General features: G+C 37.7%; 1 protein-coding gene across 5 annotated transcripts; it reads left to right on the top strand.

Annotated features, from left to right (window-relative positions):
- The first annotated feature begins 16330 nt into the window (after positions 1-16330).
- On the top strand, positions 16331-52735 carry VRK1 (VRK serine/threonine kinase 1). 5 transcript variants are annotated; one of them, XR_005701538.2, is made up of 14 exons: positions 16451-16633; positions 23637-23795; positions 25846-25901; positions 30076-30145; positions 30554-30641; positions 32047-32155; positions 32297-32389; positions 33397-33529; positions 34709-34829; positions 35705-35763; positions 36611-36789; positions 40868-40961; positions 43075-43135; positions 52479-52735. XR_005701538.2 is itself a non-coding variant. In XM_040068662.2 (14 exons), the coding sequence occupies exons 3-14, from the start codon at positions 23642-23644 to the stop codon at positions 52559-52561; spliced, it is 1239 nt and encodes a 412-aa protein (XP_039924596.1). In that variant the 5' UTR covers positions 16619-16633; positions 22960-23064; positions 23637-23641; the 3' UTR covers positions 52562-52735. The 5 variants fall into 5 exon arrangements, 4 of the variants coding, with proteins under 4 accessions (XP_039924594.1, XP_039924593.1, XP_039924596.1 ...); XM_040068662.2 differs by lacking the exon at positions 43075-43135 and adding an exon at positions 22960-23064 and having other exon boundaries at positions 16619-16633; XM_040068660.1 differs by lacking the exons at positions 16451-16633; positions 43075-43135 and adding an exon at positions 16331-16426.
- The last annotated feature ends 19354 nt before the right edge of the window (positions 52736-72089 follow it).

Raw genomic sequence — 72089 nt, 5'->3', positions numbered from 1 at the left:
TCTATTGTCTTCTGAAACGTTTATATTTATATGCTAGAAAAATATGAACAGAATGGCATACGGTACTATTAAAAATATATATTTAAATATGCCAATGAACATCTCCTGGGTCTTTACTTTGCAGCTTCTCTAACTGGTAAATTATCGGGGATTTTTTTCAGGATGCACTTGTAGGATTTAAACATATTTCTCTACTGGAAAAGTTATTTCATGGAAATAAAAATCTGAAGATAGCTGCACCTTTTTATCCAGCGCTGGGTTTTAAAGAACTTAATAGCCTCTCAGTATTTTTAATGCCTGTGATATTACACAGCTAACAAATACTTTCAGAATTCAGTTACCACAATTAGGAATTTGAAGCAGGTGGCTCAATAATGGGGCTTTTTCATTTCATTTATTAGAAGGGGGAGGAAAAAGCCCAGCAACGCAGAGCTTCATTTATTTTCATCAGCTCCACAGTAAGAGCGCGGCAATTTGCAACACCAGAATCATTTCAAGCACAGCTTTGCATACATCATTCATTTCTTTAGTTTTAAAAGCTTCTTATCGTTCAACCAAAATTTGAAAAGATAATTTCCTGTCTAAAGTCCAATCTGGTCTGAGCATCCCGGCTGCTTTTTAACACTATGTTGGCTTTCTTGGTAAGCAGATGGAGTGTCGCTGTTACTGCTGCGTGACCCCCAGGTGAGTGTGACTTTGCCCGCGCGTGCCTGCGCGTAACACATCCGCAAGCGAGAGCTGCGCAACACATCCAATTTCCAGCTCCAAGTTCGCCTCGCCTCCCCGTTCGCTAGGAAGGGAGCTTAATTCAATTTCGCTGCAGTCCCCAGCCCGGCGGCAGGAGCAGCACGCTCCCAGCAGGAGGATGCGGTGTTTGCAGCCCGGCACGGCTCCGGCAGGGTCCGGGCGGGCTCCGTCCTCTTCCTCGCGCTGCTTCCGCCCTGTGCCTGGGGACTGGGGGGTGCGCACCTCGCCGGAGCCCCGCTGCCTTCCAGGGAACGCCCGACGCACCGTCGGCCCGGGAGCCACTTCGTGGGCTTCTCCGCTACCGTGGCGTGCTTATGCCGCTTTTAGGACAACAGAACTCTGTTGTTCCTGTGCCAGAATAAAGGAGTTTCACGCTGCGTGAAGGTGCCTCGATTTCTGCGTGTGTCGTGAGGAGTCTGGGCACTAAAGAAATGTGGTAATAGTCTAAGACCGGGTTGCTCAGGTTTAAGTAGAACAGGCCTTAAAGTGGCCCCAGGTGCTGCCAGTGGTAGGATTTGCACCCTCAGCGTGTCTCACAATTTAGAGATCAATTCAATGCTTCAATTCACCCACAGCTGCTGTTGCAGAGCACGAGTGGGCTACTGCTGTCCACCGTCTCTTTGAGAACATAGAGCCCCTTCCATCCACAGGAATTCCCATTAGAAACCTCCCTCTGGTTCAGAATACAGGCAGCAACCTTGTTTGGAAGCAATCTCTCTGAAGACTTTGAAGCCCCCCTGCACTGCACCATGGGCCTTGGAAAGCTGAACCAGCTTGTGTTTGCTACTGGGCTTAGTGCCCAACAAAGAGCCCCTTCCCATGGCAGAGAGAATCTGTTACACACGATACCATATTAAGCAATTAACAGGGTTGTGGGGCTGAGCCTAGTGCCTATCCTCCGCAGTTTAATCATTTCTCTGTTTGCAAGGTTTCTCGCAAATAAGACATACGTGTTCCTCGCATTAGCACATCAACAGTGTCTATGGGAAAGGCAGAGACACAACGTGCACTGCTGATCTGCTCAGGAACAGGGTCATATTGGGCAATACTAATCAGAGGAGGTGCAGCTTCTCAGCTGACTGCTCCTGTTCCGATTGCACAGTCAGCTGCCTGCACACAGGATGCCTTCCTGGTAAGACCTTGTCCAAACATGTTCAGCTCCTTGTGGAAATTTTGCAATTCTTTGTATGAATATGTACTTGACAGTAAGCATTACTGAAAAGATTCTCCTTTTGCCCAGGTGTTACTGCTTTCAAACCAGGAAAGGAATATTGGTGATAATTGAAGGGAGAAAATAAAGAAAAAAGAAGACATGATTCTTAGCCCTTAGGAGCTCTCTTCTGCAGAGGCAATGGAGGGCTACTTGGCTGCACAGGCACAGCCTTCAGGGCTGTTTGAACCAGCAGCCTCAACACAGCTCCACCTGCCCTTGCAGTAGGAGTGTGCCTCAGCCCCAGTGTCAGATCCTGCAGCCCCAGGGAGCAGTTGCCCACCCTTGGATCTCCTCCATGCAGCCACTCCTCCCACTGCTGGCACAGCTATCTCCTCTTTGACGGAAGCTCAACAACCCTGTGTAAAATTGTCCTTTCCCATGCTGGAGGGAACACAAACCCCCTGATGTTTCACTTTAGATTGACGCAGTCCACAGTTAACATCACCCCAGGATACTGTGTGCTACTTCAGTGTAGTTCACTGCAATACTCGGGGTAATGGTAGGATTACACTGAAATGGGAATCGTGCAGCTATGAAACTTGGAGACTGGATCAGTCCATTTACATTAAGGTATCTATGAATACCTTATATGCTGAATATCCAGAATAAGATGAATTAACATGAAGAGGCAAACTCTGTAAACTGACTCACTCTGTGTGCAGCCCACACAAAGAGGTAAATAGGGAGCCTCAGATAGGGAAAGATGCTGTAGAGGGTGAAGGAAGACTGTGCAGTGAGTGGAGAACTATTGCAGAGGAATGGACACTACAGACTTGAGCCCCAGTCTGAAGGAAACTTTGAAGCACCCCAGGCCTTTCATTCCCCGTATATAAATGGAGATGATTTTATCAGTCATCTAATTAAATGATTTCTGAGTATAACTGAAATAGGGAGATATGTGTCTAAGATAGATGAATGGACAGATGGTTTACAGTCTCATCCTGCCCACCTGCTGCAGAACACAGCTAAGCCTACTACAACTGTGTTATTTGTGAAGCATAGGAACTGCTGGTCCAAAAACCCCCAGTGAAAAATGCAATGACAGCACTAATGAAGGCAGCTCTCATATTTGCACAACAGTTCATATTTCCAACTAGCTAACAATTACTTATAAAAGATGTAGCTATGTTATTTTTTGGCAGACAAAAACTTGAAATCCTGATGTGATCTATGCTACTGGTCTCTTCCAGACACTGGTTGCCTCAGTAAAACAGAGATCAATACTCTACATTGTGACATGGAGTAAACCTGCTCCATCATCTGGACATTAAACAAACTTTCTTACTCTAGAAGGGGAAACATTGACTAGTGCTTAGTTTGTTTCCAGAATAGAACACTTTTCATTCTTTATGACATCCTGAAGTAGCTATAACCAGATTCTGCCATGATCTATTTGACAGCAGGGAGTCCCATGAAGTCTACAATAGTTCTTACTGACTTGCTACAACAGTTCTTACTGTCACATCATAATTTTTACTAGAATGATAGAAGACTCACATAGCTTTTGTGATCAGTGAAGCATTTCCTTATTAACCATGGACATCAGTCCTGTCCTTTCTTAAGTTAGTGAGAAATAATATTACTTCTTTTATATATATATAAAGCCTTACTACTGCTTCCAGTGCATCAGTAATGAGTTAAATATTGGCAATAAAATTGTTTACTTTTGTTGGATGGTTTGTTGGTTGCTAGAACCCAGAATGTAATTTCTGGCTATTCTTCTGCTGTTATTCTTTCCCCTCAAAATTTAGGAAGAGGAATGTTGTTACAGCCTTAAATTTATCACTAAAAGCTGATGCATGTTGGTGCAATGGAAAGAGGCTGGTTTTATTTAGGCACTCAGAAATTGATATCTAATTAAATTTTGAAATGAAATGTTAAAACCAGTGGGTGACAGACTGTCTGTAGGCGTGTCCCCTGAGGTGCTCCCTATTTTATTTGTTAATGATCTTTCTTCATTGCCCACACTAAGCCAAACTCTACCAACTACTGCTATAGCACCATTATTCAGCATTTAATTTCTTACAATCTTAAAAAAGTTAAAAATAATAAAAAAATTCACACTGTATTTAATTAGTTGCTCATTTAAGCCCTCAATGGTTGGTTTTCTCCTGTGTACAGACATTTATCTCTACCTATTTCGAATACGAAAGTATTGTTTCAGAATCACAAGATTCTGGCACAGATAAAAGTGAGGTGATATGGGGTAAATTAATGAACTCAAACTTGTATGACAAGAATATGAAGGTGACCAAAGACTGAGATCTGATTTTAACTATTCTACTTGGAAAAACATAGATGTGTAAAGAAATGACTTGAGGGCAGATATGCAGCCTCAACCCAGAATTTTAAACTTCTACTTTTTAGAATTTTTAATTTTTTCTTTCTTTTTTCCCTATCTCCCTTCTCTAGTAAATCAGTGTCAAGAGACTACTTCTGTCTTACTTTAAACGAATAGAAATGTTCATTACCTTTAAGTCTTTGCAGTTATCACTAAACAGATATCTGACATTTTCTTGTTTCATTTTTTTGGGTTTTGTTTGCTTGGGTTTTTTTGAGGGGAGGAGAGTGTTGCTTTTTTTTTTTTTTTTTTTTTTTTTTTGTCATCTGTGATACATCTCTGATATCAAGAAAGGCACTGGAGAAATGCATTAACAAGTACATGCAGTAGTCTTTTCAGCCTGTGCCACTGGATGGCTCAATGTGTCACAAAAGAAATCTCTGTTAGCAGTATAAGTTAAATTCAGTTATTCAGTTTGTGAAGAAGCTACTTCTCAAGGAGGATCTGAATATATTTTGCTAAAGGTACGAAGATCAGAGCAGCCATGGTGGTCATGTTATTGCAAACTGTGAAGTTTCCTTTATCTACAATTCTGTAATACCATTTTCGAAACCTCCCGAAAAAGACGGGTATAAATTTTTCTCCATGGAGAGCAAAAATGGCTTTGGGCAGCTGAGTTTGCTTTTTGATACTAAAGAATCAAGAACAGTAGGTAAACACTAACTTGGTGGCTCAAAATTTGCCTATTCATGGACTTGGTAAGAAATGTTACGGCTGTTCCTTACCACTGGCTTAAACGGGCCAAATTAGGTATATGTTGGAACATGTGTCTGTGTGTGAAATTAAACCATGAAGTAGTGACACACTTCAGAATAGTTCCCTGCTTCGACAAACTCTAACAGTTTGCTGCTCTTCAGTCTGCAATACTGACTTCAAAACAGATAGATAGGGATATTTTTGTTATTTGTACCCTGTTTTTCACTAGGAAATGCACTGAAACAACCAAACTCTTTGCAGTTGCTTACATAAGATGGCAATCATTGTTTTTTTACCAGTCTTGATACAGGTCAATAGCTCAAATCCAGCCAAAGATTAGAAAGTAAAACTACTCATGTTTCAGGTCCCTGAGCTGTCCGGTCCTATGTGTTTTGGTTAGTAATGATGGCAGGAAAAAGAAACCAAACTCACCCTTTCGTGTCCTCTGCTATGGATCTTGAAAAACAAGATGCAGCTTGTTAGTAATGCAAATCTTTATTTAAGATATAGTTTGCTGTACCAGCCTGAAATTTCAACTGCTCTTTGAATGATGATGTATTAAATTGTCTGCGTTATAAATACACTTTTGGAGCTGCTCTGTTTTTTGTGATAACTGTGTTGGATTCTGAGTCATAGAGGTTATAAAACAGATACAATAGACTATATTCTGCCACAGAGGTGGCATAGTTCAGCATGACTGAGTCACTGCTTTGAAGAGAAACAGCACTGATTTTTATGCAGGGTATTGCAAGTCAAGCCTGAAGTACATTGGCAGAGCTGCATTGTAGTAGGCAAAAAAGCTGCTCCTTAATACATACCTAATTTTACTTGTACAATTCACATTTTTCCAGATACTCATCATATAACATTCTAAACTACATTTTGATGCAGGTGACTCAGGATCATTTCAAGCACTGAGAAAGGAAAAAGTAAAATTCTGAACCTCTGAATAAATGGTCAACTTGACAGGTGCCAAGTGTGGCATGTGTGACCATACTAAACAAACTTGGCTGGGGAACTGGAAGTTGGCAAGTATCTTCTACCTGCTGCCTTGTCTGCTTCAGTTTCCCTCTTTCCTCAGCTGGAAAAATCTTACTTAGTAGAGTAGTAGAGATCTTTGCAAGAGTCATGTTTTCTTTTTCCTCCTCCTGCCTCTGCTTGTCCTTTGCTTTACAATCTGTGCTGAACTGAAAAGGTTTTCCAGTTGGCCATGTCTTCTCTCCAGTAACTCCAGTTTTGTTCTCCTTGCCCTCTTCTGTCTGGACTCTCTGCCCTCTTTGTGCTTTATCTATTTCTCAGCAACTTTTGTGCCCAGAATACCAGGTGCAATTCTTTTCTCCTTGCCACCAGACCAAACCCCTCAGCTGCCCACTCCTACCTGCTGTCATCTCTGTCACTCATCTGTTAAATCCCCAGGCTTCTTTTATTCCTAGGCAAATGTCCCTTCTGGTTCTTTCTTGGAACATCTCCTATGGGTTTTCTGAATATTTCTGTGTGTATATTTCTCACTATAGATTTGTGTTTTTTGGTGTTATTCCCTCTGTTAATATACAGTGGGGAACAAGACTATTTTAATGTTCTATTTTGTTTATTTGTACCCTGAAATGTTTTGCAGCTCATTATTGATGTGAAATATAAATTCAGAATGCATCAAAGGTGAATAAAACACAATTAGACCACACCTTTAATGATTCATATTTAACCCAGGATCCTGGTACAAATGACCACATAAAGGCAGATACCTTGATTTGCATTATGTTGTATTGTTAATTTGAAAAAGCCCCTTCATTTAAAAATGGGGTTTCACAAGGAACTTTTCAGATGCTTTATAATAATCTGCATTATATTATATTATATTATATAATAATAATAATAATCTGCATTCCTTACCTTAGCTTTCCATTGGGGGAAAAATAAATCAATAACCTTGAGGCTGTGAGTTAAATATGTAATTCTATGAAGAAAATTATCCACATGTCCTTTTAGTCTTTTATGCTTTCCATCTTTTGAGTGTTTAGTAACTAAAGATTATTATTCATAATAAATTAGAATCTTAATCAGTCATAAAACTTCAAATACTTCTACCCAGTATATTATACCTGTAATGTGAATGAATTGTTCACAACTGGCTTGTTTTAAAGACCAGGTACAAATGTTTTTCAGGATATCTCTAGGAAGGTACACATGCATACCTCTTCCTTCCATTCACCTCTGTGATTCTAGGATGATGTAATAGTTTTATTATTTCCAGCAGATGCTCTGGCAATTCAGAGATGTGACAAACAACATTTGCAGGAAAAGGTTATGTATCCTATCTGACCAATTGCATATAGAAATGGCAAACTTCCATGCACATGATTTCCCCTTTCAGTTTTTTTATATGAGAAAATTTTCGTGCACCTCATTCTGAACATTCTCAAACATAGCCTTTCATAGCCTTTCTCTCTTTCACATGACACATAAATTGGTCACAGAAAAAAAAAAATACATTTTGAGCTTAATCTAAACAACAGAACAAAGATATCAGTGCTGAAGTGGCAGCAAGTGTGTACCTTCAGCTGGTTATATAGGACTATATTGTTTCTGATTATATAGGTTATACTGTTTAGGGTTTTTTTAATTTCTGGAACAGTTGTGTTTGTTTTTTGATGCCTGGGGTGTGAGTGCTGAGTGCCATACCATGGGGTCTTGATTAAGAGTGAGAAGCAATGCAGCATCTATGTTGAATAGGTACTCCATGATAGCTGACTACAGGAAGGGAGCTATTCATCCCCAAACAAGTGCTTGAATAACATTCTACACGAGCAGGAGCGAGAGACAGCATGTGCACTTTGGGATAATTCAGCTCTGTCTGCACGCAGGGTCGAGCAAACAGCACCAATGATTTCAAGCCTGAGCCAGGCAGAACTGTCCCCCTTTCTCATGCAAAAAAATTAAAAAGCCAAGTAAACAGAAAGCACTCAGGAAACATTTTCAACTTTAAATAAATAACTTAATAAAAAGGGTAAAACACCTCATCAGGCAATCTACTCTTTTTAAAAGCAGTTGTACCCTCTCAAGTTTTTACAGCTAGAAATGCAGGCAAAGCAGGCTCTATTTTGGGGCTCTGCAGAAAAATTATGTATTAAAAATATGCTCCTACTGTAATGCTCATTCTCAAAAAGCTCTTCAAAAATGAAGGAAAGGCAAAGTTTACTTTGGTCAAGGAGACGGGACACAAATCTAAGAACTATTCAAGCATAAGTTCTCCAGAATTGAAGCTGGAATATTTAGTCTTTTACCCATCAATTTTGACCCAGCTAAGTTACTTTCATCATGAGACATGGAATGCTTTATACTTATGGCCTTTCCAGCAGTCAATATAGTATTGACTGTATTGCAGCCAGTGCAGCCAGTGTGGTGATGAGATACTGTAGTTTTCACAAGCTTTCATTAGGTTTGCTATGAAATGCCATGTTCTCATATTAGTCATCCTCTCTGCTTTATATCTTAGAAGATGCATTTCAAACTGTTTTTAAAGTACATTATTATTCAGCTGTTCACCAAAATAGACCAATATACATTATAATATGTTTACGAGGTGGCAGTCTTACAATTTGACAATTTAAAACTTACATTCCATCTGACATAGCTACAAAATTGTTTCAAATGGCTGTGTTTACTTTTTGAAGCAAGTAGTTCTAAATGAAAAGGTTGATGGCCTCAATTTGATTATTAGCAAGTAAAAGAACACTGATAGAAATATTGCAGTCAGTATGTTGATATTCCAGGGAGAATGAAAAATGTTTAGTGGACAGTTTAGAATACTGTCAGCATACAGTGTCATAAAAACTGCTGAACTTTCTTCTTTATTTATATCATTGATGTAGGTTTAATGCCATTTAAATATCTTCAAAGCCACGTCATTATTGAAAAAAATTAGCTGTTTCAACAATAGATGATAAACACTTTCTTCCAAGTATGCTTCAGCCAAATATGAGCTATAGGCAGCTGAAGAGGGACAAAGCTTAGAATCTCCTGCCAAAAAGCAGCCAGTCTTTAGGGAGTGCAGAACTCCTCACCTCCACCATGAGACATGCAAGGTCATCTTTCATATATGTGGATGGAGTCAGGTCCAACATGTGAAAGGAAAGGAGGTGGAGGAATGGAAGGAAAAGGCAGAAATTTAACCTACTGACCCAATAACAAATCATAAAGCAGAGATCCCATCAGATTCTACACAATTTTTCTCTGCTCTGGTAATTTTACTGTGGCAGAGTGAAACTGATTATCATGTTTTCCTAGTTGCTACTACTTTATTAATTAATTCAATGCTTTCAGCAGATGTCTGCACAAAAATACAGCAACTCAACTCGAAAAAACAGATCTTAAAAACAGAGGTCCTAGGAGGTGAGATAATACTCAAGTAAAACAGTAGTTCTCTGAATAACAGGGCCAGTGCCTGCGATATGGAAAATAAGCAAATGAGACCCCGAGGACAGAAAGAAGATGGAGAGAAGGAGCAGAGTTACAGTGTGTCTCCTGAAGTCGAGGTTGGAAAAGTGCTGAGATTGTGTGTGAAGCTACGTGTGTGTTTCTGCAGCTTCTTAAAAGCCTTGCATAACTCTTCAGTGAAAAATGTATTTACAATTTTCCCCACCTACCATTGGAAAGAAAACAATTATTAACTTATTATCAGAGAAGAAATTGTTCTAAGTTATCCAAGCACATTTGTATCAAGTTATTCTAGTGGGATACCTGTCGACAAATATCCAAACAAGTGGCCCTCAAAGCAAAGAGCATGGTCACACAGAAGATCCCTGCACTAACAGTGCTGCACACTAAAAAGGCAGCACTGTCAGTGGGACTGCAAACATCCACCATCCTCACCTGCCTCTGTGTAGCCAGAGGATACTCTGCTGTCTCCCTTCCATTCATCCTGAGCCTGTGCTGCTGCCAGCACATGTGACAACCATTGCCAATTGTGACAGTTGTTTTTGTGAAGGGGGACATCTGTCTACATAAAATCAGGCTGGGGTCTGCAAACTCATTCACAGAGGACATGAAATAGTCATCAGATGGTAAAAATTACCTTCTTGGTTAAAACACAAACTGCTGTCCCAAAAGTGAGAAAGACTCTATCTGACTAACGCTCACCTGAGCCAGGCTGAAGTTTGTAACATATGTGTTCGAGGGAACCCTTGTAATTGCTGACAGATGGATCTCCATCTAAAGAGCCTTCCACCTCTACTTTCATCTCTCATGTTTTGAAATGTTAACGATAAAAATTACCTTCTCCACCATACATCAAAAAACAGGAACATGAAATTCTTGAAAAAGTCATCAATATATACTATAGATGTCTTATCAATGAGCTGTTTACAAATGCCAATGAAATGGCCCATTGGCTTTTCATAGAAGTCGTTGTCTCAGAGGAATATCGACATCAGCCCAAGTCTCTCCTTGGCATCCCTTTTCTCCTCTCATTGTTTCTCTAAATCTTTTGCTGTAAGCCTAAAAGGAAAAAAGATCTCCATACAGTTGGTTCCAATTAAGAAAATTAAAGCTACATATTTTTAAGCAAAAATAAAAATGACACAGACAACATTTAAACATTGAAAGCACAAGAACAGTGAAAACAGTGAATAGGCAGGCATTTGTATTAACTCTTGACCATCTACCTTATGCAACACATTTCCAGGGGAAATGCATTAGCAGTTCAGTGTTTCTTAAATTTTTGCACAGAAGCATCATTTTTTTGGGGTCAGATCACATTTTCTAACACAATATCAGTCTTGCCATACCCATGTTGTAGATGGGCTGTAGGGATTCTGCTGTAATTATGTCAAAAAGTGAAATATTTAAAAATCTGATTGACAGCTTGATTACAATAATGCGTCTGATTAAATTCAGGGTGTGCTGGTGTAATGAAGGAGGGAATGTCAGTGGTAATTAACTGGTTTTTTGCTAGATTTTGTTGAGCATTTCTTGCTCTTAGGTTGTGGTACATTGAAACCAATGAGACACCTAGTGGTAGCATTTTTTTTAGAGTTAGTGCCATTAGAGATTGGGGAAAACCAGTTCTTATGCAAATCATATATATTGTTACATATCATTTTATGCAGATTAGCATGGTCATGAACACCAATACGATGCAGTAGAGTGGCATGACAGGATCCTTCCATGCAATGCTCAAGTATAGAATAGCAGTTCCGTAAATACTTATTTTTCTCCAGAGAGCTACTTCTGTATAATAAAGCTTGCCAGAAGACAGACAAATATGAATTACAATGAATTGCAGTGGTTTATTTTTAATTTTCATCTCCTTCCAAGGAAACAGTCAATGACTTCTGCCCCTTCTACTTCCTCAAAAAAAGTTTGTATGACACAATTAATTCACAAAAAAACCCTATTTATTTGGATATGGATGAACTCTTGATATTAAAAAAGGATGAAATGTGGTAATTTTCATTAGGTTTTAGTTGTTTTCTAATTTTTTCTCTGAACATAAACTCCTTTTTGTTTCAAACTTCGTTCCAAATTCCAAACTTCGCTCCTCAGACAAAAACAGCTGTCTCCAATCTAATAAAAGATCTTAGATGTTTTAGCATGTAGTTTAGAAATAAAAATATTACCTAAATGATAAATTTTTAGTGCTCTCTCTCATGAAACTGATGGATAAATGCAGAGATGCAAAATGATTATTTCCTAGATTTAAATAATTCAAGGTGCCACACACTATAATTGACTCAAAACTATGTTCCTTCATGGCTCTGCTGATATCTGCTAACCTTGCTATTTTGCCTGCACATCTCTTCCACAAGTTTTACTGTCCTTTCAAATGTGTCCCTTAGAACTGCAAAATCCATTCCAGGCCAATATTCTTCCCTTGACCCAGATTTTATTCCCTTTTAACAGTGTGTAACCACTGACTTGTCAGAAACCAGGTTACCTATATTTGTTCTATTTTGGGGAGTGAGGAGACATGGTAGAACAACTAACAAGGCTTTTGAATTTATTTGGTGTTTACTGACTGTAATATCTTTGAACAAGTGCTATGTTTTCCTCTGTATCTGGGCAACATTCAATAAACTTTGCTTCTTGGCAAAGTACAGATGGTAAAAAATAATACAAATAAGATGCAATCTAATACAATAAAGTGAAAGATAAACAATATATAAAGCTGGCATATTCATTTATTTTCTGTGAAAAGAATTGAAGAGATTGCTAGAGGAAGTAACAAGTGTATGGTGATTCTTTATTTTTCCCAACACACAATTACATTTTCAAAAAGTGGGCAGAAAGATGCTATTTTTTCTGTTTTCAAGCAAAAGAGTTAATACTGCACTGTTTAAAATCCACTGTAGAAAACATATGACAGCTTGGTGACCTTGGAAGTGATAGTGATGTCTTAAAGCAGTTGGAAATATGAAAACTATAGATAGGGAGTATAAGGCATAGAGCTCTCCCTCTTTGCCCCAAAAGAGGGTTTTAAAAAATATAACTTCATTCTTTCATGTGTTTTTCTAGAACCTAATCACCTTGAGAAATCACTATTTGATCAGTTAGTCCACAGCTAAGTATATGCTCACCTCATTCAAGACATCTACATCCTCTGAGCTACAAAGAATAGCAAACAATAAGTTTATAGAATTCTGGTTTCTTATTTAAATAGCATACAGTCACAACACTACTATTTAGCAGAGGAGTGTTTGGAGGTATGCTAATGACCACAAGAAAATTTCAAACCTCCATAATGTGCTTTAATCACCAGCTGGAGATCAAAAGCCACCATGTGATTTTATACAGCATGGGCAGCTTCCAGAACTGCCTTACATGGAAAGAGATCAATGGTAAAATTGGTAGATACAGCAAAGCTTTGCAATAAAAGCGTTTTATGTATCTTGTTCAAAGTATTCAAGTGCCTTTTAGATCACTGATTGAACCATAGACATTATAAAGTGGAACCTTTTAATACCAAAATAAATTTTCAGAGTAAAATTCCATTACAGGAAAAAGCATTGCACTGCAACAGGACAGATAGTAATTCTTTCACATGTAAGGGGATATATGAAATGTTTGATGATAAACAGAAATTCTCTGCATTGTTACAGTTGGATCCTATGCACTGCTGTTTGTGTGCATGCGAGTGAATCTACAGTGTAGGATATACAGTGCCCCCAGATAAAATGCATTTGTACCTATAAATATCACTCTAGTTGGGATGGGGGAGACACTTCACAGTCAAGACAATTCAGTCATTTAAATAGAGAAAAACCGCCCATGCATATGAGTTTGGACCTTGACCAAAGAAAACATAGAACTCAATAAACATAGGAAACAAGAAAACATGAGCTTTAGAAACTCATGAAAGTCCTTTAATTTGGATTAATTTAATGCACTTCAAACAAGCTCTAGTCTTAGAAGCTTCAACTTATTTAAATTTATTTCCTTTAACAGCTTCAAATCATGTGTCTGTTAGAATCACAAAACTGCCCGAAAAAAAGCAAAACTTCCAATGGATATCACTGTGTAGTTTTTCTTCCACAGTGTTTTCAACAATTCCTCTAATACTTCATTTCCTTTCTGTGGAATTATTGGGTACTCTGTAGAGACTGGATCTCTTCCACCTCATATTCCATTCCTCTCTTTAACAAATTAACTACCCAGGAAACGAATCAAGATGACATTTTAAAAGAGCTGCAAGATTTAAAGAGATTTTTACTGCCTCAGCATCTTAATTTTGGATTTAAAATATTTTGAAAAGTACAATTAATAATGTCTTTTAAATTCATAATATAGAATTAAGTGTCAAGCAAACCAGGACTTCCTTTGAGATTTGTTACAAATTTCCTTTATCTCTTCAACATAAACAAACCTCACTCAGCATCTCTGTGTCTGATTCTTCATTTGTAATAAGGGGTAAATATTTATTTGCTGAAGTGATTATTTATTAAGTCCTGTACGAAGTTCCCCCTAACAAAAACCAACATTGTACCTTCCTTGGTGAGGAAAACTTAGATGACTGCCTTGTCTCACGAGGAACTTTTTAGACAGATGTGTAGTAACTGCACTGAGTAAATAAACAGTCTCATCAAAGGGATTAAGTATTCAAAACAATAGTTTTATGTTCATTGCATTCTGAAGGAATTAATAAACCCAAAATTTAAATTCCCTCCCAAAAATACAAAAATTAATCTAACTTGTAAAGACACCTGGAAAGATTGGCAAAACCAGTTTTGTTCCCATCTACCTTTTAACAGCACTCAGACACAATCGGATATTGTACCGGTCTCCTAAAATGCACACAAGCTCTGAGATTACTGGGTAAATCACTTTAAATTATCTTGAAATGTATAATAATGGACAAACAAGAAAACTCTGGAGTTCCATGCTGAAATTCTCAGAGAATAGTGATTACTCTTAATGTTTAATAAAAGCACATTAGATTAAAAAACCCACAGCCTTAATTTAATTTATATCACCTCTTTCCTCTGAGGAAAATAGTGTGAAATGTGAATGGGAGGACAAAAAGTAAGTTTACAGTAAACACATCTTCCCCTTAGTGTCAGTATATTGCCAGGATAACAAGTGGATATGATGGGATGTATAATTCCTTGTACACCAGAGTAAGTGCATGGTGGCTGCATGGCAACAAAAGGTACTGAATCAAAAGCTTTCTCCTTGGAAAACGATCATACCACTGTTCTTTTTCAGACTGTTTATGAACTCTGACAACAAGGTTTTTAACAAAACCTTTTGTGTTCTAACCATTCATGAGGTTTGCAATTTGAACAAAATAATTCCATGATGATTTTTTGGTACAGAAAACTTAATCTCGACTCCCATCTGTGGTCCTCAAGCCCCAGTTAGGACAGCTGACTGTAGTGCATGTGTGCTTTTTATCAAGTTCTGCAGTTATTTTGGAATTTTAATTATTATTTAATTATTATTATTATTATTATTTGTGGTTTTAATGCATTGTGTGTGGTATGACATGGTCTTTGAGCAATGTATATGCATTTTTCTTCTCATTTTGCAAAGAAGAAAAATAAAGAAGATTACAGAAAGAGAACATGTACTGGAATTATAAGACATTTATTTCTATAACTTTTGGAAGAAAAATGCGAAGAACATAATTTACTTTAGAACTTGTGTACTACATTCTATTAAATTCAAATGTGATTCATATGTAGAAGCAGAATATTTATTAAATGTCTTATTTAATTTTCTCTATCAGCACCTTAAAACAATTTCATGATCACAGTAATTCAATAGTAAAGAGGATGGTACTGCAAGTGAAATGCTGTCATGTCTGGTAGTGTTCTTCCCTTAGTTCAAACAAACTTTTGGTCTTTCCTATGAACAGTAATACCCTAGAACATTTAGAACAGTTCAGATTCTTGAACAGCTCTAGCAGTACCTAGTATTTCAAAAATATATTTACATATATTATAATAATACATATTATTCTTAATGTAGCCCAGGTGGTCAAGGAAATCTATGTAAGTACTGTCATGATGAACAAGCTACAGAATGATAGTTCTTTGTTTGAAGCTATTTAGTACCTCTAAAACTGCAGCATGTGAAAAGGGTGGCCATGAAATCATAATGCCTTTTTAAAGGTTTGAAACACCCAGTAAATGAACAAAATAAAATCACTGTCCTTTTATTTTCCTGCCTCATCCCCCAAATTCCCTGGTATGCCATGTCTTTCATCTTCTGCACCTCTCTCTCACTTCGCAGCTTGGCAGAATCGGGCGCGGATGTGGGGACGCTTGTACCTGACAATGAAAGGAGGAATCACTGTCCCTGGAGGTGTTTGAGGAAAGGCTGGACATGACACTTAGTGCCCTGGTCTAGTTCACCTGGCGGTGTTTGGTCACAGGCTGGATTCGATGATCTTTTCTAACCAAACTGATTCTGTGGTATCAGCTTAACAAAGACCTTCACAAACTTACTAAAGCATAAGAAACCAAGGCTTCTTGTAACTCTCAAAACTTTCCACTGAAAACAGCTGTGAAGCACTAGAACAGGCTGCCCAGGGCAGTGGTGGAGTCACCACCCCTGGAAATGTTCCACACCCATGTGAATGTGGCACTTGAGCACTGTTCCGAGGTGAACAAGGATCTTAAAAGTCTCCTCCAACCCAATCTATTCCATGACTGTAAAAGACGGCAGCTCTTGGCCCATCTAGGGCCGCGGTGCCTGTTGGGAAGTGTAGTCCGTATCGGGCCCTCCTGCGGCCACTTTCTGGGAACTTGGACTACACTTCCCAACAGGCATCGCGGCCAGGGCGGGGCGGAGGCCGAGGGCCGCGCTCGGCGGACCAATGGTCGCGTGCGATGCTGGGAGGTGTCGCCGGGGCGGGCGGGCCGCCTGGGGCCGCGGGCAGTGCGGGAATTTCGGACCGGGAGGAAGGAGCGGCGCCGCGGCCGCTCGCACAGAAGGTACTTGGAGCCAGCGGCTGCCTCTGGGGTGCAGTTGTTTGGATTTTTTTTTTAGGAGGCGAGTTTTGGGGCACTCTTTCGCATCCGCTTCGCCGTGCCGAGCGTCCCTGGGCCTTCTGATGGATTGCGGGCGGTTTCCCCCGCTTCACTCGCGGAGGAGGCCGGTGGTACCGCCGGGGCCGGCCCGTGCCTTGTTCCTTCCCAAGGGTAGGGATGGCGCCTTCCCTTCCCTTTCCCGGCCCAACCCGTGGCCCCGGAGGCATCTCCCTGGGCCTGCAGGGAGGGAGAGAATGGGGGCAGGTGGGGCAGAGCTCCCTGAGTTTCACCCTTGAGGTATGGGAGTGCTCCTTCCCCGCCTTGCCGGGCTGTGGGCTCTAAAGCTGCCTTCGGTGACAGCGGCCTAAGTTGTTTCCCTTCGTGTGGTGTTTTTTTTTTTTTTTTTTTTTTTTTTTTAGCACTAAGGCCAGGTGGAGGACGCTGAGTAAAAGCTGTGCTCTGTGCCACTTTAGAGGTTCGTCACCTTTAGGACTGTCTCGGTGTGGCATCACCTTGGCTGGGAGGCGTTCCCGAGTTTTTCTTTAAATTAAAATTTTTTTTTTTTTTTTTTTTTTTTTTTTTTTTTTTTTTTTAATACAGGCCTACAAATCACAAAAATCTGCAGTTTTAGGATCAGGAAAGGCCTGGTGGGCTAAGCTGGTTTCTGTCATTCGTTGTTGTTTTTCTTCACTTCCTGTTTTTTGCTATTTGACTTCCTTTTTAAAGAATTAAGTAGTCGCAGACAGCGTGTGCTCTGTTGTTCTCTTAATTTTTCAATTTGTACTTAAGCACTCTAAGAACTATAGACTTTTATTAATTTATAGGGAATCCATTTTTATGGCTAAGAAAAATACAAAAGCTGTTGTGAAGCTTCCTGTAACTATTACTGTGACAAAGGGCTCGTGCCTTTATCTGTCCACTGAATTCTTGGGGATAATCTGCAAGTGAGGTAGGATTCCTGGTGAACTTCAGTGCTGATAATTTTTATCCAGTGTGCTAAATGATCAAAAAGCCTTTAAGTGTCTCACGTGTATTAGGTATTTGCAGTTGGTAAAGAGATGAAGTGATTTGGTACCTTACAATACTCACTGGTTTTTATTGCAATAACTGAGTGGTGGTTAAGATTTTCAGAAGAACCTTAAATAACCTTAAAAGAAACTTTAAAAAGATAATGTATTCTTGAGAGAGCAATTTAAAATTAGTAACACAGTAATTCTGCTTGTAAATGGCTGTTTCCTACCTCTGAACCAGCTGCCATCTGAAATATTAAGTCATCTTGGTTTGTTTAGCAAAAAAAGGGAAAAAAGTAATTTCCTTAGTCCACTCTGGTGCTGTTGTGATTACATATTTCTCAGTAATTGTGGTTCACCAATGGCATTTATTCATTTTGTCTAAAAGGATTTGTTTTTTATTTACTTATTGGGAGAGAACCTTAGTGCCTCTTCTTCCATAAGTGCCATTAACTGTCTGGTATCTTAATCAGGAGGAACTTAGATTGGAGAGGTTTTCATAGAAAATGATCAACCAGTCACAGAATGTCCAATTTATGCAAGAAAGCTTTTGTTCTACCTTACTCGGTGTGACAGGTCACTGACACATCAGTTATTTTTTGTGTGGTCCCTCCATGAAACAGCTCTAGAGTTTTCAGGAATCTTTAAGTGTCATGTTCTTTCCTCCCTACACCCTGAGTCAAAATTTAGTTTTGTTTTTTCTTTGTCTTATTTTTTTTTTTTCAGGCAGATGTGGATTTCTTGCTTTGACTAATGAAGAGTTTTAATTATATATGGATTTCAGGTCTTGCTGAAACTAGCTGCTCATGTAGGAGTGCAGGTCACCAGCATGCCTTCTCTGGGTTAACAATGAAAATATGTCCTGCTAAGATAAACAACTGTAAAAATTACAATCTCCAGAGAATAAAAGAGGAAGATCAGGAAGCAACCAGTTTGACTTGACACACAACAGAAATTCCTTCAAAATAAATTTGTTTTGTATTCATTTCAGAGTTTTGTAGATAATGAATGGCAGCAAGAATTGACAAGTGGCTATTCATATTTATTCTAAGAGTTCAAGTATCGCTTAAGTAGCAACCATAGCAGACAACATTTGTAAAGATAACACCACTGATATGCAGACAATTTTGCATCAACAGTGCTATCTCAAGTACAGTGTATTCTGTTTCTTCCAAGATGTTTTATTAGGTAGAAGCCTTTGTCATACTAAGAGGCGTCTGGAGAGAGTTTAGACAAATAGACTTCTGTTATTCATGCTTCTTAATAGGAAAATCTTTGTTTTGAGCACACTGTAGCGACATAAAATGCTGCTGTTTGCAGTCATGCACCTTGAAAATTGTTCTTGTCAGGCACCTTAGCTAAGTAGGGTCAGGTCTGACACTTGAATGATAGTACAGTACTTGACATCCATGGCACTCTTTCCAAGGACTTTAGCGTGATTGCAGGAACTAATGAATTAAACTTCACAATACCTGTGGTTAGAAAATATTTCCTTTTGTTGACGGGAAGAAGTATTGAGATGAAAGTTTAAGGCTTCTTTTTTTTTTTTTTCTTCTTTTTGGAGAGGTGGTGGTGGTGAATTTTTAAAGATGATTTTAGGGAGAGGTAGATGGTGTTATTCCAGTTGTGCAATGACAGCTCTATGTCATGTTTGCTGGTGCATAAGTTTCCTGACAGACCCCTTGTGTTTACTGTGTTAGGAGTTGAAAAGCACATAGAATGATAGAATTTGCACTAATTTTGATTATCTTTTTTTCATTTTTTTTATCTTTCTTTTTCTAGTTCTTTCTTTTCACACAGAAAATTTCTGCTGTGTCCAGGTGCCTTTGGTTTTAATCAGTAGAAGATACTTGAATGGATTTACCCAAATAAATGTGAAAGCATGTGCAGCCATTGCTTAAATATTTCCTTGGGTGACAGCATTTTTGCAAGAGAGTGAGTGCTTAGTTTTGTGCATGCTGCCCATTGCAAGTGATCAGTGTTTGGCACCTATGGCCTACTGATAGTTTGACCAACTTGTAAGTAGGCACGGTGCCATGTTAACAGATGGGTGTGAATACAGCCAGCCAAGAAACCATGTATGTGTATCTAGTGTATTTGTTAAGGGCAGGGTTCCCAGCTGGGGACGTTCAAACTTATGTCCATTTTGAATTTTTGCTTTTATGGATAAAGGGAAGTTGTCGTTAACAATTTTTTTTTTAAATAAATACCTTCAGGCATACAATTATTGACCATGTTAAACAAAATAAGTGGGGGTGTGGAAGAAGAGGGAAGCACCAGCTCTTCCTTTGATACTGTTGAGGAGCTATTTTAAGTAAATTTAATTCCTTTTTAAGCAACGCTGCTATCAAGAGTCTCACTGTGAATGTCAAAGATGTGGAGTCTATCAATGGGTCTGTTTCACAGGCTTGCTAGCCTTATTGTAAGAGAGGCTACAAATTTTTCTTTTATGGGCAACAATCTGTCCAGCATTCAAGTACCTAAGTGTGTCTGTCCAAGTCTTGCCCTAATTATTTGTAATAACTCAGAGATCAAGGGGGTACAGTCCTTCAAGCCTTCTGCATGGTTCTTATAATGACAATAAGTTATTTCTTAGCTTGATATCACGTATGCTTATTTTGGATATGTTTTGGTATCCTTTAGATGACAGTGTGTGTGATCTTGTCCCACATCTGAGTCATTGGGCAGTGCTGTTGATTTTTGTACTTTCTTGCCTTATCTGAGTCAGCTTTGGGGCTCCAGAATTCTGGTTTATTTCATTAGCACTTCTAATTTCAGTCTGCCCTTTATTTTAGTCCATTTTCTGATTTAGATGTCGTGTGAAGCTGCTTAAAGGTCTGCAGTGATCTTTCTGGCCTGCTCTTGTAAGTGATATAAACTTAGCCTTTTCTACTGCTCTGTTCCTTCTGACACTTTGACACCATTGCTTTCTCATTGGTATGGTCTTATCTGAGCTGGCTGGAATTGTCTTTGGTGCTTGAAAGTCTCATTTTTCTCCTGTAGAAAATCTGGAGGAAGGATCTTCCTCAAAGACAGTAGGCTATGTATCACCTTGAAGATTAAAAAAAAGAAAAAAGAAAGAAAAAAGGATGTAGAGAGGAGTTTTTTGAAAACACTGTGGATAATGATGTGGATAAAGCTAGTCTTAAAATTTATGTGTAAGATGTGTCTTGATAGTAGGGAAGGATGTTAGTGTACAGAAGTGGAAATATGGAAAAGTAATGCAGAATTAAAACATCCTGTTTTGTGATAATGAGGAAGCTCGTGCAATATAGGTATTGATAAATGCCAATATCTTCCTGTGATGTGAGTATTTCATAAAAGTTTTGATGAAGTTACTCATTTAGACATATAAGTAGTATATTCAGCAGGTATTCAGATGTGGTTCCGTGACACAAAGATACTTCTCAAATTAACAAGGACCCTAAAGAAGAAAAACTTTGGCCTAGAATGATGCACCTTCTTTTCTGTATATATGCATATATTGAGTGTAGTGTCTGGAGACTGTTTACTGCCAGAGTGCATTATTCTCTGACTAGATTCTTTTAGATGTTCAGTGTATAAAGGATCTAATATTTAAAATCAAATTTACTTCTTTGAAGATAGTTGATGCTATGTGAGATTTCTGATTTAGGAGAGTGATGTAAAACTGAAAACAATACAATTGTAAGTTACACTTGGCAAAATGCAGCAATTGCAACACACAGTTCAGTCTTGGTACTGATATGATTCTCATTACTGGTCTCTGTAGTATGTTCACTGTCACGATGCTGGTGTCCCCAGCCACTGGGAAGGAATATCTGGATTGCAACCAACCCAAGCCCATTGTTCTCTTCAAAGTTATTTTACTAGTTATTAGTTTTTGCATGTTTGTGTTGGACTCAGCCTCCTATTCACTGCCCCCAAGCTGGCCTGGCTAATCTGGGGAGACATTTACACCTCCATTTCATCCAGTTAGCAATTCTGAGCTCTACTCAAGTGCCATTTAGCTGTTTTCCTAAAACAAAGGCCCCCCACTGGCACCCTTTGTGTTGAGCTCCTGTCAGTTCCTTTGTGTTATTGCCAGAGCTCCTAGGGCACATCACCATTCTCCATCTCCAGTAAGTGTTTTATCCACTGTTGGGCTTTATTCTGTCTCTTTCCACTTAGAGGAGTTTGGTCAATCACAGCTATATACTTGAGCATTAGTGGACAGAACAGTATTTTCAGGCAACTTGACAATTATTCTTGCCTTTAATAAGTAGAGAAGTGGCATCTCTCTTCAGATGCTAGTTGGGTGACAGACATCATTTGAGGAAGAAAATTTATTGCAGATACCCAGTCAGAAAAATTTTCTAGGAGGGGGAGTGCTTTTGGAACAGTTTTTGCAGTTTTGCAGTTTTCTGTTTGGGAAATTAAAGGAAATCCTAGAGGAACATTAGAAATGAAGAGGAAAACTGCTGCTAAATAACTGGGTTTGGCTTAGGGTTGTTGCATTGAGTAGCTAGACAAATAGGAAGAAGTTATTTTGCTATCCAGAAACTTCCTGAATTGTGCATTAATATTGCTTCCTGCTTCCAGCAAAATAATAAAATCCCACCAGTGAGAATGGTATCTTTTAGAAAATAAATGTGACTTGTTTATATGACATTTATCTTCATAAGGTAGAGGGAAAGATCAGTTTTTTGTAAAACAATTTATGAAGGCTTTTCACGTAAAGAGACCTAGTGCAGTCTTTGCTGTGTCATGACTCCATATTCAGTAATTTCTTCTAGTGCAGCAAAGTCTGACTCTACTAAAATCTCAAAAGATTTACTTGCTCAAAATGAGGCCTTCTGCCAAGAAGGACTTGGAGGTGGTGGTGGATGAGAAGCTGTACATGAGCCATCGAGCAGTTCAGAAAACCAGTTGTGTCCTGGGCTGCATCCAAAGCAATGTGGGCAGCAGGGCAAGGGAGGGGACTGTGCCTGTTTGCTCTGGTGAGATCCACCTGGAGCACTGCATCCTGCTCTGGCCTTCTCAGCACAGGAAGGACAGGGGTCTGTTGGAGCCAGTCCAGAGGAGGAACACAAAGATGATTAGATGGATTCAACACTTTGATTATGAGATGCTGAGAGAATTGGGATTATTCACCCAGAGGAGAGAAGTCTCCAGGAAGACATTTTTGCAGCCTTTCAGTGCTTCCAGGGCACCTGTAAGAAAGATGGGGACAAACTTTTTAGCAGGGCTTGTCGTGGTGGGACAAGGGGTAATTGTTTTCAGCTGAAAAAAGGTAGGTTTAGAATAGACAGAAGTTGGAATTTTTTACAGAGAGGCTGGTGAAACAGTAGAACAGGTCGCCCAGGGAGGTGGTGGATGCCCCATACCTGGAAACATTCAAAGTCAGATTGGATGGGGCTCTGAGCAACTTCATCTGATTGAAGATGCCCCTACTCATTGCAGAAGGACTAGAAGACATTGAAAAGGTCCTTTGCAAATCACACCCCATTCTATGATTTTATTCTGCAGAGGCATATTCCAGTGGGCTCTTATGTTATTGCTGGGAATATTGATTACCTGAAACCTGGGGTTGTGAGAAGGCAACAGTAATACTTTCACACTTGGGATCTCAAAGTAGGTAGTCATGTATTAGTTTTTGTGATGACCTACTCACTGCTGTAAAAAATAATCAGACTTTATTTTTTTTTTTCTTGAAGTTATATAGGAGAAAAAAATGATTAACTGATTGACTTTTTTTTTTTTTTTTTTACAGCTAAGAGGAATTCCCATATTACTATTGAAGACTTGCAGTTTTTCAATATGCAAGTTTAACTCTAGGAAAACGAATGAGCTTTATTTCATAAGTTTACTTTTTTGTAAGTTTAGACCTGTGATTGGTTGTGATTGATTGAATGTGATAGATTCTGAGATTTTTTTAGCATGTATTATACAATTGTAATAGGTTTCTCTTGTGAAGATTTTTGCTGTCGAATTTTTTGTGATGCCTAGAAGAATTAGTTGTTTCTCGCTTAATTTATGTCAATGAAACTGCTTACTACATTTCTTTTCGAGTATCTTTGAAGTAACAAATTATGACTTAACCCATTCTTTTTTATGTTTCTAACAGATTTCTATGTAAAATAAGTCGTACCAACATGTAAAACTTTTTTTTTTTGATTATTTTTCCTTCCCTTCACTTTCTCTAGGGAAAATGCCAAATAAGAAAACGGCTGGAAAAAGAGCCCCTGCAAAAAGAAAACTTGCTGAAGTGTTTGGTCTGGGGGAGGTTCTAGCAGATACATCAAGAAAAGAATGGAAATTAGGTGTCCCTATAGGGCAGGGAGGCTTTGGGCGTCTATACCTTGGTAAGTGTAGCTGTCTTTGATAATTCTTTAAAATGGAGAGTAGATGTTTATCCCTATGCAAAACAATGAAAAATTGACCTTAAGTTAGAAATATGAAGTGTCTTCACATGATCTTTTTTACTAAAACCTTAGTTTGGGTCATGGTGTTGGAAAAAGACAGAAATAGACAAATGTTCATTTTAAGCATTAGTTTTATGAGTTTCCAGTGGTAGTTCATTCTTTTTAAAAATCAAAATTTTTATTTAAAAAAGTTTGAATTTTGGTCTGGCTGAAAGACTGGATTTTTCATGACTGTCTTTATGATGATGAATGATGTCTTTATAATGATGAATTCTGAACTGAAACTCGGTGTCTTATCTGGAGGCTACTCCAGATAAGATGCAGAGGTCAGCCAGTACTTGGACTGGTTTTGACTTTGGTATAACTTTTATTTTTTGTTGCCCTGTGAACTTTTGGCATGCCATATACTTTTTTTAATGTAACCAATGCCAAAAACAAAACAAAGTGTTGAACTTTACTGTTTAAAGCCTCAGTTCAGGTCTTGATTTGCAATTCTGTTACAAGGAAAACTCAAAGTGAAATAGTGTTCCATCCTTAGTATCTCTTTTGCTTGGACAGATGAACAGATTAGAGAGGTCTTGAGACTTCTTTGCTTCATTGCCCCTAGTCATTTTTCAAGCAATTCTGAAGGGATGGAAGTTAATGTGATCATTATAATATGGTCTTCCTCATTTTGGGGAAAAGGTTGTGCTGTATTCATACTGAGTTGGAAAACAGGAAAAAAAATCTGTCTTGTTTTTAAAGTGAACAGACTGCAGCATAAGTGGGTTAAGGAGAAAAACAGGACCAGTGGGTGGCTTTTTGCCAAAGAAGCTTTCAGCTTCTTACTCAGCCTCACTCAATGAGCTACTAAATTTACTGGAGTTCCAACTCACTCGAATTCCTGCTTTGTTCAAGTCAAAGCTTGGTCTCTGCTTCCCCATCATTTGCACAAAGCTGTGACCCTGATTCTTCTTGTACTTTGTACTTGCCTCACTTGATGTTCTTAATATCTGTATCTTCTGTCACAAATACCAACAACTTAGTAGCAACAGAAGGTCACATTTGGATATGTGACATGGCAACATGGAATTTTGTAGAAATAGCTTCCTCCTGCTGCTGAGGACTCCAGGAGGGTGTAGATAAATATAGATGAGAGATCTCTGAAGTTGGGTTTTAGAAGATGAGGTTTATTGTAAGGGATGTGGAGGCCTTGCTCTGAGCTGCCAGGCTGCAGCTCGTGGCAAGGCCTAGGAAAGTGGGGGAAGGGAGAAGTAGGGAGAGGAAATTCCAAGAAAGGAAAGTCCTCGGGGAAGGGTGCGAGCAAAAAGAGACCGTCCAGCCCCCCTGGGACCCCTTATCAGGGGTCTTCAAGGTGGGCTGGAACAGGACTTGGGCCAATGGGGTTACAGATACCTGATACTTCAGGGGAGGGTTACAGGTGTGGGATGAACCATACATTGAGGGGTGAGACAGAACATTCCATTTGACCTCTGGGTCTGGCTGCAGGTAACTTTCAGATGGTCACATAACTGTTTTCCCAGAGATCCAGTATCTAATACATCTCAAACATCAAAACTTACTTTCAATTCTATCTCACTTACAGGTTTCACATTCTCAGAATCTAAGCAATCATATTTATAGGGCTTTCTGGCTTCATCCTCCCCAACAGAATTTATTTTTCTTCTTTATTTCCAGAAATGTGTATGTTTAGAATAATCCTAGAAAGCGAGACTATTGAATAGGAAAGAGTTACTGGATAAAAGAAAAAGAACGCCTTTTTAGTAAACTGCCTGTACTCCTCAAACAGAAGGCAGAATGCAAGAATGCAATACCTGTATACAGTAGCCTTCACTTATAGTGTGATTTTCTTAACAAAGGCTAAGGTACTGGTCTATGTTTGTGTCAGCACCTAGTTATTTTGTTGTATGTTTGTCCATCCTGCATAACAAGTGAGTTTATGCTGTGTGACAGTTTTGTCTCCTACTAATAAAAGCTTTCTTTTTAACAGCTGATGTTAATTCTTCAAAGTCGGTTGGCAGTGATGCCCCTTATGTTGCAAAAGTGGTAAGAGAGCATTTGAACCTTTGAACAACTTGAAAACATTTGTTCTAGAATAAAATGTGTAATTTAAACCATCTTCTGAAAATAATGCAATTGCAAAGTGCTGTTTAAAATAAAAGTGTGGGGATGCAGAATAATGCTGCTGAGAATTGGGACTCCTGTGTATGAGAAGCGTCATAGTGAAGCATCATAGTGGAACGTCAGTGGAGTTGAAAAAGATCCATGAAATGAATCAGATTCAGTTTCATTTGCTTCCTATAAACAGCACAGATAAGACCAAATGAGTGAAAACTGTCTAGCTTTTGGAGAATTTCTGTGATTCAGCAGTGAGTCTGTGAACTGTTGCTCACCATTGGATGTTGATAAACTGACAGATAACTCGTGACTAGAAACAGCAAAACCTTAATTCTGGAGGTCTCCACAAAGATCTTTAAATGTTTTTTCATAAACTACATACATCTTCTAATTTCTATTGAACTAAAATAACATTGACCTAGTTCTTTTAACCTAATGATTAGAGAGAAGAAGCATTGTTGATAGCTCATTTTTAGCCCACTGTAGGAAATCACCAAATTTTTCTTATTACTCTAAAATTTTCTTACAGTTTTAGTCTAAAAAAAAAGTTATTTACTTAGATTTGGCTATTTTTCTTCCTAAGGTTTAAAGTATTTTTTCTTAATTTTGCCAGAGTATTTTGTATTGATCTGGTAAGATCTTACAAAGTCTTAGTAAAAAAACAGGCAATATGGGAATAGTCATAGTAGAGCCAGACCCTTCATTTTCTTGGTGGCGCTTCTGTTCCCGCAGTAAAAGTAAATACCAGAAAACTGTACAAGAACTTTACAGTGTAAAAGATTAGTTTTTCAGTGCAGTTCAGAACTGCACTTTTTAAACATTTTATTTATTAAACTATATGATGATACTAAAATACCTTGCTGCAGTAGCCGATCACTTTGTGTATATGTTAGTGCTTTTAACATTTGTTCCTGAAACTATAAGGTTAGGTTAAATTAGAGTAAAATACATTTTGATTAGTATGTGCCTTTAATCTTGGTATTTACATCTGCTGACTAAAGGGAAATTCTAGAATACTGGTTTTGATACTGTTCAGACACCCCAAGGTATAGTTCGTGATGACCCTCCCTCCGAAATGTTGTCCTTTGCTGAAAAAAGCAGTGCTTGCTAAGCAAATGTCAGACTGCCACACTTTCAGCATCAACCTGCTGCTGCTGTCTTAGGTGTTTGTGGGCAGGAATTCCAGACAGACCAGGAGCCCCAGCCCGCAGTTGTGTGGTTGCAACCTGTGTTATTGTGTTCAGCTTGTCCTCTTGAGGGTCGGGGTGTGGTGTCTGTTTCAGAGGCAGGTAACAGCAGTGGCTTCTAATTACTGGCTTCTGCTGAGTTTGGACTGATCAGGAAGCAGAGAACCATTTAACTTTCATGGAAGAGTCTGGTTTGTCTTGCTGGGAAAACCATCAGATATGCATTACTTTATGCTGCGTGTAGTTGCTATTGCCCTCTTTTCCTGAGTTTGAAACATGGCCATCTTCTCCTCTCCATCTGGGCTCTTAATATAAGAGTTGCCCCAACTTTTGGGTTGCTCCTATGCTAGATTCATTTTGTTGCAGCATTTTGTAAATACCTCCATTGCTAATATCCCAGATGACTATTCACTTTTAATTTGTCTTTTATAATTTTGTCTTTATGGCAATAAAGAATAGCCCCAGACTTTGTACTAGCCTCACAAATGACCCATAACATATTATGCCTCTACAGTCTGGTATAACACAACTGTGGATAAGAGCCCATTTTCTAATGCCTGGGTGGATTCTAGTTTTTCCATCAGCTGAAGCAAAGTGGTTAACAGCTTTGAACAATTATTAGTGTTTAACAAAATATGTGCTTCTATAATAATGTTCTTCAAATTAAGCTATTAAAGCAGGATGGAAATTGGCTTAGTCTTTGACATATCCTCATAGTATTGATGTCTGAGCAGTCTGAAATGAATCACAGTTTTTATTAAAAAAAGAAATGCCTTTTAACATGCGGACCTTTCAGATGTCATTGTTCAGGAGTGGATGCAGGGTTTAATTACACTTCAGTGCATTGCTGACTGAAAAAGATCAGAATTCTTAAAACACTACTTGAAGTTTGGGTTTTGACATGTACTCTATAGTTTTTCATTATGTTATCCTCTTGAATAAGACTTTAATTTCATTTTTATGAGTCATGTATTTAGAATGACCCTGAGCGTAAAGCTGTAGAAATTTATGCTTGCACTCCTTCTGGGCTGTTATGGCAGATATTGGATGGTGTATAAGCTTTTTTAACATCGTGTATGCATTTATTTATCTGTAGGTAGAATTAATGGTATTGTGGGAAAACACCTTCATAGTCAACATAAAGATCTGGTTTATGGTTAAATCGTTTATCCATTCTCCAAGAATGAAAAGACAGCAGATTTTTCTTTCTGACCAGAAGAAGATACACATTTTCTGCATTGAGGCATAAATTTTTGTGGAATGATTTATGGATAAATGCTGTAAGAATTTTTAACATCTACTTTTTTTTCCCCTGAATTTTAGTCAGAAAACAACATTGTTCAAATCTATGTGAATTAAATTAAAATTATATATGAGAATTCATATTCTAATAAGTTAGGGTATTAATAGATAATGCTACACGGGATCAAATGAATAGGTCAAGTAATGTGTGTTTGAGGTAACTGCAATATAAGAATTAATCTATTTAACCCTTCTCCTCTGCTTATATAATCTCTGTATTGCTAATTTGTTGTCCATTGTGGATAAATAAACTAACTGTGAAAGTAAATGTGCAGGTACCAAAGTCGGTGTGTGTCGATCAGTTGGTCTGTCTTAGGTTTTGGTTCATTTTTCTGGTTCCTCCTCACTAGTAGAGGCCAGAAAGCTGTCTTGGCTCTGTTGTTTATCAGGGCAGTGCTGCTGGAGGAAGCGAGGTGGAGGCAGGCAGTAGCTTTGTAATCAAGTGTCCAGGCCTAGGAGCGGTGCCCAGGCTGGGGGTATCTGCCCCTGGCACATCCTGTGTTCCAGCCGAGCCCGCGCAGCAGCGCCCGCGCTCAGGGGCGCTTTGAGCTCTGCATTGCTCCAGTGAGGTTGGGCAGCAGTGAGCCTCTCTTAGCTCAGTGCTTCACTCTGGCCTGTAGCAATCTGCTGGATCACTACATCTGCATTTGAAAGTTAAAATTAAACCCGGTAAAACAGTTTAAGATTGATGTGTATCTAATGCCATGCAATTGTATTATTCTTGAGTTTCTTTGCCAGTAATTGCATATGTTTTTTTGTAAGTGTAGGATATTCCAAAACAGGTATTTTCACAGAGATAGAATGAATTTGGATATGTATGAGTAACTAGACAAAAATACATTGCTTAAGCTCATCTCAAAATCAATTACTCAAAATTTACAAGAATTAAGATCATATTTTCTTTTTTTATTTTCTTTTTTTTTTTCTTTACTAAGGTCTGGAAATGCAGAATCAAGACACTTGCCTGCCTGGTGTTCTTAAAATATTTCAAATCTTTTCATAGGAATTTCTCTCTTGAAATTGTAATATATGGTTCCCATAGATTTGCCCCTTGAAAATGGAACTAAAATGTATTAAATACAAGGTAGACTCTGAAATTGAAATAAGTGTAGTTCCTAATTTTGGGAAATTTTAAAATCTTCTGTTATTTTTATCTTGGTCAACTAATGTATGAAGGGAACAAAATGCCTTATGTTCAATAAGAATTTAACTTTTGTTAAGATTTTTTTCATTGAATCATTTCAGGTGTTATTTTAAAATCACTAAAGGCTATTACAACTAATGCAATCCAGTTGTAATCTGGAGAATCTGAGATAATGTTGTTTAATGTTCTCGGCTAAACTTCTGCCATGAATTGTTAATATTTCTATACATTTCAGTTAATTTCTTATTTTTTAGTCTTTTGCTGTTTTGATACCCTTAATGTCAAGCCATTTATAATAAAATAGTTTTTAGAGCTAAGTTTCTATTATAATACAAAGATATTCTATTAAGTTCGTCAGCATCAGGTAGAGCATTTGAGGGAGAATATATTTTTATAGGGCGAATGTTTCAGCTTTTAATAATTATTAGGCATTAACACAATTTTTAATGAATTTTAAATTGTCTTAAAGGAACCCAGCCAGAATGGACCTCTTTTTACTGAGTTAAAGTTCTACATGCGAGCTGCTAAGCCAGATGAAAGTAAGCAGTCTATTAAAATGTTTTTAATGAGCTACAAGCATTTATGAAAATAGTCCCTGTAGAAGTAAAATAAGATTGAACTTATCAAGTGGAACCTGAATCTCTTCAGGTAGTTTTCAAAATTATTTTTAAATTATTGAAATTGAATTCAGATATATAGTAAACTAGAGGGTTTCGGTAAGAAGTGCTTTGTAGTTCTGTTGGTAGTATTACCTAAATTTAAACTTTAGTTGCATCTCTGTCCCTACAATGGATTTGTCGTTAACTATCCTGTATACTTTGCATATGCATATCCGTGAAATAAGCAGCTCACAGGTACACAGAAACTGTAAGCGATGTGACTACTCCTTTTTTGTGTAAGTCTCTACTCATGCAAATTCATGAACTTAGCTTTATTTGTATTTTCAGTTCAGAAGTGGACTAAGTCGCATAAACTGAAATATTTAGGTGTACCAAGATATTGGGGTTCTGGCTTGCATGAAAGAAATGGAAACAGGTGAATATATCTTTTGTTGACATATATTGGAATTTATTTCATCTATAACCATTATCTCTTAGCCTAAGTTTATAAGGTGTGTTTTCTGCTTATCCTCATGTTGTTCACTTCTGCTGCAAATTTTCATGTGCATGGCAAGGGTGTGTGTTTAGGGACTATATAAATAGATATTTTTTGTCTGTATTTGGTTTGTTACTCCTGTTTGTGTTTGATACAATCTTTATAACTGAGATTTGGGTTTTGGTGAACATTGCTGTAAAATTATGATGCTGTTTATGTATATGTGGTTTACAAGCTTTTTATATTTTAATTAAAACAAAGTCGATTTCTGATGTACAAGTCCTGGAATATTATGACTAAAGTTTTTCTTGTTGTGTGCACTGAAAGAGTATTTTCACTCACAAATATTAAGGACTTAGTACTCTCTCAAATCTGTTCTATTTTCCCTAGGGACGGGGCTTTTCTTGGCTTAATCTGCTAGCTAGAATAATTGCTAGTCTCATGTTAAATTTGTTTTAAGTTTAGGGATAGTTCTTAGTGTTGTTCCATGCCAGGAAAGGTTTTTGTTACTTGGTCTTTAATGTTAATGCCTGCTTATGTAATAGTCCTTGTTTCCTAGTGGCCGTTCTCTAAACAGCTGTGCTGCGAAGGAGTTTTAGTACTTCTCTGGCAGCTTACAGGAGCTCAGGCTTCTTTGTGTGGCTCACTGCATAGGGCAGTCGGTGTGAATGTCTTGGTATGTCAGAAATATCAGCCTTTCAGTAGGTCCTCGAGTGTAAAACTAATCTAATGGAAAAACAACATTCATTTTGAGAGCAAAAGTAAATGTAGCATTTTTTTAATCCTGCAAATAAAGTGACTTTGCATTCAGCGTTTAGTGCACGAATTTAATACAGCCACTATGAACTCTTACAGTTCTAGGACCAGTTTGGCTGTAGCAATGAATATCAGAACACCTCTGGCAAGTGAAAGGTTTTTGTTTTTAACAATAGGTCAAAAAAAGTTTGCAATAGATTTCAGTAAAGGAACATTGTAAGTGAACATGTTAAATCACTTAACGATTTATAAAAACTAAGAAATGTATTTTTGTGAGTAGATGTTGCTTTGTTTTGCCTACAGTGAGTTGCAATAGGGATGTTTTCCTCTGTGAGTACTTATTTTATTGCGTAACTAGAGTAAAGAGCAGTTCTTTTGATAGAGAAACATTTAAGTAGCTGATGTAAAAAAGGTAAGAAATAATGTACCGCGTTAAAAAAAACACTGCATTTCAAGTATTTCCCTCAGTTTCTTTTGAGAGAGATGTGTTCAATCACTAGTTAGTACAGTTAACACACAGATAAAATAGTTTCCCTAAGTACAATTCAGTAACTTTGCTATTTTTTTTTTTTTTTGTCCTTGAATTTAGCTATCGATTTATGATAATGGACCGATTTGGCAGAGATCTTCAGAAGATGTATGAAGAGAATGCAAAGCAATTTTCCCATAAAACTGTACTACAATTAGGCCTGAGAATAGTAAGTTTTAAAAAAGCATTTTATTTTCTCAGTCTATCTTCCCTGTGTAAATGTCTCGGTTCAGTGCCACTTCTGTGCCGAGTCCAGGTCCTCTGGTGGGCAGACCTGGGTACTGCATTTACATGACTTTTGTTTTGTTAGCTTGATATCCTGGAATATGTCCATGAGCATGAATATGTGCATGGAGACATCAAGGCCGCAAACCTCCTTCTGAGTTACAAGAACCCTAATCAGGTATTTATAATGCATTTTACTCCTCAAGTTTTAAACCTTCTATTTGACAACAATGAAAGTGCTTTCTTTGAACCTGTGAAATCTAGCAGAAGCTCATTTTTAAGAATGTATATGGTAACATTATTTCTGCTTGACATTTATATCTAGTTAATATTCTATGATTTTTTTAATGCATTTTGCTGGACAGTTATCAATTGACTATTTGGCCTAAATAGTATTCTAGAGAAATTCTTGAGATTTAAAAAAAAAAAAAATGACTCACAAATTGGTATTTTCATGTGGAAGCCTAAAATTATATAGCACACTGGTAAATTATGTTTGCCTGTCTGCATTGTTACCTCTTTGCTTTGTTCAAGAAGTCCATCAGATAAGTGTTCTGTTACTTGGAAAAATTGGTCTTTAAATCAAGTGGAACAATCAACACTTTACGGAAGTCTTTCATTTTTCTGCATTTTTAACTCTCTTTGCTATTCAAACAATGCATATTAGAGTTTAAAATTATGTATTTGTTCTTGCCCAAATGTTTTATCTTGTGAAAAATGTAAAATAATACGTAATTTCATTTCACTTAAAGTAACTGTGTTGTTAGTGAGAAGTAATAGTATGTAGTATTATTCAAATGGGTCAACTGAATTTAAAGAGGGTAGCACAGTGACTGTATTTATAACTCTGTGGACATTACTTCTTGTTTTGCTTGTTACTTCCCTCCCCCCCCCCGCCTTAATCTAATTTTACTAGTAATAACTATTGTACTGTACTTGCCTTCTGTAGCAGCAAGAAATGGCTTCCAGAACAGACTGCTTTATGGAAAACAATAAAACCTTACTGACATATTGTTTTCAAATCATATGTGTTAAGATTAGTAAAATACTGAGAATCATTCAGAGTTGTACAACTCACAATTCTTAATACTTCCGAAGAAATTGTGAGAATGGTTGGGAGCTGCATTTTTGTATTTTTTGTATTTGCAGTTTTTTAATCTTGGAATGTTTTGTGGAAATTGCTAGGTGTACTTGGTGGATTACGGACTTGCCTACCGATACTGTCCTGAAGGAGTTCACAAAGTATATAAAGAAGATCCTAAGAGGTGCCACGATGGAACTATTGAATATACCAGTATTGATGCACACAAGGGTGTGGGTAAGGATGTAAAACTCAGAAACAGGCATTCGTATATCCTTTTTTATTTTACAAAACTCAGTGCAGCAAATAAACCAGGTCTCTGATTCTAAGGGTTTTTTTCTTTATGTGTTATGCTGGCATTTTTTTTTTTTTTCTATTTACTAACTTTTACTAATTGTTTTTAATGTAACTTTCATAAGAACTCGTTAATTTATAAAGATAAGAGGTTCATTGTATTGCTTTTTATTAACCCAGTAGAAATTGAATAGTGCTTGTGAGACCTTGATAGAAAAGTAAGTCCTGGTTTTAGGAGAAAAATAGTTGCTGTTATCTATGTGAAAATATTTTTTACTATAACTCAAAAAACTTCATTTAGTTAATTAATTATGCCTATAGTCACTGAACACCAAAAACCAAGAAGTGAGAAAAGGTTAAATATGCAAAGGACAGGTTTATGTCTAATTAATCATTGAAGGTTTGTAGTGAATATCAACTTCATTTTCTTAATTCTTAAATTTTGCTTTATTAGCATAAGGGTGTTTTCTGCAAAAATAGCAGTTGTTGGAAATGATTATTTACTTGAGGATTCTTAAAGCTGAACATAACCAAAGACAACTTGATCTGCCAATTTATACTTCTACTGTAGTTTGTGGTCACTATACATGTAAATTGTTTTTGTGGGGGTTTTTTTTGTGGTTGCTTATTTCTAGGTGGGTTTTTTTTGTGAATGCTTAGGGATCTAATCTCATACTGTCCTTTGTTCGGTTTTTAGGCTACAGAAATCTAGAATAGAATATTTTTTTGAAGGAGGTGGAGTTTCAGCACTTTTACCTTTTTATAGACGAAGGGAAGTAAAAACTATTTTGAACAGAAAGTCAATCACTTCGCTAACTTGTTCTATTTTTTTCACAATTTGAGTACTTAAAAAGCTTCCCAAATTGGGATAACTGCTGCATGTCGTGTCTTTGAATAGGAGAGATTGATAAGGAATTGAAAATGAAGTGATCCTTCCAGATGTAGGAACAGTATTTTTTCCTTTCTAGCTTTCATGCTAAAATAGACATGAATAACAGATACAGTAATGTTACATTGTTAGCATTGTCTTAACATTTTTATAAATTTTTACTCTTGTTAAACTCTGTGTGCTTTATTGGCTGATGTTATGGTTGGGTTTTTTATGTGTGCATATATGTTTAGCACCATCGAGACGTGGTGATCTGGAGATCTTGGGTTACTGTATGATTCATTGGCTTAGCGGCCATCTACCATGGGAAGATAATTTGAAAGATCCAAATTTTGTCAGAGACTCAAAAATCAGGTGAGAAACTATTTGTTTTCATTCTCTTTTGAAAATGAAAATATCTTTCTGTAGAAATGCTTTGTACTTTCGGTATGTTCCCTTTTGGTGAGTAGCTATTGTTTTGTATAGCTCCCATTTTCCTTTCTTGTCTCATGTATCCTTGACTTGTAATTAAACTTCACTTGTACTGTTCTGCTGTCTTCTTTTGCGTATGTGAGTTGTTTATTTTTTCCACCACAGTGGAAAAACTGGCACTTTAGAATTGTCATGGTGAATCCAAAAGCACTCTTAGCAGGATGCAGGTAACCATCAGTCATGCTTTACAGGAAGACAACTGTGGACTGTGAGTCCCTTTAACACCATGCTCTGATGCATGTGGCAGAAGTGAAGGCCAAAGGGGAATCTTAAAGCATCGTTCCAGCTAGAGCACTACTGTTAACGGAATTTTAAAATTATTTTTTCATTTTGTCCCTCAGCCTCAATGTCAACATGCCTTCATCTTCCCCTCAGCCCAGATCAACCTTCTCATGTCACATATTTACTATGAGGAGAGCTGTCACAGCACAGCAGTTTCTGTCTCATTAACAAGTATTTGTTATTTGCCTTCTTTAGCATTGGTATGTGAGGGTTGAAAATGGACCAGTTCTTTTTCTTCAGTCTTTCACTTGCTTTTAAGAATCAAAAACTGTTTCAGATAGCCTATCTGGCATTCATGAGGTTCTCAAATGTGCTGCACACCCACAAATAGCTATACCAAATCATACCAGAGGTTTATGCAGTAGTGTTTCTTGTATCTGACAGTGGCCTAAATGGGGTGCTTATGTAGTTTATCAGAACAGGAGAAGATAAAAAATTCAAAAGAAACAGTAGTTTTGACTAATTTTGTTTTTCAGATGTAGAGATAATATTTCCATTTTGATGGACAAATGCTTTCCTGGGAAAAATAAACCGGGTAAGAGGAGCTATTTTAGTATACTTGTTTACTGAACTTTTAACGTATTTTACTTCTTCCTTTCAATTGGGAACAACAAAGTGGCATGAATTAGATTGTTGCGTAAGAGAAGTCTCGACTTTTCATTTTGGCTGCAGTTATATACACTACAGACACTGTTGCTTCTGGTTAAGCACAGTATTCATTTCAGATATGTGATGTGTAGATTGATTTTTCTCAGCTGGATTTTAGATATGAAAATTTAAGAAGTAATGCAAACTTGAAGTATAGGTTGTTCCTATTTGGCAGAGGTGGTAAGCTGAATGCATTACTTATTTTTTTTAAGAACTGACTGTTAGAAATACACTTTCTTGAGATCTTAATATTTAGTTATTTCCAGCTATTTCTGGTGATCAGAAGAGTTTCTCATTCAAGTGTGACTTGTTTGGTTTTTTTGGTGTTCTAATGTTTCATGTATTATTTAGTATATGTTTCACTCTTGAACTGACGAAGTTCTGAGATAACATTGATTTTCTTTTTCCACATTTTTAAATATAGACATAAGAAATACCATGTAAATAAGCATTCATTGGTGAAGATTGGCCTATTAGGTTTTTTACATCTGACTGTTTTCTTCATTGCTATAAACATGTAAAAAACAGTGATGCTGTCATCACTGGGTAATGAACCTTGGTATAATTTTTTTCTAAAATGTGTAGTAGTAAAGACATAATTATTATTATGAGTTTATAAATAACCATTTCAAAAATAACATAAGTAGTGCATGCATAATTTCTCTCTTTTGTAGTAAAAGTGAATGATTAAAATGTTTTCAAATAGAAATTAATTGGAGGTGCCATTTCTTTAGATGAAATAGCCAAGTATATGGAAAAGGTGAAGCTACTCAGCTATGAGGAGAAACCTGTTTATCAGCATTTCCGAGAAGTACTTCTGCAAGGTCTCAAGGCCATTGGACAAAAAGATGATGGTGTGCTTGACTTTGGCCTGGCAGAGAATGGAGACTTTCAAAGAAATCCCGTGCAAAAGGTTTTATTCTAGAAATTAATGTTATCTTTTATTGCACTTTGTTGAGCTAAGTAAGAGTTAGTGGTGTTGGAAGTAGGTATCATAACTTAATCCAGTAGCAAATAATTAAATAGTGAAATGTTAAAGTCCTAGTTGCACACATTATTTCTCTAATTCAACTTAACTAGTTGTTAATAAAACTTAATATGGAATGATGTTTATAGAAGTACTTTCATAGTAGATAATACCTTGGATAACAAAATTTTGTATACTTAGATAAGATGATGTTTGAACAGATGAACATTTGGTTAATTTACTTACTTCTTTAAATTGGTAAAACTCCAGATGGATTAAAGTACATGTAAGATTAGTGTAGTTTTTGTTTCGTGTTAGTTTCCTTTCCATGATTAGTTCAAAGCTTAGTTTTAAGTATACATCTTTATGCCAAGTGTTTGATTCTGGAATTCACATATTGGTTTCACTGTGATCTAATATGTTATTTTTGAGTCTTAACTGTATTGGTAGGCTAAAGGTATTTTCTTCTTTTTATTTAATAAGCCTTAAACTCTGGACTCTTAAATACGGTATTAAGAACTTTTTAAGCTTTAGGGAAAGTGTATGATAAAACAGCTTATACCCATTAAAAAGGTGTCAAATAATGGGACAGTAATTACCATCTTCTACTTCAAACCACATTTATTACTTCTTTATTTACATTTGTTAGTACCAGGTGGTCAGTTTATTGGTTCCTTTCACATGAACTGGGAAACTGAGAATTATAATACAGGATAGCAGTACAAGTGCATTGCCGGCTTACTGACATGATCAGCAGTGTTTTAAAGATGGGGAAAAAGCAGGAAAAACCCCCAAAATTGTAGGATTCTCAAGTCTTCTGAAGATATATGTTCAGCTTTTCTTAGATCTTTTTGCCCATTAAATAGTATTTTGGCTAAAATCATACAGCTGTGGTCTCTATAATAATATTTTCTGCTGAATTGAGTGTAAAGGTCCCTCCAAAAGGAGAGTTTGATAGCATAAGTTCTATTTCCCTTGTGGTTTGATATGGCTTGAGACCTATATTTTGGGGAAAAAATAATCTGTCTTTAATGGTTGGCTGGTTTCTTTGCTGAGTAAGTTGGCCTGCTGCAGAGCCAACATCTGTGACCTTTAGTGTCCTTGTCCAGCAGAGATGTCTGGTGCACATTTTCAATGGAATAAAAACTTCAAAAATATTGGTTTTTTAGCCTTTATCAGTCAAGACCATTCCCAAAGGATGGGATAATCTTTTTCCATAGGTTCTTACCTCCTGACATCAAATAGAAGTAAGCCTTTTCATTTGGTTTCTTTTTCTATTTTTAATACATTTGAGAACCATATGCATGGTCAGTTTACTCAGTTGTCACAAATATGAAGCACTAAGATAAAACAGGGAGTGCTACCGGCCCACTTCAGTAAGTGTTTTCAGCTGTCTGCTTCATATTTCAGTGGACTTGGTGCTGCTTCATGTCAGCTACTGCTATAGTGTCTGGACAGAGTAAGATTGATGGACATCATAACCTTCTTGCTTTTGACCAAATACCAGGACAGATGACTCTTCTATGTTGGGTTTTGTAGGCCTTGTAGCAGGTGCAGTATAGGCTAGGGTAAAAGATGACTTAGTGTTTTAAAGCTAAGCTCCAGATTCCAAACTTCATTAAAAACTACTCTCCATAAAGATAAATTGTCATTGATCAGTAGCATTTTACCTCTGAAAGCCAGGATTTTCTATCACATTCTGAATTTTGTTTGGCATGCTTAATACCTAATTTGAAAATGAAAAATGCAGTCTGGCATCCACCCTTGAGAGGACTGTGACCTCTAACACAAAATATTTATGACATTTTGGCTCTACTGATCTTTTAATCACAGCAGGTGATTCTTCATTTCTTTTGGTGCAATCTACTGTACTATTTTCTCAGTACAGTGTTATTTGACGTTCTGAAGTTATGCTGTTTCATATCTAGGAGATAATATTTCTAGGGTCTGTGTAAATATTTTCTTAGAATGCAGGATTCTCCTGAGCTATCAGCTAATTCAGCCATGGTGGGCATTATATGTTACATATAAGCATGCTTGTTGTGGAATCTCAGTTATTCTCCAGTATTGGTATCTGGGTAAAAGTCACAGATGTCTGCTATATTAAAAGTTAGCATTTTATTTTCTATATCATGGCTCAAGTTTCCCCAGATGTATGACTAAATGTAACATAATCCACAGTGTGGTGTTTTTTGGTTTTTTGTGGGTTTTTTTTGTGTTTTTGGTTTTTTTTTGTGTTTTTTGTTTGTTTGTTTGTTTGTTTGTTTGTTTGTTTGTTTTTTTGTTTCTTTTTTTGGTTTTTTTTTGTTGTTTTGTGGTTTTTTTTGGTTTGTGGTGTTTTTTTTTTTTTTTTTTTTTTTTTTTTTTGTCTCTGTATAGTAAACATGCTAGTTTGTGAGTGTGGTATTCTCTAGTAGTTCTAGACAAGCAAGAAGCTAGCAGTACCATGTATTTCCAAGCTCTTGACTAAATTATTTAGAGCAAGGACCACATTTTACTGTTGTTCATTGCTGAAGAGTGCTGGGAAATATTGTGAGTAAAGTACCCTGGAAAAATACAGATCTTGGTGATCTGTGGTTCCTTCTAATGTTCAGGTTCAGACATGCAGGTGTTGCTTTTGACAGATGAATGCTGCCTGATTTCTACTGCTATGTAATTCACCTGCATCAAGATTAAGAAACCACTTTTTATTAAATAAGCTTGGAAACAAGATAAATGTATTTTGCTTTCGTGTAATATGTATATCTGTTATGTGTATGTATATATGTATATGAATATCTGTTTTTTCTAGTGAGCATTTAAAATGTTTCCTAGTACAATTGGGAGGAATGCATTATCTCTCATATAAAAGCAGTACAGTGCTGAAATAGTCCTCCTTAATTTTGGTCAGAATGAACAAAAGTGTCTGTGTTTATTCCTGCCTAATGCATCACAAATCTGCTGACATGCTAACCTTGGAGTCTTGGCTGGCGGTAATCAGGCCTGTGCACCGGCAGGAAAGATGTACCTAATGCACTCCATCAGTGCAGTTTGCATATGGAAGTTCTCACAGGGGAGCTGCCCTGTGCCAGCTGAGGGTTACCTGCCCACTGCAGTTATTGTATGTAATTATCGAACCAATCTGTTCAGCCCAGCAGGGTTTAGATGGTAATCATGAAGCAACACTTTGGAAAGGAAAGATGTAATGCGCTCTCCCCTTTTCCCATGAGCTGTGTGAAGTTGTAGCCACTTTTTAAGCTGTATTAGTAAAGCTCTAGTCTCACACAATTAAAAAATAAATAAATTTAAAAAAAAGAAAAGGTAAACCTCCTCCGGTGTTCAGTGCTTTTTATGTATGCCTGATGCAGGTCAGTTCATCTTTTGCAAGAATCATGGTTTTAAAACAATAATTTTCCATTACTACTTCAGGAATCCTTTGTAACAGTAAGTTTAATTGTAATACGCAGATAATAAGGCTTCTATTCATTTGGAGGTTTTAAGGTAATGTACCTTGAATAGAGTTCAGATTTTTCAAATACCTCTCTTTGGAACAGAACCCATGGTTGCTATTAAAAAAAAAAGAAGTACTATCAGTGAGTACTAGCTGCTTTTAAGCTGTGCAAAGAAAGCCTTAAGAAGCAAAGATCCAGATAAACTTGAATTTAATGTGGTGTAATTTTTTTAGAAAAACCCAAATAAATATGAACTTGGGATAAAATGCCTTTAAGTTTTCCAGATTGTTCCTTTTTTGACATTTATTCAGAGTAAGTTAAATAGCCCCCCGGGTTATGATCACAACACCTTCATGTTTTCATACATCAAAATTTCAACTACTAGAGTGATCTGAACATTGGGGAATTGTTGTTTTAAATTGTGTATGGCTTAGTTACCAGTATTGTGTTAATACAGGAATAAATTTTCTCTATGACTGGAGACATTTTACATATAATATAAAATAAGGGAATGCCTTGTGAGGATATTGTCTACTTTACAGTCTGTCCTGTTCTTGAGTTCAACTGTTTTGTTTTGTTTTTTTTTTCCCCAGAAAAGAAGAAAGGCAGCAGCTGCATCCAGTGAGAGCACTGAGGCAGAAATGGAAGATATAGGAAGTCCAAAAAAAAAGAAAGCTGCTACTTCTAGTAAGTCGAAAGATTGTTCTGACAGTCACATGTACTGATGTGGCAGGATACCTTGGCTAAAGTCCAGACTGCCACACAGCCACTCACGCCCCTCCTCAGTGGGACAGAAGGAGAAAATAGGATGAGAAAATCCACAAATTAAAACAAATATGTGAAAATCTATTACTGTTTACTGTTTTGGGCAAACCATACTCAACTTCGGGAAAATAAATATAATACATTACAAATTTAAAATAAATTTGGATAGTAACGAACATTGAAACAACACCTTTCCTTCCCCTTCCTTCTCCCAAGCTCAACCTAACTACTTCACCCTGAACTCTACCACTCTTCTTGTTCAGTGGACGGGTCCTGGAGGGGAAGTGTTCTGTGGTCTCTGCTGCTTCTTCATCCCTATGTTTTCCCTCTGCTCCAGTGTGGGCTCTCTCTTTTGGGTTGCAGTCTTTCAGGGAGAAGAAAAATAAAGTGGCCCAGTTTTTCCCGAAAATATCCATTTTTTCCAGGTTGGGCTCTCAAACGAGTTGCAGAGGATATCTCTTCCATTCTTGGTCCTTCCTGAGCTACAAGGAATATGTGCTCTGGTTCAATGGAGTACCCCTTACTTTGGTGTTCTGTCTGCTGTTTCCCACTCTTCTCCCTGCATTGCTACTCCCTTTTTACCTGTCCAGTAATTTTTTTGTCATTTTTTAAGTCTTTCCACAGTGGTTTCACAAACAAATTTGGCTCAGCTTTGGCCTACAATGGGTTTGTTTTGAGGCTTCGGCCTGCAGTGGGTTTGTACTGTAGCCAGCTGGAAGGGGCTGTCAGGCACAGGAGAGCAGCTGGACTCTCCCCACAGAGGCTAGCCCTGAAGCTGACCTCAGCTTACCAAAACCCAGCCACATGGCCATAAAATACCCAATAGAACCTTAAGCAGTTCAAGTGCTTCTGATCTTTTGCAATTTGTTTTTAGATTAACTTTATTCAATAAAGTTAAAATATTTCAATGTAAGCATTTCTATGAAAGAAAGGATTATGCTCCAATTAAGTAGTGCCCAAAGCTGGTGGAATTGCTAGGTGAAAAAAATTGGTGGCTGAAGCCTGTTATTTTGCCATCGTTCATTCTCTGCTCATTCTTGTTTTTGTCCTCCTGTCTTGTCCAGTTCAGTGTTAGAACATGCTGACTCTTCAGGATTCCTCTTCACAGTGTGTTAAAGCCAAGGGCTAACAGCAGCAGCTTCCAAAAGCAAGCGTGTTTAAAGTCAAGGAAAGGATTAGCAATAAGGATAGAAAATGCTGAAGCTATTATTTCAACATCATTTGGCATAGTTTCAGTGCAGTATGGAAAAAGTCATGGACAGATAAAGTAGGATTATTGAAAATCCAATGTTAGAAATCTTCAGTAGATCTCTGTAGGGGAAAAACTGATGGTGAGTGTTCAGTCAAAAACTGGTTTATGGATCTGACCACGTAATGCCTTTATGTATATGTGAACTGAATTTAAGTAATAGCAAATATTTTTTTCCTAAAGATTTTTTTTTTTAATATAATTTTAAATAAAATACCATATATTGTCTGTGGTCAAATAGTCTAAAAATAATAAAGCAGTAGGACTAAAGTCTACCTCAAAACAAATCTTGTTTAAAAATAGTTTGATGAATGAATATTGTAGGATGGGAAACTGTAACCTTTCAAAGACAGTAATATCTGTGAGTTTTGGATTTGCCCTGGCATACTTGCTCAAACTGTGTGGCACAAAGTACAAGGAGTGAAGCTACTGATATTCCAGGAGGTGACTCTGCTTTGGTCGTTTTCAGCTGTTCAAATTACAGAATTTTAATCATTAAGACCAGTGATTATTTCTCTTTTTTGAATGCCTATTTACTTATTGACTTCAATTTATCATAAGTTCTCTAGTCTGTCAGTGGCTGAAAAAGTGTTAATTGGATTATGCTTTCTTTCATGGCAATAGAATTATTTTAGATGATGCTCATACAGTTTTAGTATTTTAGATATAATTTAAGACTTTTAAACAAAATACTTAATACAGTTGACTGTTTTCTGGTTGTGATTTGATACACATGCGCATAACATACTTTCTTTTCTTATAAAATATAATACTACTTTTTCCTAGGATTGTAGATTGAAATTCTTATAGAAGGAGATGGAAAAGAACTTGAAGAATTGCAATCCAGGTGGTAACATCAGCTTTTTGTAAACAATGTTTTTGGTTTGTTTTTTTTTTTTTCAGACTAAGTAAAGGTATTTGGGAGGCTGTATAGATTTTCAATGTAAGCTTAAATTACAAAAACTTCCTCTCGCTAGTTCAATCGAGTTGAAATGGCTTTAATTTCACCTTTTTACACTATTCAATTTAATGAATATCAAGTAGAGGGAGTATATAAAATGCTTTCAGGTGAAATGTGATACATGTACTTACTCATTTGGTTCTCTCCAAATTTGGAATTAAAAACTTTACCAACTATTACATGATTCATAAACCTGTGTTGAAGGAAAGGGCAACTGTTTCATAATCTTTTCTATTCTGATGCTTTTATAGTTCAAAAAGGGCTGACTATTATAGAAATACTTAAAACTATGTTTCCAAATGTGACTAGTTTTGTTACCATGGACTTGTTTCTCCATTAAATGATTTTTCCTGTGACTAAAAAAAAAAAAAAAAAAAAAAAAATCCTGAAGTTCAGTAAAATGGATATTTTCTTGATACCTCTTAAGTTGAGTCATACAGGAATGCTTTAAAAATTGCAATTCTACTTTATTGGTTTCTAAGGGGCATAAATACGGTGGAATGGTGGTTGGTCTTCAGGTATTCAAGCCACATCTCATAAGTGTTTGAACAGAAAGCAATGGCAAGAACTGTGCATCCTCTTGCTGTTTAGCTCGTCAGCATTAAGCACATCTGACTATTCAGTTTGTCTTGTCCAGTTCAAAGGATTAGTTGTCCCCAAAAGATCCTGATCAGCTGTGTGGCATTTTGAGTGCCCTGAGGTGCTCAGTGGCTATAGGAAGTCTGCCAGTATTGAAATCTGCTGGGGCTGGGGAGCCCCCACATGTGGAAGAGGAGGAAGAAAGAATGGGCACTGGGAAAGGACAGTCACCTGGAAATTCTTGCTTCTGCTGTTAGCTGCCCTTGGTTGTTCTCAGTGTAAGAGTGGCCACATCAGATGAGGTCATCAAAGGTCTTCTTTTCCAATCCTGTCAGCTATCAGTGTTTCTAGAGCAATCAAGTGACTTTTTGGAAACAGAATTTTTGAAAGCCCTCGAAAAACAAGCTGTGTTGGACTTCCAAAATAAGTTGCATGAAATTTGGTGAAAGTCTTAAATTGTTTTCTATTTATATTAGCATGATATCAGCTTACTTTTTTTTTTTAGCCATAGGCTTTCTTGAAAAGGGGAATTTTGCCCGGTATCCTTTATAAAGTAATGTGGATGATGTTGAAGTGTTATATTAGCCAATCTATCTCGACCAGGAAAAAAGCTGTCAGAAGAGATTAGTTCAAATATGAAAAGCTTTTTTCCCCTCTGTTGCAGCTCCATTTTCAGTGTTAGCTGCCCTCATGTACAGTAGTAAAATGTAGAGACTTATAAATGATAGTACTGTTAAAACAGAATACCAGACTTTGGCACACATTGAGCATATCCACCAACGCTCATGCAGGGGTGTCGTTCACAATATGATAGGACTAATATGCTTATCTTTGATCAGTTTTGTGGAATAGGCAGATAGTACAGGCATCCTCAGTGAAAATCTCATAAATGCTGGAAAAACAAGAGTTTCATGAGAATTTGTGAATAATCCTGGGTTCAAAGCTACAATAGAAATAAAACAACTACCCTGGCAGGTATTTTTAAATATCAGGGTTGATGAAGATTGGATTAGAGCAATACAGATTTTTTTTTAGAATAGCCTTTTTATTTTCTGTTCTGATTTTTTAAAGACAGTTTTTGGGTCTATTAATTAGGGCATATAAAGACACATACTAAAATAGATATGACAATGAAAGTACTGTATTTTTTAATATACTTTTAAAATAGTCAGTACTACTAAGGGTAGGGATTCTGCAGGTCTGTATTGCTGGATAGCATCTACCATGTAAAGGCCTTACCTGGGGTCCTTGGTTACTCTTGCAATATAAGTAAAGAACTATGTGAATAGCTCCAATATGATAGCAGTCACACTGCTGGATTGGTTAGAAGAACGTTCCAAAATGGTGGTTTAATATTATTTCCAAATTAATAGGTACTTAGCTTTATGTTTATTTAACTTACATGACTTTGCATAAATCAGTACCTGGGTTATTGTCTTAAATATTCTTTTCTTTATTCAAGTAAGATTTATTACTTATTGTCCACGGAGGTGCGTTTTTGCATTTTGTCATGGGTTGCCAGAGTTTGGTTTTCAGTTGGGGAGGAATGTGGAGTGTTGCCCTGTCAGGACCTTGGAATTGTTTTGGAAAGGACAGGGACCTGTCGGAGGCTAGTATTGGATATTGGCATCTGCTTTGACCACTGAGAATGTTAAATGGGAAGTACCCATATAAATCCTGATTTTGTTCAAGTCAGCCCTTTTTCCTCCTGGCCAGCTGAACAGGTAACATCGAGTAGAGCCTGCTGCTCTCTTCCCCCTTTGTGGGGGGAAGCTGGGCTCAAGACCTGGCTGGTCTCCACTGGCTCCCGGCAGGGGAGGAGAGGTTGCAGTTTAACATCAACTACCCCTCTCCCCATCTCTGGTGATTCCCAGGTGGAGAGGAAAAGAGTAGAAGGAGGAAACCAGGTTGATCTGAGATGCATGGGAAAGAGACTGCCTGGGGCAGAGATCACATGGCCACTGGGCAGATTTAACCCTTTCCTGGCAACATGAAGCTTCCAAGGCCTAACCCTTATCTGAGACAGAGAAGAAGGAGACAGAGTGGGCATAGAAAAGACACAGCATGAAGTCAGTGGAGCAAGAGTGAAAGAACTGATAAAGATTATTAGAAGGAGGAAGTGGACATTTTTTAACCAGACTTCTCTGGTGTAAACTATGGAGAAATGGACTATTTTTTGTAATATCCTAATGTTGTTTGGGGGAATGCTGGCTCTAGTCAAAGGTTCGGGATTGATATAATTGAGATTTAAGTGAGAATCTGGAACAGAGTAAGCCTCTTGCTCCTGGGGTAAAAGGAGGTTCAGCCTTTGAGATGAAGCTGATTTTAGAGAGAAAGTGATTTGAAGCCCTCAGCTCCTGGGGTAAAAGGAGGTCTCTATTTCTTTGGAGACAGAGACGATTTTAGAGTTAGAAGAAGAGAATCCTTGTTTTGTACTAGAAGAAGCATTCTTAAATGGTACTCCAGATACACTGAGAAGCCCATGAGTATCTGGGGGAAAGGCTGCTAATGGGTGGAACAGCACTATATGCAAAAATTCTGGGTGGTTGCAGATTTGTGACACTGGGAGCCACGAGACTGTTTTTGTCTTCTGGCGAATGTCTCCATAAGACTCTAGAGAGACTCCTCTCCCAAAGTAATGAAAGATTATATTCAAATGGTAAAACTGACTGAAAATTACAAGTTGTGTCTCTCTATGTTATTTTGTAGGAAAGTTAACAGTTTGTAGAGAGAGGGAGGAGTGTTTTGAAGTTTCATTTTTTTTCAACTTTTTTTCTTGTCCATTCTTTTAGTGTGTATTAATAAAAGTATTCATTTATTTTTATGCTTGAGCCTGCTTGGCTTCTCCTGATCCTCTCCCACAAGAGAAAAAAAGAGAGTAACACTAAGACCACTACACTAAATTTGGGAAACAGAATTTGGCGAGCGTGAAACCGCTGCATTAATTGGTGCTTCTGCATAGTCTCAAACAAACCTAGAACAAACCTAGAGAATTATTTGCCTTGTCGCCAATCTTTAGGAAAAAGCAATTCATACCTTTTTTGAACTTCTTTAATGGTGCACCTTGTTACTTGTCTTTCTGCTCTGTACCAATGCCCACATTACAGGTACATTTTTTTTCATCTCTTAATCTTGTACCCTAAAAAACTTACTTTCTATGAAACTTGTACTGCACAGTAGTTCTATTTGTGTAATATGTCCCTTCTTGTGGAGGATTTGGTATTGACAACTATCTGTTACAGACTCAAGGACGAAGTAGATACAAGTTTTAAAACTGTGTATCTGTCTCTGTGCTTAGTGACTGAAAGATCTGTCCCTTTCTGTACCCTTCTTAGCATTCCCTTACCTGTCTCAGGAATGTCGCAAGTTAGATGTTCTAGTACAAGAGTTAGAAGTTAAAAGCGGGTGCTGCGATAGTGTATCTAGAAATTACTAGAAAGATCTGGATTTTAAGCAGAGAAATACTGTTTTCAGTTGCCTGAAATACTGGCAAACTCACTTCTATATTTTGCATTAAGTATATTGAAACACAATATGAAGTGATCTGACTTTTATGCCTGCCCTGAGATTGTTTGAGGATCTTCAAAAGCTATTAGAAATTCAGTTAGAAAAGGTGTGGTACGAAGTGCTTTTAATTTTAAAGATTTTTAAATTTTGTGAATAGGAAGGTTAAAATAGATTTGCTTTACATTTAATTTATCGTTGTGGTTCTTCACAAATACTAGGGGTTTTTTTACAATTTGCAAGTGACAAATTCAGTGAGAATTACTTTGAACATGTGCTACTAATCATAATAAAGACAAAAAATTAGTGTCCAACATGTAAAGTATGGAAGTGTTACTGTGTACTTCTGTGTGTGCTTGGAACACAGTCCTTTATTTAATCTACCTTTATATTTTAGGCTTATTTCTGTACAACATTTTCAGATAATTTCTAGCCCTTGAACATATAAAATGTAAATAATTTAGGTTCCCTTTTTACATTTCTTGGGATTTTCTTGTGTTTTCTGCTAATAAAAAGTATTAAATGAAATCAAAACACCTTGTAACAAAAATTTTCCATATGTAAAGTTTTGTATAATGACTTTACATGGAGAACTAAGTAATTTAAGGAAAAAAAGTTATGTCTGCTTTTTTGGTTGGTTTTTTTTGTGATCTGAAGATGAATTGCAGTATGTTGAACAAGTATTGCAATTCAAACTCAGGTATAAAATTTGCAAGTGAAATTTTTCTACAGGAAAGAAAAATTGTACTGCAGTGACTCAGATTTTTATAGGGAACTAACCTTTTCCAAGATTGCAAGTAATGTTTTGAATTAAACTGCTTTCCTCTGCAAATTGCTGTTTGGTGAGGAGGAGGGTTAATTTCAGACACATGCTGCATGGGATGAATGATTTCTGTTTCTGTACAATTGTGTTTTGAAATATCTTCAGTGCAGCAATTTTTGCAAATAGAAGTAAACAGGTTTCAGTTTCATCTGGAACAATTTTATATTAAAAGTTTTAAAAGAATACTCATATATTTGTTGTTATCTGTAAGAAATACACAGGCATAAAGTCCTAAATAATAGATTCTTGTGTTCTGATGTTTTTCCTTATGAGAGTATGAAAAGTATTTGCTTTATTTGTTGCAGAAAAGGGAGTACTTGGCAGAAGAGAGTAGCTAAAGCGAAGCCCCATCCCACAACTTCACTGACTTTTCTCTCTCATCCCCACCCCACAATCATATATTTACTGGAGTTCTCTCTTTTTTTTTTTTTTTTTTTTTTTTTTTCTTCCTGAGCTGTATTTCTGAATTCTTGTAGAAAAAGACTGCTGTGAAAACAGAAAAACAAACTAACCACAACTACTATTTGTCACCCTTGCAATTTCTTCAGCAGCTTCAGAGTACTGAGAAATGCTTATCTGAGAAGTGTTATTCGCCAGGTTTTTTCAGTTATGCACGGGTTCCCTGGCTGAACTGGGAAAGAGCTTGTCAGAGGACTCTTAAAACAAGGAAGAGTCTTCTTAAAAGGAGACTTCATCTTCTTGCAATCTTCTTAAAAGATTTTCTTTTATCTTCTTTAAAAGTATCTCTTTATTGACGCCATATTCAAACTGCCCAAAGTGATTGGAGAATGTTGGTGTTTAACTCATTAAATGTTGCAGCCTGGTCTAAGTTCCCATTTGATGTTTGCAGCTGGTTGCTGAATGTAGTCTTCAGCTTCCAACACTATTTTCTTATTCCTTCAATATGTAAACAGCAAATGTATGGGTTCCATTTTCTTGTTTCCTTTTTCAATTTGATGATTGTAGAACCCTTCTAAGAGACAGTTGAAAAAGGTCTCATAGAGAGCCATCTAGCAAAATGGCTTGATTATTTGCTACCAACAAAGACAGCTGAAATATGCCTGAAGCACATTTTACAAGAGAAAAGGGATACTGTGATCTGGAAGGATTTTGATGAACTGGCAGTTATAAATTTATCTGCTTTGGAAATCACAGGTATGTATTTATTACTTAAATTAATATCAAAATTATTCTTGGGAATAATTTATTGCACTGAGATCTGATGTAGTGGCATATGTAAGATCGCAGATTAGGGACAGTCTCATTCCTGCCTTATCACTTCTCAGGTTAACTGTGGCAATTTCACATATTTATGCGTGAACTAATTTAATACAGGCATGTGCTTGCCTTTATTAAAGCAATGTCAGTCCTAACACTGTCCTGCTGTGACACATGGGGTGTCTACACAGAAATGATGATTAAACTTCATTCATGTGGACACCAGTTGAGAACATCTCTTCCAGAGAACACCACCACATCATCCACCACTCCAGATTTGCTGACCTTTGTTTCTTAAATAGGTGAACTTAGAGCAAAATATGTTTGTAAGATTGTGCACACATATGCACGGACATTAGGTTTGGGGTTCTTTTTGAGAAAGGAAACCTTGTAGTTTCTTATCAATGTACTCCACCACTTCTTTTGATGTTAGGTGTTTTATTCAATGATGATGACTACAAATTTGGTTTCAAGGGCTACAGTTGCTGGAACTCTTCAGCCCAGTAGCTGGAGACTGACATATGCTTAGCCTTTGTCAGGTGTAGATTCAGCATATAGAAGTGATGCAGTTGGCTCACTTCTAGCATATCTGCTATTAGATATTTTTCACTTACCTGATGGTCGCTGACGTCAGAGCGAACGCATGTGGCTCTGTTTTCACGTATTCTAACCTATGATGTAACTTAGAACTGTCACCTAAATCCTACCTGATTTTATCTGCTCAGTTGCTGTGTCCAAATCTGTCAGTCTTCCTTTTTATCAAAGAAGGCAATTTAAACAGGAAAATTGTGACTGTTTTTACCAAAGGAACTTCTGGAATTTTATAGAAACTTTAATTTTTTGACTTAAACAGTTATATTTCTTGGTCATAAGATTTATGTGTTTCTAAAACAGTATACATAGAATTGGAAGATGAGAAGGGACATCAATAAGAGATCTGCTCTATACGCCAGTCTAATCAATTTGTGTTAGTGTTAATCTTGATATATGCTATTGTTTTATCTTAAAACCTGTATGATTATTCTAGAACTTCCTTGGTGAACACCACTTGTAATACTTAACTATCCGTACTATTACAAAGGATTTAATAAGGGGGAATATTTTAATATTTTTTATATTTAAAACCTTTAATTTTTTAATATTTTTATTACCTAATATGAATTTCCCTTAAGTTTAGTAGTTGTCCTAGCTGCTGTGGTCGTGAAAATCACACTCATTCTATGAAGCAACCTTTTGCACATCATATGTCTCCCATTTTTCTTTTTTCTACTCTCTTCAGATAAACTAGTTAAATTCAATGTTTTCTTGTTATTTTTGTTAGAGAGCTGGAAACCGTTTTTTCTCCTTGTTTTTCTCAGACCTGTTTTGTGGGAGAGAGCCCAGAACTATAAACAGTACTGCTGGGTTAGAACTCGAATGATTGGTGACTCCCACTGCTCAAAGGTTGTTGTCTTAACCAAGCAGCTTCTTTCTGAACGACTTGCGTGAAATTCAGTTTTACTTTTCTTTACCTGTGTAAACTTGACAAGGATCGTGGAATTATATATAGTTTTACAAGCAAGAACTGAAGTAGTTTGGCATGCTATCTTCAAGGAGAAATTTAGGATTAAGAAGAAAAAAAAAAATTACTAGGAGATGAAAAATATTTCATTGTTACTGTCTATGTAAAAAAGGTAGAAACTTTTATTATGTGTGGTATTTTTTTTTGTCAAAGTGACTGCAGTTGAATGCAATTCACAGAAATGAGCAGTGGTGGTTTGTTTTCTTCCTTTTTTCCTGGTAGCAGGCAGGCAAGAATCAAAGTGCAGGGAGGTTTTTATTATTGTTTTAGGTATGGTCTCTTTGAACAACCTGCCTGCCCAGGTTTACTAAGAATCTTATTTAGATGGGATTATTCCTTACCTTTGTTAATAAAATAATTGTCAAGTGGTGGCTTGAATCTGTAGGGACAGTTGCACTGATAGCTGAGCTGATTTAACAGCTGACATTGCCAGACAGAAATCTTCCTTTCTTTTTCACTGTGTGCCTTCCACCTCCTCTTGTACAAACTCCATTCAGAATGCTCCAAGATGCCACATTTCACTAAACTGTGAGAATACCAGACCAAGATTTCTTTGCTAAGTGTCCTAGTTTCAGCTGGGATAGAGTTGATTTTCATCCTAGTAGCTGGTGTGGTGCTATGTTTTGGATTCAGTATGAGAATAATGTGGATAACACAGACGTTTTGGCAGTGCTTACCTTAAGTCAAGGACTTTGCAGTTTCCTGTGCTCTGCCGAGGAGGAGCTTCACAAGAAGCCAGGAGGGAGCACAGCCAGGACAGCTGATCCAAACTGGCCGAAGGGATATTCCATACTGTGGAACATCACACCCAGTATATAAAATGGGGGAGTTGGCTGGGAGGGGCCAGTTACTGCTGAAGGGCTGGGCTGGGCATCAGTCTGTAAGTGACGAGCTCTTGTACTGCATCACTTGTGGGCTGGGGTTTTTTTTACATGTGTGGTAATTCATCTCTTTTTACTTTTGTTATTGTAGTGTTGTATTGTATTATTGTATTGTTATTTTACTTTATATTAATTACTAAACTGTTCCTATTTCAACCCATGTTTTTTTTTTCCTTTTTCCAATTCTCCTCCACTTCCCAGTGGGAGTGGATGGGGAGTGAGTGAATGAACTCTGCATGGTAGGTAGTTACTGTCTGGGGTTAAACTGTGATCCCAGAGCTGGATGAGCTCACAATGTCCAAAAAAATGGCTTAATACTGGAAAGCGTTATAAAACTAAAAGTTTGCACATGGGGAGGAAGAAGGGTGTAGATTTTGTGGAGGATCTAATTCTTTTGGTGAAGATGAGCTAAAAAAAGTTACTTAACTCTGTGTGATGATACTCTTGGAGAAGTTGAACTGTACAATATGTTTTTTGGAAGAAGGTCAGTGCCCAGAAATAGTTGTAGATTCTCCTCTGTCCATGGCATATTCCCCATCCCCACTTAAAGATCAATGAATGATTTCAGTTGAGCTATCCTTTTAAAAATTAAAAATGTTTTCTTGTGATCTGTTTTTGTTATTTTAACACAAAGTGTGTCTTTTTGTTTTGTTTGAATTGCAGATGCAGTTGCTAGCAGAACCCAGAAGATCACCTCACCAAAACCCAAGAAAAGCACAGCAACCAGAAAGAGAATCCAGAAGTAAATAATATATGGAGCAACAAATCAAGTTGCTCTGTGCTAATTGGCTCATTTCTGATTTTTTTTTTCTTTTCTGTAGCACTGGAATCTTTTTCTTTCCTTTTTAAATTATGAATCCTGTAAAAACATGGACTACAGTTTGTACCTGTTTTTGAAGAATAAATGTTTTATTAAAATATTTGCATAATTTATGTATACTTAAATACTAATGCAGAATTTTGCCAACTTTTGAAGTGGGGATGCATTTTTATTCTTTATATACATGAATTTATGTCTTAAAGGCAAACTAAAGTGTTTTTTTTTCCTGCTTTGTAATGTAGAGATAAAACCTTATTTAATAATTTCTTTATGGATACTGTATAAGAAACAGCAGTGTTGCATCTGCTGTCTCACAGTTTTAAGTAAAGTCATATTGGTGGTCACTTAAATGCACACAGATGAAGTCTGAAGAAGCAGAAATAGCTTTTAAATATGTTTCAAGTGTTTGAATTAAAAACAGAACGTAAGGCAAAAATCATGTCCTTCCATTCTAGTTTGTATAAAATGCATTTAAACAATTCTTTGGAAGACAGGTATTGAATTTTAGCCATTTTTTTTTGCATAGTATTTGTGTTTGTATCATTTTCCAATTATTCACAGTTTCTCTGGAAAGAAAAGAGACCAGAATTTCAGACAAAGGGCCCAGGGCAAAGAAAAGAACCAACCAAAAACCAATGCCTATTCTCAACCACCCCCTCAGGTTTTCTTTTTGTATTAGTGAAAAGACTAGAATATAATTATGAGTAACTTTGTGCAGGATCTAGTTCCAGTGAAGTATTGTCTCATATCTGCTTCTCATAGCAACAGTGGTTTACCTTTGAGAAGCATGTAATCTTCCAAATCCTTTTATAAAAGTACTTCCAGGGTTAGCTTTGAGACCTCCCTTCAGAATTGTAAGTCAAAAAATAGTGTTGAATTCCAGTGTGAAACACTGCTACTTTTCATATATCTACTGCAACATACGCATGATAAGGCATGAACCTCATTCTTATCAGGGCAACAGAAAGTTTGACAAACCAAAAGGAGTCCATATGAGCCAGTGAGAGTGTATTCGTATGGATGTCCAGCTTGCTTGATTGTATAATGTCTGAGTAGCAACTCATGAGATTAAATAAATACGTTGTAGCTTGAAATGTTGAATGAATGAATGATGAGGTTATGTTTTGTAACAAGGGAATCCGTTGTTTTGAAATAAAACTGGAATACCATATTTAAGAGGTGCTTTCTCATTTCTATTGACTGTTAGGCTTGTTTTCCTGAGTATTAGCAAAGTGTGGCTGACAACATTAAGCATAACATGCTCTTCATTTCAGATGTAAAAATAGGATTGCTAAAGCCTCTCTCAAGTTTAAAACTCCTCAAATCCTAGCTATCATTTTAATGATTTTGTTTAATCATTTTTTTCAGAAAGTACGTTACGATGTTCTGAATAGCTATTGTCAGGAAGGCATACTCTATTCTCTTCCTTGTCACGTACTCAAAATTAATGTCATTCTTTTGTACTTCAGTTGTTTGACATTTTATTTTTTTTTAGTAACTTATTTACCAGTAAACTTCCTTTGATTACTTCCCAAGTTTTCAAGTGGTGTGTTTTCTTTTGACACCACCAAAGCCAAAAGGAACAAACAGTGATTTCCATATATTTGAAAAGAATGTTTTGAGGTGCGAATTTCATAAGCCACCCCTACCTCCTCCCACCCCAGAAATGTGTCCTGGAAAATGATGTCCTGACAAGTGTTCTGCTTTTTATTCAAGGTGAATGCTGTTTCAGGGCTTGTCTCTGCTCACAAGGCACTGTAAAACTCCAGGCTCCAGCTTGCTGTAACTGCAGTAGTGTTTAAAGCGTGGGACGGCCAGGAGGAGCGGAGGGGAAGGCTGTGATCATCCCTGCAGTGCTACCGTATGGATCACATACAGTGCGTGCTTGCACACACGTGTTCTCTCTGCTTTGCAAAGCACTGCCAGGGAAATGCTGCACTTCCAGAGAGGCGGAGGGTGCAGTTGGATTTTGTTGACATCCCCGTTTGAAAGTAAAGCCCCTAACACAAAAGAAGCAAGCTGCCTTTAGACTGCATTTACTGCTCTTGATGACTCCAGTTGTGTGTAAATATTAGAAAACAGCAGGGTCCTGCATTCCAAGAATCACTTGAGCAGTGCCATGAAGACAAGTGTCCTTACTAGTATTGTAGTCATACTCCCAAGCTCTCCTGCTGTTTCTAATCTGTGCGTGCAGCCGTGAAAAAACTGGACTGACATTTACAGGCACAGCAGGGAGACACTTGAGTAGGGAATGTTAAAGACTCCGCTACCTATGTTTCAAAGTGGCCACCATACAAGATAAATCTTCACAGGAGAACTAGTCAGCACTTCACCTGATGGTGTAATGAGGATATTGATAATGAAGCACAGAATGCTTCTTTTATTGCTTGAACATTTTGCAGACAGATTGTTTATATTTTCCCCTAATCTAAAATATCTGGAGCGACAGTCAAATTCAGGATGGATATAACATATTTTTTAGATGGTGCTGGTTTGATAATTTTTACAGGACTATTTTCCACTAAGTTAATATAAAATAATAATTCCCAATATTTGCTGCAGCTAGCATTAAGAAGTGGGTCAGTTGCTTTCTTGAGTAGTTTGACAGAGTTTTCTCACTGTTTTGTCCCAGTGAGCTGCCAGATTTGGGATGCCATAATACCAGTAATGCAATTAGGTTTTCTGCACGTTGTCTGGTTGACTTCTCAGTTAAGAGTTTCTTTCCCTTTGGGAATAAGACTAGACAGACTGTCATTTGCTATTACTAATTCTGCTTAGCATTATCACTGGAGCTTTTTTGTAATTAGCTATCTTAGTTGGCTCTTAAATTTTAATAGCCAATTGAAGCTACATTTTAGCCAAGTTCCATATCTAAATTGCATTCAGTCCATTAACAAAGTTGGTTAAAAGGCTATTAAAACAAAAGCCAATATATGGTGGTTAGCACTTACATCTTTGCAGCAGTAGTAGTACCAGCCTCCAACAAATATTCTCAAGAAATGGCGCTTCCTGCTAGAAAGGAAGTGCATGAAGAATGACCAAAGTTTGTTTTGGGAACAAAGGCTGAACGTGCAGAATACTTGTAGAAAAAGTAAATCAATTGGAGTGTATCTTTTCTGGAAGAAGGTGGGAAAGATGGCAGGGGGAGGTATAGAAGGGGGCAATTAATTGTTCTGCTCAGATTTGACAGGTTCTGGAAAAGTCAAATAAATGAAGTGATGTTTTTCTCCATTTCAGCTGATCAAAATTATTAGCAAAACCATCTGAAGCACCTTCTGGTGGAATTGTCATCTTGCTGAGTTTAGTTTGTAAAACATCCTGCCAGACATTAAAAAACTGTAAGCATGCCAGCACATAGGCTCAGAGCACCACTTCTCTAATTGATAGACCCTATAATTTTCTTTTTTACTGGAGACCATGGCTGGATACCTCAGCCTCCCATTTAATGCAGCATCAGTATGAATTTTTTATCGCTAGTAGCATTTGTTTAAATTATCTTTTTCTCCTCTTTTTTTTCTTAAGATGCAGACAGGAGATTAACTGCCTTTGGTGCATCCTATGATGAACTAATAATGCCTTTCTCAGAATTTTCTGCTTAAAAAAAATCCAAAAAACCCCTTTACTTTTGGGAAGACATCAGATATTAATGCTTCTATGGCTTTAACAGAGCCTACCAGTTGCTGATGAGCTGTTTCAAGCGTGGTTTGCAGTGCCCAGGTGATGATGGGTGAGTGTCAATAGCTTCATTGTAGGAGGTGTGAGGCAGACTCCAGATTGTGTCTTAATATCCAATATATATCTCTTTTTACCAGCATATGCAGGGGGGCATCTAAATTAGAGTTTCCATAGTGTATTAGTTCTGTTGTAAAACAGAACACAGAGCTGGTGCTCTTTGAACAAGAGTTAGATCCTGTTGCCTATAGTGGCACTGCAACATCAAAATGCCTGTAAAAGTTCTGTGAGAGTAAATACCAATTCCTTTACCTCCCATCTTGTTTTGGGGGTGTTGGGCTCTTTGCAATGATGAGGTACTCGAAGGGAGAAGGAATCTATTGTTTGTGAGAAGTGATTTTCATTATGTCCTTTCTCAAAGACAGAGAGAAAGCATTTGTGGTGGGATCGACTTCTTTGAAAAGCCCTAGAATCCTAGTTGGGAATCTCAGATAGCTTTTTTCAAATACACTCTAACTCATAGGCATTTCACTTCTCTTCATTGATATTATCAAGATTCAGTAGATGAAGATTTAGAAAGTTGATTCCATGAATTTGATACTTCATTTAAGTCCCTTATCTCTGTGGATGGTACCTCTATAGCACCAGTTTGGGGTTTAGAAAAATACAATAGCTCTAACTGGCTGCTACAATTCGACTACTTTTCTCTACATGGATGTGCCATGTTTTTAAATGTGAAATCACAAACAGTATTGCACTTGTACTTCTTTCTGGAGTCTGTGTTTCATCTTATCCTACCAAAACCTGTCTTCTTCCAGAGTGGTGCATATCCTACCCATGTAGTCTTCCATGCCATATTTTAATGCTCTTGACATTTAGTTCTGCCTACAAATACCTGAAATTGTCAAATGGCCCTCAAGTTTCACAGCTTCTCAAGCTGCTATAAGTGGGGCTTTTGAGAATGCTAGACCAAGTCAAAATTGAGGTTTTGCATTTTCTCAGGAGTACTCCAAAGAGTAAAAGAGTTGTGGAGGAACTGTCATTTGATAGGAGAAAGATAGGCTCCCATATTTCTACCCTTTGTGATAGAAGGTCAGCTTTCCAGCCCTGCAGACTGTAGCTTCTGTGATGGGCTTTCATAAATATGCTCAAAAAAAAAAAAAAAAAAAAGTGATGAGAACACAGTGAGACAGCTGTGAAGTATGGTAAAAATGAAAATAAAATATACATTTTTATGAACTTTCCTGAACTAATTCCTTTTGCCAGACCACTCCAGACAGGAAGAAGCTGGCACAGTGGGGATCTGCATCTGCAGCTTCCAAGAGAAGAAAAATTATTCCTTGGCAAATGGAGCTATAAACCCAGAAAATTAAGGATTAATATGTTCATTTATACAGAAGCACTGAGAACACAATAACGTGAAATACAACCAAGGAGGATGCATTTAAAAGACAAAAGAGCCCTGGAAGTGAAGGCACTTAGCTCTGTTCAGAATGTAAACTCTAACATGCAGTTCTGGGAATTGGTGAATTGCACAGCTTAATGTTAAAAGAAATTACTTCATACCACAAGAAATACACGATCTGTGCCTTGAAAACCTGAAGGTACTTTCCTTTCTCTTTCTGCCAGGAGAGGAGTGGAACACTGGATCTACTTGAAAGTAAGTAACCCTCCAGCTAATTTTGTTTATCTGCTGCTAAACCTGAACAGGAATAAAAAATTGAATTCCTTTCCGAAAAGAGATATATCTATTAAAAAAAAAAAAAAAAAAAAAAAAAAAAAAAAGCGCCTTTATTCTTAAATTGTCACTAATCTCTCATTGTGGAGCTGTTTCCTTTGAATTGGTGAGGGTGGATCTGCAGTAGCAAATATGCAGTCCCTGACTCACATCTACCAATACTTGGTGATAGCCTCAGCAAAAAATATACAGCAAAGAGCACCACATTTAGAAGACAGTGTAGTGCTGAAAATATCTCAGTGTGATGTAACAACTGGTTTCCTCTGTCACTGAGAGAGCTGATCATCAGTAATTTATCAGTTTTGGCTTTTTTAATCAGTGTGGTCAAAGGTGGAAGGAGGAGGAATTTGAAATTCATCTCTTATCTAGACCAGGTATCACCTGATAAATCTCTTTGGAGACTGACAACAGTTTTTGCCTTTATTATTCTCATATGTGAGATGGTTTATGTGTGGCAGTGAGTTGTGTCACTGATGGCTTGTTTCCCTTCCTCATGGCTGAGCCCTCCTAAAAACAATTTTGAAATTTGTCATCCATTTCTGGTGAAAGCACTGCCCAAGGTTTTCTCTAAATCTGACCAGAATACTTTTCTTTCAGTGCATGGAAACTGTTCTGTTTTGAGGGTGAATTCCAGTTTATGTTGAGAGCCTGACCTTTCAGAGGTAATAGCGCCCAAAATATTTTTTGTAGCCAGTAAGGGCTGCAGGTAACCACTATCTCTGAAAATCCAGTTTATGTTCCTCTAAAAGTGTATCCTTTGCCTGCTAGGAAGATAATGATATTTTTTGCTGTCAAGCACACTGCTGAATTATCTTTAAAGGTTAGGGGCAGGAGCAAAATTGCAAGAGAGACCCTAACAAGGAATGAGTAATTCAGAAGTGAAATTGCATGCTGCAAAACAGTAACTTGAGCTGAACCACAGAGCTTGTGCTTGAACTTGACATTCCTTGATTAACTAAGGATACTGTGTCCAAGGTAATGAGGAATTGGAAGAGTGAGAAAAAATGTATGTAAATGTGTGTGGTTTTGCTGCATTCTTCACAGTTTTTGTTTTTTGTTTGTTTGTTTGTTTGTTTTTTGGGTTTTTTTTCCCCATAATATCTGTTACAAGCTCTTTCAAGATGTGGTTGTCTTCTTACTGCTCTGAATAATACCTGCTATACTAGAATGTGAGAAGTTGAGTGCCTGTGATAAAAATTGTTTTCCTTTTATTAGTTATTTTGTTTATTTCATGGCAATAGACTTCTTCCTTCTGCCTTTCAAGGGAGGATTTTGATTATTCAACAAGTATTTTAGCTTTATTAGACTAATTGTTTAGCCTCATTAGACTAATTATTAGCCTTAATGAAATTCATGTTGCCCTGAAGACTACAGAAAATGAGGGGAGATATGGGAGACCTGGGGCACTGGCAGGTTCTGGCGTAGGCCAGGGCACAACAGTGTGCTTTTAGCTGAGGAAATGGAATGGCTGTTCTGTACAGGCTGTCTTGCCCAAGGCTGATGATTCAAGGTGTGGGCATTTCTTATGAGCGTGGCTGTCGTGCTGCTTCCTCCTCATCACATCTGCCTTGGGTCTTTCCTTCATCTGTCTCTCAATTCTCTGCATCTGATTTCTTCCCCATGTCAGCACAGACAATGCCATTTGCTGCACTGTTCTAATCAATCACCATGTTCAGAGCCCTGAGACCAGAAGTCTGACTCCTGCGCAGGTGCTAGGGGACCCACTAGATCACTGTGGGTCACCTGAGTTTTGCAGCTTGGCAGGGCCTATAATACTGCATGGAGCTTTTAAGGGGACACGAATAGTGCATGAGAGTTTCCTCTCTGTTGTCCCCTAAACTCTCTCCTTTTATTTCTTTTTTTCCACTGTAGTATCTCCTCAGATCTTTATAGGTTCTACAGATGTTGTTCTCTCCCTTCCATCCATTTTCACTCTATTTCTCTCCTACAGAAACCTCTGACGACTCATCAAAGAAGCCTACACTTATTGTGTTTCCACATTATCATTTTGCCTTTGACAATCCTATTAGATTTTCTCAAAGACCATCAAACTAGGAATGAAATGTACCAAGGAAAATATTTCTTCTAGAAAGCAGTTTTATTCAATTGTATGATGTTAAGCCACCACAGTATTCCTTTACTTCATAGGCATGATAGTTTTCTGTGTATATTGCTCATCAAGGTATGGTTTCTCAGGCATGCTTGAGTTTCTTAATATATTAATAGTCCCCAAGGGAGAGACCCTACTTATCTCTTGAAGTCTCAAGTATATAGGTTGAAAGATGGACAAAGAATTTTGTAAGGCATACCACATTCCACTGGAAGTGGTTTTTTTCCCTAGGAAACCTGCTTGAATGCATGAATAGTCCATACAAGTTAGCAGCAAGCTAATGGAGTGTCCATTGCAAGTTATATTTCTAACTGCAAGACTTCAGACAAGTGCCAGGGGATATTATGTGCCCAACTGATCATTCTAGTAGAACACCAGTCAAACAGGGGTCCAAACCTCTGGTGGCAAGGGGAATGACATAATTTTCTGTCTTAGGAATGGCTGTCTGTTAAAAAGTGGAACTTTAACTGGAACAGCATGTGTTCAATAAACATCCATAATTTAAAAAAATAAATGTCTACTAAGAGATTTCCATTCTTTTGTTTCCTTTGTTGCAACCTGAAGATGATATCTTTGTCTGAACTGGTAAATTTGAAACCCCGCCCCAGTAGCTGCATTCCAGTAATGGGCAAGAATACACCTGTTCTTGTATCACAAGCAGTGACACGATTCTAGTGTATGATCTGCTGGCAAGTTATTTAAGCCATCAGCCCACCAAAGACTATCAAACTTGCATAACTACACACCTTATAACAGAATTTGTGAGCACTGCCAGTTAACTATGTTTGTACAAACTATGGTGTAGCTTTGGTCTGTTCTTCACCTTCTCTTGGTGACATCCCAATGTCTGAAGGAGACATTCATCAAGAGAAAGGGTAGGAAACATCTGATGGGTGGATGGGAAACAGGAATTTTAGGAAAGCTGCTCCAGAGACACTTGTCTTCAGGAAGTCATAAGTCCCAGTTCCATGTACACTTGATAATCATCACTTCTGTCTTTGATACCATAGTGCATGACTCAATTTGCTGTCATTTATTGTCATAGGATGCTCTAGAAAGATTTTCTATTCTGTCATAAGTTCTTCCAGGTCTTATTCCAGGATCTGGATTTCTTGCTTTGTGTTGCTCTGAAGGAATCAATCAAACATACATGATGACTACTGATTTTCTGCATTAAATTTTAATGGCAGATTAATCCTGATAATTAATTAAGCCCTATCAAATGTAATAAGGGAGAATTTTATAAGTCCAATGAGAAGGTTGGAAAAGTTAGAAAAGAAGGTTGGAAAGAATTGGTCTCTCTCTGAATGGAGCACTTCCTTCCTGGGTGTTTTTTTTTTTTTTGTCTTTGTGGAGTATCAGCCCAGTCTAAACACTGAAACAAGGTGAGTGAATAAAACTTCAACACATCTTTGATCATTCAGACTCTGCAGAAATTCAGGGCAAGTCATTGCTGCCTAGTTCTGTTTTCAGAACAAAGGTTTTTAGAGCAGTGAAGTTCAGCAATTACTATTTTTAAAATTTTAATGGATCACTAAGATACATTAATCTCTTTTTGCTTCCTCTTCATCAAAATATTTGATTACCATTTGATGGTTGGAGGACATCACAGTCAGAAACCCTTTAGCTCTCAATGCTGCATTCTTTGCAAAGTTGCAGCTGAATTCAGAATTCATGCCCCAGAATTCATGCCTGGTTTCTACCTCCTTTTGAGAGGTTGAGTGGTGTTAAGAGTTGTACATAGCTTACAGAGGGCATACAGATAAGTGATACCAAATGGAATGGAACTATTTCTGAAATATTGAGGAGTACCTCTGATGCAGAGCATAGTTCTTTTAAGAATTAGGACATGCTATTCCTCTACAGTCCTTTGCTGTGCCAAAAGAGGACTCGTCAGTGGATTATTTATATAAAACTTAGTATTAAGTTTTTCTTCCTACTAATGAGGCTAGTGTGTGTAGAAATTTATTTTTACTTTCAGGATTTCGTACAGTTGGTCTGTTTCACCAATGTTAAGATTCAGTCCATTCTCTGTTAGACTTTTTTGTCCTTATCAATGATACTGACATATTAATGAGATAAAAATATGAAAGGAAGAATCTACAAGCTCAAACTCAGAAAAAGAACATTTTTCCCCCTTAAGCTATTTTGTCCTTCCTACCCTGCAAAACATAAGCAAGCACTAGAAGAGAAAAATTAATCAACAGCAAACCAAATTATATAAAGAGAGACCATGAGAAAAACAGTTATTTTTCACCTATCCTTTTTAGAAGGGTAATCGAAAGAGACCAAAGTCAACTAAATTTAGTACACTAAAATAATGTACAGTACTGTGAGTACTTCACCCTAATGGATCAAATATAGTCCTTTAAATCCTTTCCATTGCAAATCCAAGGAGAGAGAAATAAAAAGGCTTTATTTTCAGAGTTGTTAGTCAGTTAACTGTAAAATAATTTCCAAAGATAAAAAGACATCCTTAATGCTTTAGGCTGTATGGATTCAGGTTGGAATATTTTTGTTCTGCAAAGTTTCCATCACCAGAATCTCTTCCCTTCCTTGTTCAGGCATTTAAAATCCACATTCAGACCTGTCAAGTCTTATACTCAGAGAATGAGACTCATTTGATTCATTCTTGTCTCACATGTTTCTATAGATGGGCTTGATATCAATCAGAGAATAGATTCACATTTCAACTAAGCCAATCCAGTGGGCACCTGGGGTCAGTAGCACAGTCCCATTTTCTTTTGCTGCTCCCTGGTTATGTGTTCCTGCCCCTCTGCAGTGCTAATATTGTTGCTTATTGCAGTGAACTACCTAAACCTGCTGGGTGTATAACCCTTTGTTAAAACAGGGCTTGGGACTTTTCTTTGTTTTATTTTCTGAAGTTTAAAGCCCTTTTTTAACTAAGAAATAATTCTATTTTCCTGGCTCACAATACTTTAATATCATCCATTTCTGGACTGAATGTTAATCATTCAGGTACTGGCCAAAAATAGTTGTTCAACAGTTCAACCTGTATTGTCCCAAGAGTTCCACATGCCTTTCTGGGAAATCCCCTTCTGCCTTTGAACAGTGGAGAATTAGCCAAGTATCTGATCAATCTGCATCATCTCCAATAATTTCTTATTGAGAATAATATATATATATTTTGAATCTATATCTATATCTCTATATCATGCATTAAGTCACATTAAGTAACACATTAAGTCACATGTGAAAGTCAATTATGAAAAACAACTTTTTGGAGGCCAAATGAAGAGATGAAAAACCTACAATTACCTCCATTTCCCAACATTGCTTCTAGTAGTGGAGCCTCAGGCATCACCAGGCATTGTCACTCAGCCTGGTGCCTGTGTCACATTTTACTGTCTTCTTGTCACCAATCTAGCAGGTCACAGGGTTAATTCTAGAATGTCCATTTCAAGCTATTAACTTTGTAATCAGAATAAGTGTTGGTCTGGAATGTGATGAAGTGGTTTAGAGTAATTTCCAGGGCTGTCAAGATGCGCATGCTAAACCTGTGACTGCAAAAGACATGCACTGGAAGCTGAATGATTGGCAGGGACAAGTTGGAACCAGTTGCTGCTAGGCTATCCTGTATGGGTTGTTGCATTATCATAAAGCCATGCCTATACAATAGGTGGATTTGATTTTTCACAAAATGGATTACCAGTAAGTCTATGACATATTTCACTGTAACATTGAGTGGAAACAAAACACACATCCTTTCTTGCAAAAGCAGTGGCCCTCAGAAAGTCTCTTTGTGTTAGAAGGATAATGAGAGCCTTCAAAATTTTAGGTACTCACCTGAAATGTGCATGTCTGAAGCTTTGTGTGGTGTCATTATAAAGGGAAGGCATTCTTCCCAGTAGTATATTACCTGTTTGGGAGAAAGAGAAATTACAAAGAACATGGAGTGTAAAATGAGTCCTGATGTTTTAAATAGTATTGACTAGGGCCTTAAAGAATTCCGTGGGTTGCTTGATAAAGCAGAGGGAGACAATAGAGAATTTTCTACATGCTGGCTTTGCAGAAACATGTTCTATATTTGATTGTTTCACTGAGTGCAGCAAGAGTATGCAAAACATTTGGGATCAATAATGATTTTGTACAACTTTTTTTCCAAAGATGCTGTTATCTACAAGAAGTGAGCATCAGTAGGAGAATATCATATCTAGGAACTAGGTACCGTCTTCCATTTAAAGAGAAACAGGGGACCAGACACATAGTTCAGCTTGCTCAGCATCACATGCTAAGTCAGGTACTAAATTGCATTTAAAATTGCCAGACAGCACATGTCACTTCATCTCCTGGTCCTCCATACAAGCCCTGAAAAGTGTTTGTTCTTGATTAACTGTCAAGCTAAATTATTTAGGTCCAATGTTAATGTCCTGTGGAGGCCTTGTGAAGTAAACCAACCTCAGTCCATCCAGTCATATTCAAGGAGCTACCTATCTGCCGTGGAAGCTGTAGAAGTCCTTCTCCAAACTCCTTTATAAGTCACAAAAGAGGACTAGTGTATGTTCTGGATTATTTCTCTTGTCCATTTGCTTTTAAATATTAAGGGTAGCACTGAATTAATCATCTGGCCAGTCCTGGGCTGGGAATTACATTAATCACCTTAAGATGGCAAATGTATGTGTAGCACCAACCAAGCATTTGCGTGGCTGCCAATTCCCAAAGCCCTTTAGCAGTTAAAATATAATTACCTGTGTGACATGAGATGGTTGACTGAATAGGTTATATCATCAACATAATTATAATGCTAGTACTCTGTAGGTGTTATGGGGGGCAGAAGTTAGCACATTTCTGCTGTTTTATCTGAGAGAGACTTCCTAATGCTTCCAGCAGGGAAGCCAACATGCTGCTGGGTTCAATGCCTGTCTCTGGTGCTGAGACTGGATTAGTTTTCGAGCCTTTCTCGCCTCTCTTTAAGAAATGGTAAAACTCACAGCCTGCTTCTGAGAAGTTATTTGCATTTTATAAACTAAGAATCCTATGCAAAAGCAAATTCAGATAGCTTAATTATTTGCAACATCTTGTGTGAACTCTCCTATACTTTCCTGAAACCTCCCACTTCATACAAGTGGGCACACTAAACAGGTATAACTTTCTTTGCATTTTGAGGATCTGATCTTTTCAAAAGGGTAGACACTATTTTTATAGGAAGCTTCTAGTTCATCATTAGTAAAAGAACAGGTATATTTACCTTTTGAAATAATTATTTACAATTTCTCATTTTTCTAGTAGTTTCATGATTGCAATCATCAGTTTGTAAGAAGAATTCTAAATATATATTCATAGAGGGCATTTTCTCAGAAAGGGAAAAAAGATGCATAACCTAGTGCATTAGAGCAGTAATAGTCTTCCACTGTTTTTATAAGTTTGGGTTAAATGTAAGGTGTTCTGTAAAGCTAGCTGTAAAAATAGCTGTGCTTTACTTCCTGAGGATGATGAGGGAAGACAAAAGCGGTGCCCCCATCTTCTAAAATTTTGAGGGGGAAATTGGCTTGTCAGGAGATGGTTTGAAACAGATGCTTAGGTAATGTAAGGAATGCACACAACAGAGAGTCCAGCATTCCGAGACCCACTGTTGTTGAATACAGCCTCTCCAAGATGACATTCCATGCTTTCTTGTATTGAGTGTAATTAGGTCATTACAGAAATCTGTTCTGTCTTCCTCTTCTCAATGCTTGCTACAGCAGCCCAGAAGGAAGTTGACACCTCACATTACCTTGTGTTTTAATAGCTTTACATGCAAAATCTCCACTGCTTGTTGGATTGCCTGCTGGAAGCTGGCTGTGGCCCACCATCAAAAGGTGTGTATCAGGTTTCAAGAGCATCTTATAGTGGGGTGGTAAAACCAGTAGAGCCACATATTACTGTGTGTGGTAGTCCATAGAAAGGGCTAATGCAAGGTGAGAATTGTTTTTTTTTTCTGAAATAGACTTCTAAGATCCAGCTGCCAGGTACTCACAGTCTGGGAAGTATCTCTGCCTGTGGTTTTGCTGAAGGACAGAGCAAAGCTGGGAGCAGGAGAACTCATGAGGAGAAGCCCAGGGAAATTTGGGGGTAGGATGTGGGATGAAAGACTGAAACAAAGGATAAATTCTACATCCAAAGGTAGTAGTGGACTTTCTAATACTCCATTTTCCAGCTTGTCAGTGGGGTTTACCACAATTCATGCACATCAAAGCCAGAGTTAAGTCATGCAAGGGGCCCTCCTGCCTGGCAGAGGAAGACCATGGCCATGGCACAAAAGGCATGCTGGAAGTTGGAGGGTGGGCCAAGCCTGCAGCTCAGGTTTGTCATCACGTGCAAGGCAGTGTGGGCTGCAGGAGGGCCAGGTGTTGTGACACCTGGGGTGGCACTGAGGAATGACAAGCCGGTGTGTCCAGTCAGACAGCTGTGGGGCTCTGCAGGTCCCCAGGAGGAGTGCTCTTCCTGGGATCTGGTGATTTCAATGATTACAGTGCAGCTCAGTCAGGAATTTGTGGTTGGAGGAAAAATTTGTTATTAATACATGGAAGGAATCCTCTTCATGTGGGATACAGCTTCTACTTACCTCCACCTGCAAGTCCATAAAGACACTTGAAACTTCCCAGCTCATGCTCCATAAGCACACACTAGACCTACACCACAGCTCTGGCTGAGAGACTGCCAAAGCTTTTAAAACTTTATAAAGTTATAAACATATATAAACTATATATGTACACTGGAAACAGTCCAGATTCAAGAAGCATCTGAGAAGCACATGGTAAACACAAAGTCAGTAACTTTTATATACCATGGAAGCTACTGGTTTGCTCCAGAGCTGCAGAGCTCTGACTGCAGTGGATTTGGAAAGCTGTCTGGTTTAGCTTAAGGCAGACCTATTTCTCTGCTGGAGAAGTGATTTCCCAGGGATTTGAGGGAGAAGTAGTATTCCCCTTTAGCTAAAAATGTCTCTGTGCCTCTGACTGCCTTATGGAGACAACTACACTAAGTGCACAATATGTAAAGTTGTCATCCGGGGTACAACTGGATCTGAGCAGACTCAATAGATTGTCATTTTCTCCTGCCATGACAAATCTCTTAAATTTACAATTTATTTTTCTTTATACTTTCATGTTCTGCAGTTGCTTGTAAACCTGTAAGCTGCACCCAGTTCAAGCTGCCTTCTCCACAAAGAGCAGTCACAAAAATGTAGCTGTGGGCTTTTGTCCCCATAAACACATTTCAGCCATGGGTGCCTCTGATGTTACTGAACTACTTGCTGGCCTTTGAGCCTTCTGTGCCCCTTTTCAGATAAGTGGTGTGTTTATTTAAAAAAAATCTTCGCACATATTCAGGTTTTACAGCCAGGACTTGCAGCTGCTTAAAACCACAGCCGTTTTCAGCTGCTCTGTGGCAACAAAGAAGTAGGTAAAAAAGGAGCTAGAAACAGTTTTTCAAAAGAAAAACATCCTCCAAGGAAAGGAGGTCTCACTGTTCCGTCAGAAGAAGGAAGGCTCAGTGCTGGGCTTGCCCAAGGCCTGGGGTCCAGCTACAGTCCCCCTGGACGTCACCACAGGAGCCTCTCACAGCCCTGTACTTGTCATTATTTGAAGGTTTGTTTTTAAAAGACTATTTATGCTCTTGGTTAGACTTCTGTCCTAGGGTGACAACTTCTTAGCTTCTTGCTTCCCTGTTGCATTACCTCTGGAAGAGTTAACACGAGAATGAGCTACAAAGCCGGGAGAATGACGAGAAAAAGGCTGGGAAGGGCTGTGGTGCATTATGAGGGGCTGGGCTGAGTATGGGCATTGCCATCTGGGAATACAATTTCAGAGGCCCCGGGCCTGAAAGAGTAACCGGTGGCTCATCATTCCCCCCCTGCTGTCGCCCTTTCGGTGGGGTCGGGGGCGCTGAAGCATTTGAGGGGCGCGGGTTCAGCAGTGAGCGGGCTGAGCGAGTGCCATGGGAGGGCAGCATTGCTCAGACACACAGCCCGGCGCCTTTCAGCCTTGTCCTGCACATTTCCATGGAGGGGCTTCTCCTCTGAGAACCCCTGCACGCTCCTGGTCCATGGGACCCGCTGCCCTGGCCATCAGCCCGGGACACTGCAGAGAGCCAGGCTCATGGGGGAACCGCGGAGCCAGCCCATGGTCAGCCTTAGCTGCTCACCTGACCCTGCCAAACTCGGCTGTTCTTGAGTTAGTTGGGAAAGTTTTTTTCCTTTTGTCTTCCAGTGTCTTCAAAAGATAATTACATGGAGCTGGGGCCATTTGCTCGAGTTACTTTTAATTCCCACGGTGGTTGTAATGAAGTGTGTACTGCACATTCGTTTTACTAAAGTAGTGTATAAGGACACATTTGACTTGCTTTTCCTCTGCACTTGAGAAAGGACAGATCATTAAGAAAACAGGACCACTATGTTATTGGAACCTTCAAAGAGATCCCCTGCCTGACTCCTTTGGAAGAGATGCAGGCTTTGGTAAAGGGTTTTAAAGTGCTTCCTCCCCCCCAGGCTGGTGCTGCCCCCAGCATCATTGAAGGTTTTATCTCAAAGCAGGTAGGCTTGCTAGTGAATGGGAGAAGTTTCCACTAGAGGAAACAAGGGAGAAACACCCTGCAACTGTGAACAAAACCATTTTTGAAGATTTCCACTATGTAGTAATGCTGACAGGTGCTCTTCCCACATGGTTCAGTTGGGGGTTGGAGATTTGTGTGTTTAGCTGTTGGCTGGTCTGCCTCATGCTGAGTGCCCAAGGTGGTGTCGGAGAAGAGATAATTTCACATCCAAATCCTCCTTTCCCAGTTCTTGACTTCACAGAAGTTGCAGCACATACACAGATGTGTGTTCATTTATTATTTCCTGAAAAATTTTCTCCTTGGGGCTGCTCTCTGTAGAAGCACTATCCTATAGACTTTCACAGAGGGACTGATGACAGGGATTTAAATCAAGCCCTTCCTGTATGTCAAAAGAGTACATAACTCCCCAGCCAGAGTGCATTTTGAAGCTGAGATTACATTGGATCTTTCAAGCCAGATATATTTTATATAAAGTAATTGCACAGTCTTGTGTTTAAGATATGCACTCAAGTCTCTGTCTTTGATCAAAAAAATGCTTATTTCCCAAAGTGGAACAGTGTCAATAGGAAATATTCATAATTCAAATATTGCTTCAGGGCTGGGGTGCTGTCCTGGGAGACTGAAAATAGGGCTGTTCTGTTCCAAGTGATCTCCCTAAACACTGAAATTTGTGAGTAAAAGTCAGAGGTGAAAAAAGGGAAAGTTGACATCAGCAGCTTTGAAACTATTTCAATTTGCATTTTCTCTTAGAAAAAAATAGAAGTTACACAAAGAATTATTTTCAATTCAAACAAAATACAAGGGTTTTATCTTTGTCACAGAAAACACAAAAAGTATTTTTGGGCTGGACCAATTTTATTTTCTTCTTTTATTTCAGTGAATAATATTCTAATTAAATTTACTAAATGTTTGTAGGGGTCTATGCAGGGATTCACTGAACAGAAACCTGTTCATACTTTTACGCTGCTTCCATCACTGGACTTGGCATTGTCTGTCAAAGCTTTGATTAACATGACAAGATTATGATGAATTTTTGTCCATGGTGAATAATCCAACATCCTTTGCTAGTACAAAAGGGGATTATATATTTTTTTATACCTACAGACAGACACAGACACCAGGAAAGGATAGAGTAAAATTCCTAATACTTAATAATTTAATAATTTGCCTTTATATTATCCTGCCATCCTTCATTTCTTCCACCAAGTTTCCTGATGTCAGGGCATATGGGAATGAAAGTATTAGTTTAGAGGAAACTGAAACTGAAGCGCTTGCTTCTGGGTTCAGGGACATCACTTTAACATGATTGTGTCCCACCGCTGATAAGGTTTTTTTCACTGTTCTGCAATTCAAGGGATCTTTGGGATCCACCTATGTAAAGGACCAATGTAAACTCTGAATGACCTCTAAAAAGAAACCCATTTGCTATTTATTATTTTTTAGCTGAATATTGGGAGCTACTTCAGAGTTGTGAAAAGAGAAGACATCCTTAGCTGTCTGTGCAGAGCATTTGCAGACTAAGGAGTCAGCAAGCCCTGGTAGGATATTTCTAATGCAGTGCTCTGCTACATTTTCATAGTAAGGAAAATATATTCTCCTGTAGGAATTACTGTTGTCCGTCCTTTGCTCTATGTTAAGCTGATGGTAGCTCAGATTTTAAGGGTCCTTCATTCCTTAAAAAAATGTTAGCTTAATCTACCACTCTGAGTTAAAAGATGCCATTGTTATATTAAAGCATTTGAGTGTTTCACAAAAAAACCTCAACACCTTTTGAACTCTAAATTATAATGAAGAGATCATATAGAAAAGAGAAAACCAGTAATTTTGCAGTGAGAGTAAAACATATTCTTTGAACTCCCCAAGGCAGGTTTTCCTCTGGTGAGGCCTCAGGAGGAATAGTAAGCAGAAAATGATTCTTGTGACTTTTAGGCTTGTGCTTTGCTGCTTTCCAATGTGACATAAACTGGTGGAAAAAAATTTTATTTTCTATTAGGTGTTGCAAATGAAGCACCCATGCTTCTTTGAGAACTCAAAGTGAACTCGAATTCTGCATTGTTATGTTCAGGAGTCAGTGCTGATTTCTTCTCTGCATTCCCCTATGGCAGCCTTAAGTGCCTTTATTTTGCCATGATGCAAGATTGGTATCAGTCTATTTTCTTTCCTTTCTCACTGTATCTCAGTTTGAATTGAGCTTTTGGTGGGCTCACCCCATGCTTTCCTTAGTATCACATTTAAGGCGTCCAGATGGGGTGACAGAATGGAATAAGACACCAGCCCTCCATCTGTTAAAAAAAAAAAAAAGAAGAAAGAAAAAAAATTAAATACAGGGTTTTATTGTTCTTTAAGTAAGAACAGATACAGTCTGCATGTCAAGGCCAAACTATATGCTATTAAATCTATCCTTTGAAGTCTTCCATTGGCCTGACCAAGGACAGATGGTAAACTGTTATCAGTTGATACGGGATTAGGTCAAGTCGAAGTTCAAGACTGAGGGTAACAGTGAGAGTCTCAGTTCAGTTGTGAAATGTATTAGTTTATTTAACAAATACTACCTAGTCAGCATCTTCGCTACTGTTCTGCTAGTTTGAAAATTGAGAGATTTATTTACCCAAGGATCTCCACATTCTCTAGAACTTTGATTTGGCAAATGTATCTGTTGTAACTTAGTAGATGAATAGCAATAAAATCTTTATTATTTTGGAGGAGACAAGAGTTCAGATTTAAGATGTACCAGCCTAATATACTGCAATATTTTTTAATTTTTTGTTTTATTTTTACCCAGCTCATATATTTGCATCATTTGCCTTTATGTTTCTATTTTCTTTGCATATACGACCCCAAAATATTCACTTTGGAGAAACTGATTACTAGTATCAGATGTAGGGAAGCCTGTAGCAGCATTTCATTTCTTACACTTTATTTTCACACCCAAATAATGAATGAAGACCATTGACCGTGAAGCTGAAATGCTACATACATGTCAGGCTGTCTATTCTTCAAATTTGGCAGAGGAAACGAACTTGCTTTAAAAACAATCTAACCAAACGTGTTTAGAAACAGCTTTTGCAGAACTGGCTGATGTTTGCCATATGACACATGCAATGGACATTAGACATAATTTGGAAGCAAGCAAAGCAGTTAAGCGTATGCCAGTGAACAAGCTGAGACAAAATGAACTTTCAAGATCTGGTCATAATCTTACACAATAATTCTGTGTCAACCTTGTGGTTTAATAATGGGCATGGTTTATATAAGTTAAGGACTGATGGGATGAGCTAGAGATAAAAATGCTCAAAATAACTTCCTGAAGAAAAGCTCTTCTTTGTAGCTCTCTCTCTCTCTCTTTTTTTTTTTTTTTTTTTTTTTTTTTTTTTTTTTTTT

This window comes from Hirundo rustica, chromosome 6, assembly GCF_015227805.2.
Source record: "Hirundo rustica isolate bHirRus1 chromosome 6, bHirRus1.pri.v3, whole genome shotgun sequence".
Classification (NCBI taxonomy): domain Eukaryota; kingdom Metazoa; phylum Chordata; class Aves; order Passeriformes; family Hirundinidae; genus Hirundo; species Hirundo rustica.
This window is presented reverse-complemented; position numbering and strand designations above follow the sequence as displayed.

Coding starts and splice junctions, on each gene's coding strand:
- VRK1 (XM_040068659.1), top strand. CDS start 16,546: ATGGATTGCGGGCGGTTTCCCCCGCTTCACTCGCGGAGGAGGCCGGTG. Junction 36,790..40,867: donor AAAGAAATCCCGTGCAAAAG/GTTTTATTCTAG, acceptor TTTTTTCCCCAG/AAAAGAAGAAAGGCAGCAGC. Junction 40,962..52,478: donor AAAGAAAGCTGCTACTTCTA/GTAAGTCGAAAG, acceptor TTTGAATTGCAG/ATGCAGTTGCTAGCAGAACC.